This window comes from Acanthochromis polyacanthus, chromosome 22, assembly GCF_021347895.1.
Source record: "Acanthochromis polyacanthus isolate Apoly-LR-REF ecotype Palm Island chromosome 22, KAUST_Apoly_ChrSc, whole genome shotgun sequence".
NCBI lineage: Eukaryota > Metazoa > Chordata > Actinopteri > Pomacentridae > Acanthochromis > Acanthochromis polyacanthus.
In genome coordinates, this window is record NC_067134.1 from 10,924,694 (window position 1) to 10,991,569 (window position 66,876).

The following is a 66,876-nucleotide window of genomic DNA, read 5'->3' on the forward strand; positions in this document are numbered from 1 at the left end:
CTCTCTTTTTCTTAATTTGCTTTGCATTTGTTCAACAATTTGTTCATTTTTCAATTACTTGTAATCAAAGCTTGAAAAAAATAAAAACCTGCATGTATGTGTGGAATATATGTAAGATGAATGTTGAATAAAAACCTTATAAATGAAAAAAAATGTCAGAAAATAGTCATGCAAAAAAATGTTTATCTCTATAAATATACTGGACAGAAATAAAAAATGGCTGCATAGTGAAATATATGAAGTCCATCTGCATTAATACATCATATTGATGTTTAAATAATTGCAGCGCACATTCAGTCAAATTAGCGAAAATACGGCTAAATAACGTTTCCAGTTATCTCTTTCAAAATAAAGGCCGTGATTTGTTTCACAGAAATATATATGATTTCAAAAATCGGATTTTAAAACTTAAATCAAACCATAATAAGCGTTATCTAGCTGCTCTATTTGCTCTGAATATTTTTGTTCTCGTCTTTGTCAAGCCCAAATGGAAAATTAATCCATATTCTGGCCACAGTATCCCTGTAATGACCGGAAGTGTTAGCCGAGCTAGCGGAAGTGCTAACAAGCTTGTCCCGTGCCATGGATCAATACCGAAACACATGTAGCTTTTAAAATGAATCCTCTACATGACACAGAGCTGTAGTTCCGTTTCAGTGTGAGCTCTAATGTTTCTCTGTTCTTCCTCTAATAATATTCTCCTGTTCAGTGCAGCTTCAACCTCAGCCTCACGTAGAATCATATCAGAGCAGTAGAGTGCCGATATAATGATATCATTATATCGGCACTCTGCAGAGCGGGGGCGCTACTGACCTCTGGTGGACACAGGCGGTAAAGGCAGTAAAATTAATAGCAAAGTTGGCGACATTACAGACAAACAGCATTTCCTGTTATGTTTCAAAATAAAAATAATATGCTAAAACGTTATTTTGTCGCCAGCATGAGCTAAATTATTTTTAAAACAACCACTAACTTCTCAACTTATTCTAATAATGTCTGTTGTCACCTTAGTAGTGATAAAAGGAAAAATTAACACGTAAAAGTTAATCTACATATGCATTCATGGCCATAAGTTATAGTCAGGCTAGCGGAAGTGCTAAAGAGGGTTTGCCCTGACATAGGCTATTACTGTAACACATATAACTTTTCAAATAAACCCTGTAAAAGGCACAGAGCTGTAGTTCTGAGCAGTGTTAGCAAGCTAGCAGCTAATTAGAAGCTGGTGATAAGCTAACTCCAGCGCTACAACCACATCTGTTCAGCTACATATGCTGGTAGTAGTCCATGCCAGAGCTGACCATCTTTAGCACTTCTGCTAGCTCCTGCTAAAATTTCCGGTCATGGATGCATTTGTAGATGAGCTATAAAGTGTTACTTTTTGGGCACTGTTGAGGCAAAAACAAAAAGAATTCCAATTCTGAGCCATGAATGATTCCTAAATATAATTCGGTTCATGCTGGCGATCCTTCCGAGTCGTACAAAATCACGTTTTTACCGTATTATCTTTACTTTGAAGCACAACAGGAAATGCTGCTTATCTGTAATGTCGCCAACTTTGTTATTAATTATGATGTCATTACCACCTGTGTCCACCAGAGGTCAGTAGCGCCCTCTGCTCTGATATGATCCTACATGAGGCTGAGGTTGAAGCTGCAGTGAACAGGAGATTTTATTAGAGGAAGTCAGACACAAACAGAGGAGTATTAGACCTCACACTGAAACGGAATTACAGCTGTGTCTTGTACAGGATTCATTTTAAAAGCTACATGTGTTAAGGTAGTAATTCATGTCAGAGCGACCCTCATTAGCACTTCCGCTAGCTCGGCAAACACTTCCGGACACTCCAGGGACGTGCTTGTCAGTTCGTAAGTAGCCAGAATATGGATTATTTTTTCATTTGGGCTTAACAAAGACGAGAACAAAAAATATTCAGAGCAAGCAGAGCAGCTAGCTAACGGTTGTTACAGTTTGGTTTACATTTTCAAAATCAGATTTTTGAAATCACGGAATGTTTCTGTGAAACAAATCACGGCTTTTATTTAGCAAGAGTTAACTGGAAACGTTGTTTATCTGTAATTTCGCTAACTTGACTGAACGTGGACTGTAATTATTTAAACATCAATATGATGTACAAATGCAGATGGACTCCATGTATTTCACTATGCAGACATTTTTTTATTTATGTCCAGTATATTTTATACACATGAACATATTTGATAGAAATAAATAAAAGACGTTAACTGCATCGCAGACAGTGACAATAAACAAAGAGGGATTCAATTTAACGCAGCAAAAAATTATATCAAAATACCAAATAAAAATGTATCAGTTTACTGCATAGCAATATTTTAAAAAAACAACTGAAAACAACCAATTAACTGTATAAAAAACTAATTTGACAGAACAAAGAGTGTATTGGATGCAACAAAACAAGAAAAAACAATTTACTGCATGTATATGTGATTTTTTTTTGTTGTTTTACAGTTTAACAACTTGAAAAAAGATTTCAAATCTCAGGAACTGTTTTTAAAGACTCTTTATTTCAACTTTATCATTACTTCTTCAGTCCAGCGGCTCAGTGATCATTTATGCAGAATGTGAACTTTTGTCTGGTGGTGGGAAGTCAGTGAAACATCAGTGTGAGTTCACTGAATGAGCGTCAGTGGATGAAATGGTGCTCGGTGCTGCGCTGCTCTTCACTGCAGCTCCACGACTCCATCTGGACTGATAGAAGAGCAGCAGCTGGTGGCAGCTTCCTCCAGCTCACACTGCTGTCTGACTGCATCCAGCTGAGAGAAACACAGCAGAAGAGCCGATCGGTGGAGGAGCAGCCCGTCTTTTTACAGCACACAGGACCAGCAGGAGGATTTCAGTGGCTGTGGATTGAGTGATGTGTTTCCTCTGCAGGTGAAGGTAGAACGTGTGTGAGAGCTGATGTGAGTTCAGCAGCGTGGATCAGTGTGAGGACTGTGACAGCTCTCTGTGAGAGGACCAGAAGAACCAGAACAAAGCTCAGAGGTGAGACCACATCTCTAAGGGTCCATGAGTCTTCTGCATGTCAGAGCTCAGCACTGATCACTGTTCTATTATCCACAGATCTGGACCTGCTTAGAGCTGCTTGTCCTTCCAGAGCGACCAGTCAAAGGTTCTTATCAGGGATTTTAACCCTCGTGTCGTCCTGCGGGTCAAAATTGACCCGTTTTAAAATTTGAAAATGTGCAAAAAATGTATATTTTCACAGTGAAACGTCTGATGTCCACATTTTCAACATTTTTGGGAAATCTTTGGTGGAAAAAAGAAATGTTCAAAATGTTTCTTATAAGAAATCCCCAAAAATTCAACCAAAATCCAGCGAATTTCACTGGATTTTCATTGGATTTTGGATTTTTGTGAATGTTCTCAGAGAAAATATTAGAATTTTTATTAATATATGTAATCATTTTAGATATTTTTAGGATTTTTTTTGGAGAATTCTTATGAATTTTTGGAAAATGTTTACAAGAATTTTCTTGCCACATTTGGGGGGATTTTTTGTTAAATAAAACTTTTAAGGGAAACTTTTAAAGAATTATTGGAATTTTCTTCCTGAAGGTTTTGGGATTTTTGTTTTGCTGAATTTTTGGATTTTTTCAGACAAGGAAACAACATTTTTTGGTGCCAGTAAATGAGGACAACAGGAGGGTTAAACAGACACGGTGGTCAGAGAAAGGGTGAGTAAAACATCAGTATTAAACCGTCTGAAATGATACTAAATGTATTTAATGCAGGTGGACTTTGTTGAACATGAGATTTAATGTTCTTCTAACAGGATCCATCAGAGACTCAAACCTAAAGAGAAAGAGATTTTATTGTCATTGTGCAGAAGTAAAACGAAATTTGTGTGGAAGAACACGACAATTAGCAGCAGTCCAAATAAGAATAAAAATAATCAAACAAAATGCGAGATGCAAAGTAAAGTATTCAAGTGTTGCAGGACTGAGAATATAAAATAGTGGAAGTCCAGTACTAAGGTAAGGAAACCTGGACCTGCATCCAGCTGTGTGTCCTTTAAAAGTGACAAGTCAAAGGATTTTCTTCTTACCTTTAAAGGTGAACGGCCTCCTGCTGTGAAGAGCTAATCTGTGTGTAAATGTTGTAACTGTGTTCAGTTTCAGGGGACTCATTTTAAACGTCTTTTCAAAGAAATGATCAAACACATGCAGAGAGTCAGCTCAGCTTTATGTCACATGAATGTACATGTTCCTGTGTGAAGAAGTGTGAGCTGTCAGAGTGGAGAGGATGAACGCTGTCAGAGTGGAATCTTCTGCCAACAGCAGATTGTGATGCCTTCACTGACAGTTGTTTTAGGTTCTTTCTTTACAGCTCTCACAATGTTTCTGTCATCAGCTGCTGCTGGTTTCTTTGGTCTATCTGTTCCACGTCTGTTACTTTGTCCACCAGTGGTTTCTTTCTTCTTCAGGACATTCCAAATGGTTGTATTTGCTCTGGCCAATGTTTGTTTAACGGTTCTGATTAATCTTCTTCTGTCAGCTTCACAGTTGCTTGTTTTCCACCCATAGACAGCTCTCTGGTTTTTAACTCAGAATCTGAACATGGGCGTAGACACTGAGCACGATTTATTGTTTGAATAATGAATGTAATAGGACACACCAGGGCAACAAAACACACCTGTCTGTCACATGTTCCATTCCTTTTTTTCACTGAAGAATTGGTGGTCTTTTACAAATAATGCTATTTTCTAAGTTATTGATCAAATTTAGATTAAAATACCTGGAAATAAAAGCTGAAATGTTGATCAGTTGTCTCATATTCATCATTTGATGTCGGTATACCTAACTTTATATAGTCGTGTTGGTACTGGAACACGCCTGTTTCCTGTTCTTGCATCTATACCAGCTGTCAGTCTGTGTGTTCTGACCTTTGTTCCTGTTTCTTATCTGCATGACCTGACTACAGTCTGTTCCTGGTGTGTTTTACAGCTCTGTTACTCTGTAAATGATTCTCTGACCCACCCAGACAACCTTTAATTTACAGTCAGATCCTTACTGAGAATATTATTCACAGCTCCAAACTGCCACATCGTCATTTAAATCAGCTGTACTGGTTTAATCTCTCTAAAGAATGTGGGATAATATTCTGATCAGACTGATGGTTTCAGGTAGAACGTCTCTGGAGCTGCCGAGGTAACATGACAGCTGTTAGATTATTGGAGCAGCTGCTATGACAGGATACAGCAAAACAGAGAAACTGATTTATGATCACCTCTTTAACCATTATTTTATTTTCACAGTATGAATTTACATGTTCCAAATAAGGAACCAATACATAAGTTGTTTGTTATTCATAAGGGACTCAAAGCAAGAAGGTGCAGCAGGTGAATGATTTATAATCAGGTCCAATAAAGGAGCTTTCTGATCTCTTTGAGGTGTTTCAGAGTGACGGCAGCCTGCAGACACAGAGGATCGGTGACGGAGAAGCAGCCCAGGATTTTCTGTTTCTGCTCAAACCCAGACAGCAGAGATCTGTACTGGTGGGAAGAAGCTGAGTGAGTAGAACTTTGATTGATTGCAGTCTCTGAGGTTCCTCCTTCTTCACCAACAATCACAAACATGAGGCTCAGTGTCTTTAAACAAAGTCCTCAAACAGAAGTTTTCTTCCAGAGGACACAGACATCCATCAGACTGAGGACATTTCATCTGATCCTGTTTTATCCTCAACACCAAACTGGTGACTGAAATGTTCTGTTTAGTGAGACTTTCAGGTTTGTGCATGATGTTATTTTTTACTTGTGAGAGGTGTGTTTAGTCCCTGGTTTGTTATCTCTGACTGAGGTTTTAGTTTTTGTTGATCTGACTTCCACAAAGAAGTCCGGCTATGTTGACCTTGCTTCGTAGTTCATCTCTCTAGTGTGGTGTTTGTTCTGAACTATTCTGGTTGATCATTCAGAGCACGTCTTCAGCTGTAAAGAGCTTCTTTCAGACTCCTTCAGAGCCTCTCTGGATCAGTGCACCAAGGAGCAGCTTCTGCAAACACAGAGCATTATGGGATAGAAACTGCTGATAGGAAGCCTGAAGTGAGTGTAAAGGTTAGTTGAAGCTGGTGAGCTTTGGAAGCAGCCAGGAGTCAGTGAGAGACTTGGACGGTAATTTAACTTGTGGACAGCAGAGGGCGTTATTGCAGTTCTAGTTAAAGCAGCAGTTGGAGCTGCAGCGACTTTTGCTTGAAATATGGAAAAAACAGAAACCATAAAACAGAGAACTAAAGAGGAAAATCCTGAGGAGCAGCAGAAACATTTGGAGCTTTACTTTCTGAAGGACTTCATCCAAAATCTGCCATAAAAATATCCAACATTAATATTATTTTCCACTTTCAACAACTTAGATTTTTTTAAACCGACATCAGTCCTGATGATTATAATCAAATATTCATTCATTTTTAGGATTTTAAAACCTTTAAATGTCAGTTTGTTGATATGTCATTGTTGTTTTTTTAAAACAAAAAAAAAAACTTTCATTACAATATATTTTGTGATCAGTGGATTTTTGATGATTCCAGTCTGAGATGTAACAATTATTGACAGCATTGAGTCTGATATAATTATTTTTGTGTTGAGTGAGATACATAAAAACTTAGACTTTGCAACTTCCCAAAAAATTAAAATCTATTAATATTATTTTCCACTTTCTCTCTATTAGAGCAGCATCAATCCTGATCATATCTAACAAATATTCATTCACTTCTCAGATTTTAACTTTTTAAATTTTTTTTTTGCATTATTCTGATGTTTAGAAAATTACATAAAAATGAAATATTTTCTAGATAATAGTTGAGGGGATTTTTTTTTTTTGCGGTGTGGTCCTGATACTACCACAGAGTGTAGCTGAAAGCAAAGTGTCTGAAACTATAAAGTTTCATGATTTTGCCATAGCTCTTTATTTGGTATCAATAAATCCTAGCATACTGATCAATAGTTGGCTTAATTTGCATCTCAATTTTGCACTGCTCTAAAGTTTGACAGTGTCTTTATATATATATATATATATACACACACACAATATTGTAATGAGGAAATATATAAATTTTGTCACTAGTCTTTTCCTGGAAGTCGTCTGATAATGCTCCTTTGAACTGATCACAGACGAGACGCTTCATTTGTGGAACATTTGCTTATCGATGAACTCTAATATTTTCCTCATGTTCCCTGAATGTCTCACATGCAGACTATGGTAGATGCTGCTTGGTTCTCTCAGACAGGTATTTGACCAAAAATGACTTTGACAGTAATGCTTCCGTAAGGTGTTCTAATGTCAGATTTACCCAAGCTGACACCAAGTCATTTTATCTCCATAATCTGTTTTCTATGAACAGAATTTTCTACCAGTGGAGGTGAATGTCAACTGCATTCTGTTTGATTGCTGGTCTGGACACACTAACTATCGACTTGACAAAATGTGAGTTTTCCATGGTCACTGTAACATACCTTTTAAGATGGTGGGCCAAGACCAAGTCCACCCAGTGCAGACCAAGATCTCGACTGTGCAGCAGTTTCTCCAACCAGAAACTAAAAAGGAGCTCAGACGTCTTTTGGGAATGTTCGGTTTTGCAAAAACTTTGTATCGCTGGTCTCCCTGCTGACAGACCAGTTAAAGGAGAGAGCTGAGTTTGTCTGGACTTCACAATGTCAGGAGGCATTTCAAGGAGTAAAAGCTCTGTTGTTTTAAGCTCCAGTGTTATTGGTGGCACACCTTGATCAGCCATTGAAATGGCAGAGAGATGCCAGCCAAGTGGATGCTGGGGTGTTTGTCACGGACTGGGCTGGTTGGACCCGAGCAGAAAGCCACACTACCAAGGCTGGCTGAATGAAGGTGATTTTATTGTTGGGGGGTGAATAATGGCGCGGTGAGGGGAAATCCAGGGTGCAGGAGTGGGGGTCCAGGCAGGGGAAACCGGTGAAGACTGGTCTTGGGGAGAGCCGGAGGGGAAGGAGGATGGCAGGGATCCCAGACAGCTGAGCTGTATGGAGGCAGGAGAAAACAACATCAGAAACAAGGTAGGAACTCAAACAGATTATGTAAGAGGCTGGAGAGCAAACTGAACTGCATAGTTCTTGTTCAACAATCTGGCAGGGAGTGGAAGGCTGAGCCGGTTCTTATTGTTGAGGTGAGTCATTAGTGTGATGATCGTCAGCTGTCCGGGAGCCGTGGAGGTGGTTGATTGCCTGAGTGGAGTCAGCTGAGAAGCTAGACTCCACTCAGGCACCGAGCTGTAGAGGGAGAGACAAGGCAGAGGAGAGGATGGGAGACAGGCAGGACAGACAGGGCAGAGGAGCGGATGGGAGACAGGCAAGACAGACAGGGCAGAGGAGAGGATGGGAGACAGGCAAGACAGACAGGGCAGGGGGAACAGGAGAGGGAGAGGAAACAGATGGGGGGAAAAGGGGTATTTGGGATGTCAGGTGGGAAGGACAGGGGTCAGGAGGGAGCCCTGACAGTGTTGTTGTTTTTTGCAGTAGAATGTGGATTGTGCTGTGAGTTTGTTTACAAAGAAGATTGATATTTTATGATTCAGTGTTACCAATAACCTTTTGTTTTGAGCTTTAGTTGACTGTAGAATTTAGTTGGGTACGTGCACTTCTGAATGTAAAGTAATACCTCTGTTATGGATCTGGGACAGCGTTGCTGCCATTTTTATGTGGTGGACATATAGTAAAAGCAGTAACAGAGTTTAACAGGTCAACGATAAGCACAGTTCATCGTATATTTGTGTAAGTATATAAAGCCTATATTGAGTACCCTTTAACTGTGTGAAATGGGAAATTGAGCGATGAACAGTTTTACTGTAATATCTATGCTCCTGCTGCTGCTCAGTGAATGCTCCAGTGAATGAACTAAACTACTGAGTGTCTGAAAAGGAGACGATGGTGCTAGTGTGGACTTCGCAGTACTTCAGTGTTTCCATTGATTGTGAAGTGTTACCTCTGGTGGGTTTTACTGCCTATAATGATATCTTCGGTGTAAAACCCAAACTAGAGACTGATGCATTGAACTTTATTTCTCCAACCATACAATTAAAACATTGACCATATTAAGGTGTTGGGGAGGGTCATTAGACTGAACTGGTTCTACCTCTGTAGGTCTCCACTCAGGTTACTTTGGTCTAAACATCATCTCTCTCTCCCAGGATCCACACTTCTTGCCTGTAGTTTGTTTCCTCATTTGTTTCTTGCTGGTAACACTCACACACATGCCTCACTCATCCACACACCACCAACACTACTGACACTTGGATTCCTCACACCTCAAGCTTATCATTGTTTGTCCTCATATTCCTTTTGAAATGAAACATAGTTGTGGCATCTTAGACTTGTTTCTCATCTTTGTCAGTGGCTGTGAGCTAGCTTGTGACAAGTGCTATTGTGATCCCCAGATATGTCATAATAAAAAAAATGAACCAGTTTCACTTGCTAATGAAAATATCTACAACAGCTGTTTCAGTCATGTAGACTGGTGGTGAATCATAAAGTAAACTGTACAGCTGTTTTCACAACAGCTATGATTTATTTTTTGTCACACCTGTTGGATCTTTACAGGGTGAAAGATGACGACGCCTCAAGAAGTCCTTCTGAGGACTTTGGAAGATTTGGGAGATGAGGAATTTGAAAAATTCAAATGGTACTTGAACCAGGATGAAGTCCTTGAAGACTTCAAATCAATCCCAAAGTGTCGACTGGAGAAGTCTAACAGGGTCAACACTGTGGATCAAATGATGAACGCCTACTGTAGAAACACCCTTAAAGTCACTGAGAAGATTTTAATGAAGATGAATAAAATTGATCTGGTGAGGAAAATCTCAGGAACCATCAAAGAACCTGCAGGTAAGTCAGTTGAAGATTAAAAGTGGGATGTTCCAGATATACCAAGGAGAATACAGAGATGTTAGAATGATTAATTAACATGATACATCTGGCATAAGCAACCACAGGGCCAAAAATATCCACAGTAGCAACACAAACCATGAATACAAAATTTCCTTGTAAAACTGCCACCAACAAATCAGATCTGACAAAATCTGGGGAGAACATAAAAAACATTATCCACCTGGGAATCACTGGCTTGAATCTGCCAATATTTTCTGACCTAATTCTTCATGTCTCCACACACAGACGAGACATTACTGATCAACAACCAGCAGAAAACTAAACCATATAAAAACTGCCCCCCAAAATTTGACATGAACATTAAACATTAAACAACAATCTAAAAATTAATACAATTAAACTCAAAATGAGTTCAGGAACTGCAGAAAATAGCCCCAAGATTGATCCCAAACACACATTGTCCATGTGGACAATCAAAGCAAACACACTGCAGTTGGTGTCTCCAGTCTCTTAGTTTCAGGCTTCATCCACACTAATGTGGGCATTTTCCAAGATGGATATCATCATATTTCACATACTACACTTAAAAAATGACACAATCATCATGTTGCACATCTGTACACAGGACAAGCAGAAACGATTGACATGTATGAGTGGACTGGTTGGTAAAGGTGTGTCCATGTGTGAGTAAGAGACAGAGATGGTGGGAGACAGTGGAGTGGAATTAGTGATCTGCAGTACATTATACTTTTTATACCACTAAATTTACACAAACTCTTGTCCTCTGGCTCTGTTTACTATCGTTGAGCTCCTATTTTAGTATCCGTCAAACCCCAGTAAAACTTTGCATCATCCTCACTGATTTCATGACACAAAAGATGACTTTACCATAAAACCTCCCACCTCGTGAAGATTTGACAGTCCAGTCAGCATAATCTAGAACACACCTTCCAGAATGTTTTCATTCATGCATTTTTATCGCAATTTGTTCTCATTTGCGTATTTTCTTGTTTATGATTCAGAGATTCTGTCCAGGTGTCAAGACAATCTCAAGTCTAACCTAAAGAAGAGATTCCAGTGTGTGTTTGAAGGCATCGCTAAAGCAGGACAGAAAACCTTTCTGAATGATATCTACACAGAGCTGTACATCACAAAGGGAGGGACTGCAGAAGTCAGTGGCGAACATGAGGTCAGACAGATTGAAGCAGCATCCAGGAAACCAAACAGAGCAGAAACAACCATCAAACCAGAAGACATCTTTAAAGACCCATCTGGAAAAGACAAACCAATCAGAACGGTGATGACACAGGGAGTGGCTGGCATCGGGAAAACAGTGCTAACACAGAAGTTCACTCTGGACTGGGCTGAAGACAAAACCAACCAGGACATCCAGCTCATGTTTCCATTGCCTTTCAGAGAATTGAATTTACTGACCAAGAGAAAGTTCAGCTTGGTGGAACTTGTTCATCACTGTTTCACTGAAACCAAAGCAGCAGGAATCTGCAGCTTTGAAGACTTCCAGGTTGTGTTCATCTTTGACGGTCTGGATGAGTGTCGCCTTCCTCTGGACTTTGACAACAATGAGATCCTGACTGATGTTACAGAGTCCACCTCAGTGGATGTGCTGCTGACAAACCTGATCAGGGGGAAGCTGCTTCCCTCTGCTCGCCTCTGGATAACCACACGACCTGCAGCAGCCAATCAGATCCCTGCTGAGTGTGTGGACATGGTGACGGAGGTCAGAGGGTTCACCGACCCACAGAAGGAGGAGTACTTCAGGAAGAGATCCAGAGATGAGGAGCAGGCCAATAGCATCATCTCCCACATGAAGACATCACGAATCCTCCACATCATGTGCCACATCCCAGTGTTCTGCTGGATCATTGCTACAGTTCTGGAGGAGCTGCTGAGATCCAGAGAGGGAGGAGATCTGCCCAGAACCCTGACTGAGATGTACATCCGCTACTTCGTGGTTCAGATCAAAATCAAGAAGAACAAGTATGATGGAGGAGCTGAGACATATCTAGACAGCAGGAAGATGATTGAGTCTCTGGGAAAACTTGCTTTCGAGCAGCTGCGGAAAGGAAAGCTGATCTTCTACGAGTCCGACCTGACAGAGTGTGGCATCAATATGGAAGCAGCCTCAGTGTACTCAGGAGTGTTCACACAGATCTTTAAAGAGGAGATTGGCCGGTACCAGGACAAGGTGTTCTCCTTCGTCCATCTGAGCGTTCAGGAGTTTCTGGCTGCAGTCTACATGTTCCACTGTTACACCAACAGGAACGATAAGGTTCTGGAGGATTTTCTGGGAAAAGACTGGAAAGACAAGAACAGACACACTCTGGATGTGTTCCTGAACAGAGTCATGGAGAAATCCCTCAGAAGTAAAAATGGTCACCTGGATCTATTTGTTCGCTTCCTTCATGGCCTCTGTCTGGAGTCCAACCAGAGCCTCTTAGGAGGTCTGCTGGGTCGGACAGAGAACCGTCCAGAAATGATCCAGAGAGTCATCAACAACCTGAAGATGAAAAGTGATGGAATGTCTACAGACAGAGTCATGGAGATCAATAGTAATGAAATGTCTCCAGACAGAAGCATCAACATCTTCCACTGTCTGATGGAGATGAAGGATCTCTCAGTACATCAGGAGATCCAGGAGTTCCTGAAATCAAAGACCAGCCCACAGATGGGATTCTCTGAGGTCCACTGCTCAGCTCTGGCCTACATGCTGCAGATGTCAGAGGAGGTTCTGGATGAGTTGGACCTGAACAGTTATGGAACAACATCAGAGGAGGGAATGTGGAGACTGATTCCAGCTGTGAGGAACTGCAGAAAGTTTCGGTGAGTCCAGATGCGATGAACATGATCAGTATCTTAGTTCTTCAGATGTTCTCACTCGAACAATCTGATTATTCTCAATGTTCCAGTTGTTTATTTCAACCATCACATGTCAGCTGTATTTGGATCAAATGCTGTGAAAATGTAGATTTTATAGTTGATTGTGTTTAAAGCAGTTAAATTAAAAACTGTTTTCTCTTTCACTGTAATAATTGTTCATCTGACTCTTTTTTCTTTTGTGTTTCTGCCTTTGGCTGATGGAGGAAACATGCAGATCTGCTGAACCACATAAAGAACTGTAGATGTTCTGGTCCAGGTTTTATCACAGAATCACTTTATCGCAACATGTTGGAGGTTCAGACAGTTTTCAGTGGAAACACTCAAGTTATTATTACATGGGGAGCTTCTGAGAGCAGATTTTATTCACTCCTCTTTAGAGTTTAAAATCTGATCTGAATCATTTTCTAAAGTCTGGGAGAACAGCTTTAATTGATTTGTGGTATTTTTCTTGAGTTGCTCTCTATTTATTCCTTTTTCATATATTGTTCATCTGAAAGATGTAGAAGTTCTGGTGTGGTGTGCTAGATAGTTAAACAGATAATTCCTCTAATTTGAACTGAATATCTAGGTTTAGCTGAAGCAGCTGCTTTGGCCACATTTGACAATGATGAGATAATATTGATGCTGAAGCTCAGTACACTACTAATCAAAAAAGACTGATGCATTTTATTGATCTGAACCTAGCTGTTCATTTTAAAGAAGGACGTCGTGTTCCAGAATCCAGTTTTTATTTCTTTACTCATCTTCAGTTTCTCACAGAAAGAAACTGAGGTTATCAGAGCAGAATGGTAGAAGTCAGACTGTTTCCAGAAATCTGATTCACTCAAAGGTCAGAGTTGTGTTTTAATGCTACAAACCCTGATAACATGTTTGTGATGACATTATGTTGGAAATAATTCAGCTATACTGGTTTGATTCTTGTGTTTCTGTTGAACAAATTTCTCAGAATCAACAAGAGAACATTGAGGAGTAAAGTTGACTCAGTCGTCTGTCATCGCATCAGAATATTTCCTGATGTTCATATTAATGATGTTCAGGTGTGATGTTGTCCAGTGATCAGTTTGATTTGTGTAGCGTTTGACAGCAGACTGTAAATGTTGAGTGATGGAGGTGAAGCTGACAGCAGCAGGTCCACAGCAGAGACATCATCATCTTTTAACTGGAATTGTTTATACGATACCAACAAGCAGTAAAGTCTCAGTAAAAACAGGACAGAAAATGTTCTTCTGATCCAGATGTTCTCCTGAGAACTTTGTGGATTCAGGCGTGGGATCAGAGCACATTGACAGACTGTGGACACTATGTAAGCCTGAATGGAACTCCATCTTCTGTCCTCCATCTGCAGATCCAACATGTAGATTTTATATATTTCAATAAAATGATTACATATTCAGCTTATGAGAATTCAATTTCATGTGAAATACAGAGAAGATCAGCTGAACCACTGATGTGTCCCAATGGTCTGCTATTAAATGAAGTGAAATAAAAAGTGTTTGCTTTCATCTTAATGTGTTTTGTCATTTCTGTCTCATTACAGGTTTTGTAGCTGTAGAATCTATGAGATTCCCTGTGAAATCGTGGCCTCAGCTCTGAAGTCCAACCCCTCCCATCTGATAGAACTGAACCTATTGAGAATCGGGAACCTGGAACATTCAGGAGTGAAGAATCTTTGTGATGGACTGCAGAGTCCAAACTGCAAACTGGAGACTCTCAGGTCAGTTCACTCACTGTTTTTAATATATTCAATTAAAATCCTGGGTTCTCATGAACAAATTTTCAGTATTTTCCTGAGAACAAATCTGAGGATGTCTTGTGTTGTTGAAGTGTGAATAAATCAGCTAATCAGCTGACTGCAGAGTTCCCAGATGGAGAACAGAATCCACAGTCCTGCTGTGTGTCTGAATGTGAAGCTGATGTGAAAGTGATGTGAGGCTTCAGCAGTGTGACTTCCACAGATCCAGTCAGTATGTTTGTGTTTCCACAGTGTTTGTGCTGAGCTGCAGTGGAGTCTCAGGAAGTCAAAGAGGAGTTTAGTTGTCAACAGTCTGGAAGTTGATTAGTGTGAGTCAAAAGCTGAAGCGTGGTGTTAGTGTGAGCTGAGCTCATGAAGTGATTCCTTCCAGTGGAGTTGTGTTATGAGTAGAGCAGTGGACAGTCAGTGTGGACAGCAGGAATCAGAATCCCTCTGTAATGTATAGATGGCATGTGACTGTTGTTGGAAGACACACTGGAAGATGTGAATGAGACAAAGCTATGAAGCTGATTTCCACAAAAGAAGAAGGTGATGGAATAAATGAAAGAAGAGATTCGATGTTGATCCTATAATGAGAGAGTGGACTGAGGTCAGCAGATGGTATTGATGTGTGGACATGAATAGGTGGATGAATGTTGTGCTGACATGTGGATGATGTGTGTAGAAGGCTGACATGATGATGATCCACAATAAGAGAAGGACAAAGTCACTCTGCTGGTTTTAGAGAAAAGCTGATTGATGAGGACAAAGTAATGTTGATCTGCACATTCAGAACCTGAACACATCTGATGGATCATCAATGATTTTATCTACATCTTTTATTCTTTATTCAGATTGGAGAGCTGTGGTTTGTCAGAGATCAGCTGTGATTCTCTGGCTTCAGCTCTGAAGTCCAACCCCTCCCATCTGAAACGTCTGGACCTGAAGTCCAACAACCTGCAGGATTCAGGAGTGAAACATCTGTGTGGTTTTCTGAAGAGTCCAGACTGCATCCTGAAGACTCTGGAGTCAGTTCACTGTCTGTCTGTTACTGTTGTAGATCTGATGTGTTTAATGTCAACTGAAGCTCATTTATGTTCAACAGAACTTCCATCCATGAAGCTGTAAATCTGCTGTGGTTCATATTTTCTGTTTTCTTTATTGTGTTTTGACAAAAGTCATGTGTTTGTAGCAGAAAGTGTAGAAAATGTTCAGTGTTGGTTATTAAAGTAAATGATTGTTTGTAATTTGAGCCGAAGAGTCACATCTGGATCCAGAAGATCTTCTGAACTCCGATCAATTTGAAGTGACAAAGTTTAGTGAATTAAGTATAAATATTTCTTTGGTTTGTGTTGAGTTTTATTTGACTGATCCTGATCCTGTTGATGATGCAGCATGTTACTGATGTGTGGACATGAATAGGTGGATGAATGTTGTGCTGACATGTGGATGATGTGTGTAGAAGGCTGACATGATGATGATCCATAATAACAGAAGGACAAAGTCACTCTGCTGCTTTTAGAGAAAAGCTGATTGATGAGGACAAAGTAATGCTGATCTGCACATTCAGAATCTGAACACATCTAATGGATCATCAATGATTTTATACACATCTTTTATTCTTTATTCAGATTGTGGGGCTGCAGTTTGTCAGAGATCAGCTGTGATTCTCTGGCCTCAGCTCTGAAGTCCAACCCCTCACATCTGGAACATCTGGACCTGAGCTATAACGACCTGAAGGATTCAGGAGTGAAACATCTGTGTGGTTTTCTGAAGAGTCCAGACTGCATCCTGAAGATTCTGAGGTCAGACATCATGTTTTCTTTGTGTGCTGAGATGAATGTGATGTAAAGTTGTGGTGACTCGAAACTGCAGCCATCAGGCTGAAGTTCTACTGATCCACACTGAGGCTCTTCATGGTAACATCTGTTTTCTTCTTCTCTTCTGTCGTCCTTTAACTGTGGCAGAGAAATGTTGAGCTGCACATTTCAGAACAACTTCAGCTCATATCTGACCTCATGTTTCTCTTCAGTTCAAACTGACAGCAGCAACTAACAGTTGTTTTTATTATTGATGGAACTGTCAGTTATTTCAGTAATTTAGTTCATCAAATGTTAAAAACCGAAGAATGTTGATCCCTGTTTGTCAGAGTTGAAGGTGACGTCTTCAAATGCCTGGTTTTGTTCCAGCAACATTTTAAAACCACAAATATATGATCATAGATTTCTGCAGATCCAAACCCCCTCTTCAGCCAGTGAACACTTGTGGCGTGGACATCGAGGTGGTGACATCATATATTTAGGTGTCCACCTTGATAATAAGTTGAACTGGTCTACAAATGTAGAATTCATCTACAAAAAGGGCCAGAGCCGACTTTATTGCCTCAGAAGACTTCGATCACTAGACATCTGCAGCAAGATGCTGCAGATGTTTTATCAGTCAGTGGTAGCAAGTGTCCTGTTCAGCCCGATCTCACGAGGATTCGTGAAACTGTCACGTAAGTTTTAGTTTCGGTTTCGTGCGCACCAACACGATTTCGTCATGTTTTTCGTGCCGCTCACCACGAAATGCGCACCAATGTATTTTAAACGGCGGACTTTTCGTGCCACCCAGAACGTATTTCAAACGAATGTGTGTATTATATTTTTAATGTAAAACCATGGCGAATCCAACGCTATATTTTGCATGACATTGTCCCTAACCATAACCCTAACCATAACCCGGTGGTACACTTACCCTTTTTTTTTTTTTTTTTTTCCGGTGGTACACTTACCAATTTGCATAGGAATTTCAAGAATGTCCGGCGGCCGGCGGCCGCAAACGCGATCACACAAGCAGTATACGCCGATGGACAGCTTAGATCGTCATGAATCCGCTGGTATAAACCACTTTCAGCTGTGATTACCACAGCAGGTTTCGTTGTGAGCAACACGAAAAACATTTCGTGGTGAGCGGCACGAAAAACATGACGAAATCGTGTTGGTGCGCACGAAAAAGAAACAAAAAATTTACGTAACAGTTTCACGAATCCCCGTGAGACCGTGTTGTCCTGTTTTATGCTGCAGTCTGCTGGGGAGGCAGCATAAAACAGAAGGATGCAAGGCGTCTGAACAAACTGATTAAAAAAGCTGGCTCTGTGGTTGGAATCAGATTGAACACATTGGAGGATGAGGTGGAGAGACGGGCACTGAACAAGATGGAGGCCATTCTGACAAACATAGATCATCCACTTCACATCTGCCTCAATGAACAACGAAACATCAGTGGACGTCTCCTATCCCTGTGCTGCAGGACTGAAAGATTTAGGAAGTCTTTCTTGCCATCAGCAGTCAGGCTATTCAATTCAAAATTAAACAGATAAGAACCCTGACAATTGAATTTCCCTTCAGGGATGAATAAAGTGATTCTGATTCTGATTCTGATATTCACTTAATGTGGTAGAAAACATGAAGTGTGACAGTGAACAAAGTAGAACCAGTTTGATGTTTTACTGGATAAATGACTGAAACCATGAAGGAAATGTTTCTGATGTTTTGTTCATGGACTCATCCAACAGTGGACTGATAGTTTCAGCTGTAATTGAAGCTGTTTTGATCCTGAGAGACAGAAACTGATATTCAGCATCTGCTGGTTGAACTCTTGGATGAAGCCATGTGATGCTTTAGAAAGCGAAATGTTCAAATCCAAGATACCTCGATTGACAGCAAAAGTTGTGACAGTTGTTGAACAGTTGAAGTCATTTATCAGGAACAATGGGAACATTTTCTGCTTCAGTTTCTGATGATTTTCTTCTTATCTCTGGTTTGTGTCATTTGAAAATGAAGATGTTTATGTTTGAGAAAACAGTTTGAAGACGTCACCTGGTCCTCTACAAACTCTGATGGACACTTTCCACTATCAATGACAGATGGATCAATAATGAAATCATGTGAATGTAGAGTCCTGATGGAAACGTCTCCATGGTTCCAGAACATGAAGATATTTTAGAGTCTGGAGCTTCATTTTGTCCACGTTTCCTTCTTGTGTGTTTGTGTGACTGTGAGCAGAAAGTGAAATAAATGTCAGAGTGTTTTTCCTTGTGTGTGTTGCTCAGCATGAGTTTGTGTGGATGGAGCCACTGGTGGAGCGGCAGAGTTTCAGAGCTGAAGTCACTCCGTCTTTATTGAAGCAGCAGCATGTTGTCATTAATATTAATGAGAGCTCTTCTTCACTGCTTCTGTTGGACTGTTTGAAGCTGCATCCTGTTGGCTTCAGCTGTTTGGAGTTTCCATTTTCTGAACTTGGACATTCTGATGCTTCTTCATCTCTGAACTCATGATGAAACTCTGAATGATTTCAAGCAGGAACATTGTCTCCTGAACTCACATCTTTTTGTCTTTATTCAGATTGGAGAACTGCAGATTGTCAACAATCAGCTGTGATTCTCTGGTCTCAGCTCTGAAGTCCAACCCCTCCCATCTGGAACATCTGAACCTGAGTGACAACATCTTGCTGGATTCAGGAGTGAAACATCTGTGTGGTTTTCTGGAGAGTCCAGACTGCATCCTGAAGGATCTGGAGTCAGTTCACTGTCTGTCTGTTACTGTTGTAGATCTGATGTGTTTAATGACAACTGAAGCTCATTTATGTTCAACAGAACTTCCATCCATGAAGCTGTAAATCTGCTGTCTTTCATATTTTCTCTTTTCTTTAGTGTGTTGTGGCAAGAGACGAGTGTTTGTAACAGAAAGTGTAGAAAATGTTCATTGTTGGTTGTAGTAAATGAATGTTTGTAATTTGTGCCAAAGAGTCACATCTGGATCCAGAAGATCTTCTGAACTCAGATCAGTTTGAAGTGACAAAACTTAGTGAAGTATAAATATGTCTTTGGTTTGTGTTGAGCTGAATTTTATTTGACTGATCCTGATCCTGTTGATGATGCAGCATGTTACTGATGTGTGGACATGAATAGGTGGATGGATGTTGTGCTGACATGTGGATGATGTGTGTAGAAGGCTGACATGATGATGATCCACAATAAGAGAAGGACAAAGTCACTCTGCTGGTTTTAGAGAAAAACTGATTGATGAGGACAAAGTAATGTTGATCTGCACATTCAGAACCTGAACACATCTGATGGATCATCAATGATTTTATACACATCTTTTATTCTTTATTCAGATTGTGGAGGTGCCATTTGTCAAAGATCAGCTGTCATTCTTTGGTCTCAGCTCTGAAGTCCAACCCCTCCCATCTGGAACATCTGGACATCAGTGATAACGACCTGCAGCGTTCATCAATGAAACATCTGTTAGATCTTAAGAAGAATCCAGACTTCAGCCTGAAGAGTCTGAGGTCAGTAGAAGGTTCCATCAGTCTCTGCTGCTTCCAGCAGTTTTCTACTAAACACAGTCAGTATCAAAGCAAAGATCCAGTGTCTCCTGTAAACCTGCAGCTTCTCAGTGAAGCTGTGAGAGCAGAACGGTGACAGAAACACAGAGACAGCAGTCAGCCAATCAGAGTCGTGGTGTGTTTGAGTGGATGTGAAGCCGACTGTTGTGTTGATGTGTTGAAGAAATAAAGCTGATTCCAGCTGTCAGCCTTCCAGATGTGCAGAGACAGTGGTCCTCCTTCATCAAAGTGTCCATCAGATCTGATCTCACTGTTTGTTGTCTCATTTCAATAGTGATCAGCTGATCAGTCTGATGTTTGTCACAGCTCTCTGCAGTGAAATATGCAGAGAAACACCTGATGCTGACAGTGTGTGCATATATGTGAGCTTGGAGCTCAGTGTGTTCACTCCAACATGTTTACATGAAGCTGCTGCTCTGAACAAAACTGAAGTCCTGCTGCTCTTTATCCTGATGATCAGCTGATCAAACTGATTGATCTCTGTTATTTCTTCTTCTCTCTGCAGATCAAAGGTGTGGCGCTGATCAGGACGGTGTTTGTGGTGAGAGGATGAAGTGTGTCCTGATGATCCAGAGGTTGAAGCAGCAGCAGCTGGTGTGTAGAGACTCTGACTGGACCATGTTACTGGGAGGTGGACTGGGAACCAGTGTAAAGTGTGTTGTTATCTCTGTGTAGTTTAGTGTTGCAGCTCCACACTGAATGATGGAGAACCGCAGTTAATGTTGACATGAAACGCTGGAGGTTGATGTCAGGTTGCAGAGTGTGCAGTAAGTTTCAGGATGTTTTTGTCAGTGCAGGATTATATTTCAGTTGACTTTCTGTTTCCAGCTGCAGTCAAAGTTGTTGAGCTTCTCTACCTGCAGCACATTGAGCTGATGAGAACAAAGTGTCCTGGAAACATGTCAGCTGAAGCCTTGGAGCCCAGAGAGAGTTTATTGAAGTTTATTTTAATGGTTTTTAAATCCAGTTTTGTCCTCAAAGGTCCAGAAGCAGCTTGTTGAGCTCAGAGTTCATATTTAATGTCAGCATCCTTTGACCTTTCCGAGCTCCACTAAATGTTTCTTCTAGTTTCTCTCTTCTTCACCTTCACTCGGTTCCTCGTGTTCAGAACCTTCCAGATCACTGATATTCTTTGTTTCCTGAGCTGCTGCTTTCTTTAAATCCCACCAAATATTTTAACTGGGATTAAATCCAGGACAGAGACGAACCTCCAGGACTTTCCAGGAAGGATTCCTGAAGCAGGCTTTGGTGGACGTTTGCTTTGGATGCTGGTCCTGCTGAAAGTCCAGTGAGCTTCAGTTTCCTCACATTGTTCTTGTAACTGTCCTGGTGTTTGAGAGAATCCATGCTGCTGCTCACATGCTCCAGTTTAGCAGCTTCAGAGCCACCAACAGGACTGTTGATGATGTTCTTCTGGTCCTTCTGCCTCCAGACGTTCTGTCCAAACAGTCCACTTTAGTCTCATCAGTCCATCAGACTCCCAGAACTCTGCTTTGTTCCACACATGAAGATCTTGTTGTTCAGTGTTGTCAGACTTTAGTTGTTGCCTTCATCAGGTCCTGCAGCTCTTTACCAATAAAACAGGTTTTCTACCAGCTGCTGCTGTCAAACATCTGCTTCCTCTTAGAGAGATTTTGTCCAATTTGATTCATTGACTCAGTTCATCCACATGAGATTTCTCCTGGTCCTTTCTTCAGATGAGCCAGAAAATCTTCAAGTCTTCATCAACACTCAGTCTCCTGGTGAACTCCAAGTATTTTCTATCCTCAGACTTAATAAAGAACAAAACACCAACGTCACACTCCAAGTCAGGCAGAGTCAGATGAAGTCTGAGATTTACTGTCATTTCAGCTCCATGCAGCAAACAGAGGCTGGTTCATGAACACAGACTCTGATTCTGAGCTGAAAATCCACATTTTTACCCTCTGACTGAAATCTCCCCACTTGGAGCCTCAGTTCCAGGTTTTTAGTCCTTCATCTGTTTCTGGAGTTGTTCCACCGTTATCTTTTAGTTTAACATGACCTCATCTTTGGTAATGATTCAATCTAACCTTTTTACGATCATAAATACGAAACATAAGCCTTACATATCGTGTAAATTAAAACAAAGGCCTTTATGCTTTTAAATAAAGTCTATATGCTCATGTGTTGATTGATGTTATGTAATTTCTTTTATTGTTCTTTCATTCATAAATAATGAATATTTTACTGTCACTTTGATTAAGTTACTGTTCCTTCATAGATTTTCACTGTTTTGATAAATTACAGTAAAATCAAAGGAAAAAAGTATTAATTTACATGTTAACTGTAAAAAAAAAAGCAAACAAAAACTATAAATAACATTCATGTCAAAAATCTGTCCCATCTTTTTTATCTCACAACATTAATAACACATCTTTCACAGTATTTTACTGTATTTAAATCAGCAGGATATCTTGGTATTTTATGAATGTCCACTTACCTTTTAGGATGTCAAAATATTTCATTTCTGAAATGGTTTTGGAAAAAAAACAACAGTGGCCCCTGGTAAAATAACATCCACTTAAAGGGCTATAATCCTGATAATTAATGTATATTTATAGTGATTGTTAGGAGGGATTATGGTGAAAGAAATGTCAGTCAATAAAAGTGGAGGAAAACAATTAATATATCATGTTTTTATTACACAAAGTAAAAAATATACTCTTGTGTCTTTCTTACTGGAACATTTTGTCTTTAAGGTGTTCTGTGTAACTTTATAAACTTTATGCCTCAGGGTTAATAAATCCTTTAGTTCTAAACTAGTTCATCGTTATAGTTAACAATACTGGAGGGTCTTTGCCTTTTATATTGAAATTAGTCTCAATCTCCATAACTTACAATGCTGTTGGGTCTAAACCTTAATATTTAAACATGCTAGTTTCTCTTTCTGATTAGTAATACTGTAAGGTCTTAATCTCAGTATTTCAAGTTGTTCATTTCATTTGTCAAACCAGTTTTATTTGACTACAAGAAAACACTTTGGCACAGTGTTTTTTAATTGTTATATGGATAAAGGTGACTTTACTAATCATCAGTAGAGCTCTCATGTAACTGACATCAAAATAAATAAAAAATATATTAAAGATTGACAGTAAAAATACAGCAGAGAGAAGATTCACTAAAAAGGAAGAAGATGTAAAAGAAGAGGTAAAAGAGTATGAAAATGTAAACCATAATAATAACGCTCACATAAAACCAGGATGAATTCTTTAATATATTGTTTGTCATGTTTTGGATTCCAGGTGTCAGATTACAATGTTAAATCATGATTTTGGATAAAACGTTTTGAAAACAACTACATGAGGTTTTAAGTGTATTTGTTGTTGAAGCTCAACAGACATTTAGAGATCTTTCACGGGGTTGGTTCATCTCCAGATGAACTCTCTGATGTCAGATGTTCTGACTTGAACCCAAACGCCTCTCTGTCGAACTTTCAGTTTCGTTTTTCCAAAGCTGTGGCGCAGTTTACCTTCTTCAGTCAAGCCTCCATATGAAGGTAATGTCAGCAGCTTTTAAAGTTGAATTCGTTCGCTTTCACTCTAATGTTTGATATTTGTTTAGAAAAGCAGCAGAATGTTGACACTCGCTTGAAAATTTCTCTGGAGCTGAAATGTTCGCTTGAAGTACTTAAACAGATCAAAGGTCCGTCATTTTGTGTTCGTGGCCAGAAACCGTCGAATAAAGTAATAATTAGATATTAGTACAGTGTATAAATAGCAATACAGTAAATGTAACTGATGGCCAGGATCTGAATACGGACGTTTTTTTCTGTCTGTCTCCACTTTCTGGTGCCTGAATCAGCCTGTGGATGAGGAGGAGTTTCGTTGCCAAAGTTGCTTTCCAAAACCTGACGGACTTTTTTTTTGTCAAAAGCAACTAGCGACAAATTTAGCGATTTTTTCTGGTGTTTTGGAGACTCTGACATGAAAGTTCGCATCGTTCTGCAGTTACTGTTCTCATCTAACAGCAGCAGCTGTTCTGAGCCCCTCCCCGTCTCAAAGCACTCAGACAGTCTCGCTCCCAGCTGCGGTCTGATGATAGAACCACACCCATAGATAGACACTCAAAAATATAAACGCAACACTTTTGTTTTTACTCTCATTTTTTATGAGATGGACTCAAAGATCTAAAACTTTTTCCACATACACAATATCACCCTTTCTCTCAAATATTGCTCACAAATCTGTCTAAATCTGTGACAGTGAGCACTTCTCCTTTGCTGAGATAATCCATTCCACCTCACAGGTGTGCCATATCAAGATGCTGATTAGACACCATGATTAGTGCACAGGTGTGCCTTAGACTGCCCACAATAAAAGGACACTCTGAAAGGTGCAGTTTTATCACAGCACAATGCCACAGATGTGGCAAGATTTGAGGGAGCGTGCAGTTGGCATGCTGACAGCAGGAATGTCAACCAGAGCTGTTGCTCTTGTATTGAATGTTTGTTTCTGTACCATAAGCCGTCTCCAAAGGCGTTTCAGAGGATTTGGCAGTACATCCAACCAGCCTCACAACCACAGACCACGTGTAACCACACCAGCCCAGGACCTCCACATCCAGCATGTTCACCTCCAAGATGGTCTGAGACCAGCCAGTCTGACAGCTGCTGAAACAATCGGTTTGCATAACCAAAGAATTTCTGCACAAACTGTCAGAAACCATCTCAGGGAAGCTCATCTGCTGCTCGTCGTCCTCATCGGGGTCTCGACCTGACTCCAGTTCGTCGTGTGGGTGAGCGGTTTTCTGATGTCAGTGTTGTGGATGGAGTGGCCCATGGTGGCGGTGGGGTTATGGTATGGGCAGGCATCTGCTATGGACCAAGAACACAGGTGCATTTTATTGATGGCATTTTGAATGCACAGAGATACCGTGACGAGATCCTGAGGCCCATTGTTGTGCCATACGTCCATGAACATCACCTCATGTTGCAGCAGGATAATGCACGGCCCCATGTTGCAAGGATCTGTTCATCCATTGAGCATGTTTGGGATGCTCTGGATCGGCGTATACGACAGCGTGTCCCAGTTCCTGCCAATATCCAGCAACTTCGCACAGCCATTGAAGAGGAGTGGGCAGAATCCAGTATTACACACTGGTTGGCCATTACATTTTTTTAGTATGGTTTCACTGTTTAAAATGATGCCACATCTTTTTAGACAAAACCTGTGTGTTCTGTAAAGCGTCTTGAGACAATTTGACTGTAATTGACGCTATATAAATAAAATTGAATTGAGTTGAAAACAATACAAAACTCTTAGTTTTGGGTTAATAAAGCACTTAAAGCTTTAAGTATGACTAAATGCTTTTTTCAACATTAAATATTCCACTCCTTGGGTGGTTGTGGCCCCGCGTTCGGTAAAGTTGGAAAGATATTCACAGATTCAGACTTCCAGCATCAATAACTCATTAGATATAGGTTGTCAAAACATAAACGATGCCTCTTTTCCATTGTTGTAAGGCAGATGTTGTGCTACAAGCCCAGTTTTATCAAAAGTAGCTGTCTTTCAAGTTGCAGAAATAACATTGGTGTCTATGAGCAGCCGGCTGTGAACAGGGACCGCCTGCAAATTGCAAAACTGCTGCAACAGCAAAGAGAGAGACAGATATTCAATAACCTCACTCTGATACACTGCACTGTCACCAGAATCACTGCCGGAAGTCTGAATCTGTGAATGTCTTTTCAATTTTACTGAACTGTGGCCCCGAGGAGTTGTGGTGGGCGTCCTTTATTTTCATTTCTGAAAGGTGGCAACCCGAGGCATGGCACTAGCCATAGCAAACAGACCGCAAAGAAACAACAAAAATCGATTAAAATCGTAATCGTCCAAGATGACTAAAAAAAATCGAGATTTTATTTTTTGGCCATATCGCCCAGCCCTATAGAAAATGGATGGATGTAACATGTACCATTTTAATACTGTTTGTCAGCAGTGCTGGTACTTATCTTCCGACTGTGTTTCCATTAAAACAAACAAACTGATCTCAGAGCTCATCTCTGAGCTATACACACGTGGACAAAATTGTTGGTACCCCTCAGTTAAAGAAGGAAAAACCCACAATTCTCACTGAAATCACTTGAAACTCACAAAAGTAACAATAAATAAAAATTTATTGAAAATTAGATAATCAAAAACAGCCATTACTTTTGAATTGTTGATTAACATAATTATTTAAAAAACAAACTAATGAAATAGGGCTGGACAAAAATGATGGTACCCATAACTTAATATTTTGTTGCACAACCTTTTGAGGCAATCACTGCAATTAAACGATTTCTGTATTTGTCAATGAGCGTTCTGCAGCTGTCAACAGGTATTTTGGCCCACTCCTCATGAGCAAACAGCTCCAGTTGTCTCAGGTTTGATGGGTGTCTTCTCCAAATGGCATGTTTCAGCTCCTTCCACATATGTTCAATGGGATTCAGATCTGGGCTCATAGAAGGCCACTTTAGAATAGTCCAACGCTTTTCTCTCAGCCATTCTTGGGTGTTTTTGGCTGTGTGTTTTGGATCGTTGTCCTGTTGGAAGACCCATGACCTGCGACTGAGACCAAGCTTTCTGACACTAGGCAGCACATTTCTCTCCAGAATGCCTTGATAGTCTTCAGATTTCATCGTACCTTGTACACTTTCAAGACACCCTGTGCCAGATGCAGCAAAGCAGCCCCAAAACATTACTCAGCCTCCTCCATGTTTCACCGTAGGGACAGTGTTCTTTTCTTCGTATGCTTGGTTTTTGAGTCTATGAACATAGAGTTGATGTGCCTTACCAAAAAGCTCCAGTTTGGTCTCATCTGTCCAAAGGACATTCTCCCAGAAGCTTTGTGGCTTGTCAACATGCATTTTTGCAAATTCCAGTCTGGCTTTTTATGAGTTTTTTTCAGCAGTGGTGTCCTCCTTGGTCGTCTCCCATGAAGTCCACTTTGGCTCAAACAACGACGAATGGTGCGATCTGACACTGATGTACCTTGGCCTTGGAGTTCACCTTTAATTTCTTTGGAGGTTGCTCTGGGCTCTTTGGATACAATTCCAACGATCCGTCTCTTCAATTTGTCATCAATTTTCCTCTTGCGGCCACGTCCAGGGAGGTTGGCTACTGTCCCGTGGGTCTTGAACTTCTGAATAATATGAGCCACTGTTGTCACAGGAACTTCAAGCTGTTTAGAGATGGTCTTATAGCCTTTACCTTTAAGATGTTTGTCTATCATTTTTTTTCGGATGTCCTGGGACAATTCTCTCCTTCGCTTTCTGTTGTCCATGTTCAGTGTGGTACACACCTTTTCACCAAACAGCAGGGTGACTACTTGTCTCCCTTTAAATAGGCAGACTGACTGATTATGAGTTTGGAAACACCTGTGATGTCAGTTAAATGACACACCTGAGTTAATCATGTCACTCTGGTCAAATAGTTTTCAATCTTTTATAGAGGTACCATCATTTTTGTCCAGGCCTGTTTCATTAGTTTGTTTTTTTTAAATAATTATGTTAATCAACAATTCAAAAGTAATGGCTGTTTTTGATCATTTAATTTTCAATAAATTTTTATTTATTGTTACTTTTGTGAGTTTCAAGTGATTTCAGTGAGAATTGTGGGTTTTTCCTTCTTTAACTGAGGGGTACCAACAATTTTGTCCACGTGTGTACGTGTGTAAATGGAGAGGAGGAGGAACACTGATCAGGTGATCCAGTAACATGAGAACAGGGAGGAAACACTACAGCTGTCTGTTAGTTCAGACTCAGTCAGAGGAAAAACCTGATTATGGAGGCAGGTGAGAGTCTCAATCACTGAGGCAGTTTTTTTCTCTGAGGACTTTTTTCAGATTTCACTTCTGTGGACCTGAATGTAGACCAATATGAACTTGTTTGTTATTTTGACTTTTATTATTTCTTGAGCTCACAGTCAGTGTTGCTGGTTTTCCCTCCTAGACTGACTGAAGTCCTCAAGATGAGTGTTTGTCAAAGGGAGGAGGAGGAGGAGGAGGAGGAGTTTCCAGCCTCCAGCTGTCTGTCTATGAAGAGTGACTCGTCCAAAATACATCCTCCAGACTTCAGTAAAGAACCTGAACCCTCAGACACAAAGTAAGAAAACTGCCTCTAACTTATTCATATGACTCCTTTATAATTACATCGGTCACTTATATGTTGTGTCCCTCATAGTTGATTGTAGTTTGCAGATTAAAATGAACTTTGAAAAGGTTTCAAATTGAAATCCTTTGTCCCGTTTTTCCTCTCAGCATCTGTGACAGTAGAAAAGCTGTAACCTAATCAAAGAGGACGACTGCAAACATTAACCAGAATCAGAGAATTAATCAGTGATTGATGAGAATTCAAACGTGTTTCAACAGAGGGAGAGCAGAGTCTGCAGCATCCAGCTGTCTGTCTATGAAGAGTGACTGGTCCAAAGAAGAACCTCTATACTTCAGGAAAGAACCTGAACCCTCAGACACCAAGTAAGAAACTGTTTCTGTTGTAAACTGACCTGATGGAAGATGAAGGCTTCAGGATGAAGGAAGATGCTCTGATGAAACAGTCAGATGTTTGGCCTGCACAGAGTCTTTGAGACTGAGATTGTTCCTTTTGTGAGTGTTAGAACCATGAAGTTGTGATGGTTTTTGTGTGGTAAAACACCTGAGAACCTAAAGTTTAACACACAATGTTCAAACATCTTCACCTCAATGTTGAAGTCAGTGTAAAGATTTTCAAATTGCCAGACTGTGTAAGGATATTCTTTAGATCTGTAGCTGATGTTGTGGTTTGTCCTTATTGGTTCCTCGTTGTAATGATTCAGATGTTTGAAATGAAATCTGAACATTGTCTGTCTGAGGCTGCTGCTCTGACACAGTTTTACATTATTTCTACTCTGAGTTCAAACTGAGCTGATCTGAGCTGCCCAAAGTGAGTGTACAGGGTGAAGAACAGAAGCAGCTGTCTGTGATGGAAGGCTGTTACTGTGAAGCTGCTGCACAAAGTGTTGAGTTTATATTAACACCAAACTGCAGGCAGATCAGACTTTAATCAGAGAGCTGATGGGAAAAGAATTCACTGGTGTTAATATTAAAAGGAAGCAGCATTTTTATGGCCGGCTCAATTCAGACATAAGAGTAGCTTGACTTTTACTGTTCTCTGAGATCATCTGAGCTTCTGCACTGTGTTGTCACATGTGGATGTTTTTCTCCAAATGATCTCAGGGATGAATAAATGTGTTGACAGACTGATGAAGAGGAGGAGAGTTTGTGTGGAGGAGCAGCCGTCCTGCTGTGCTTCCTGTCAGGACGTCCTGAAGGATCCAGTCTCTACCAGCTGTGGACACTGGTTCTGCAGACAGTGCATCACCTCATACTGGGATCAGTCTGCTCCATCAGGACACTCCTCCTGTCCCCACTGTGGAAAAGATCCAGAACCAGCAGCTGTGGACAAAGTAAGACTGAACATCTGCTGGTGGACTGATGTGTGAAAACTGATCCTGTTGTTGTGTTGTCCAGACATGAAAGATGTTTGTGTTTGTTGAATTTGTTTGTCTGGTCTGTGAGCAGATGTTGGTCTGCAGGAGGTTCTACAGGAACATAAGATGAGTCTGAAGAGGAGATGTGAACATGTGACTGAAGGAAGCGATGAAAGAGGAGGTGGAACCCTCCTGAACAGGATCTACACTGAGCTCTACATCACAGAGGGACACAGTGGAGAGGCTGATATCCAACATGAGGTGAGCCAGCTGGAAACAGCTTCCAAGAAGAGTCTCCATGGCACTCCTATCAGGTGCCAGGACATCTTCAAAGCCTTACCTGAGCAGCAGAGAGCCATCAGAGTGGTTCTGACCAACGGCGTGGCTGGCATTGGAAAAACCTTCTCAGTGCTGAAGTTCACTTTGGACTGGGCAGAGGGCGGAGAAAACCAAGACGTCAGTGTGGTGGTGGTGCTTCCGTTCAGGGAGCTGAACTTGATCAGAGATGAGCAGCACAGTCTTCTCACACTGATCCATGTTTTCCATCCAACATTACAGAAGGTGACAGCAGAGAAGCTAGCTGTCTGTAAACTTTTGTTCATCTTTGATGGTCTTGATGAAAGCAGACTTTCACTGGATTTCACCAACAGGGAGGTTGTGTCTGACGTCAGCCAGAAGTCATCGCTGGACGTTCTGCTGGTGAACCTCATCGAGGGAAATCTGCTTCCCTCGGCTCTGGTCTGGATCACTTCCCGCCCAGCGGCAGCCAATCAGATCCCTCCTAAACATGTGGACAGGTTAACAGAAGTACGAGGTTTCACCGATGGCCAGAAGGAGGAGTACTTCAGGAGGAGATTCAGTGATGAAGAGCGCTCCAGCACAATCATCTCCCACATGAAGACATCCAGGAACCTCCACATCTTGTGTCGACTCCCAGTGTTCTGCTGGATCACTGCTGCAGTTCTGGAGCACATGTTGATCACAGAGCAGAGAGGAGAGCTTCCCAAGACCCTGACTGACATGTTCTCACACTTCCTGCTGGTTCAGACACAGAGGAAGAACAACAAGGACCATGAGGGACCTGAGACAAGTCCTCAGGAGCTGACGGAGGCTGACAGGGAAGTTCTTCTGAAGCTGGGGAGGCTGGCCTTTGAACATCTGGAGAAAGGAAACATGATGTTCTACCAAGAAGACCTGGAGCAGTGTGGTCTGGATGTGACAGAGGCCTCGGTGTTCTCAGGAGTTTGTACCCAGATCTTCAGAAGAGAGTGTGTGATGTTCCAGAAACCAGTCTACAGCTTTGTTCATCTGAGCATTCAGGAGTTTCTGGCTGCAGTCTACATGTTCCACTGTTACACCAACAATAACACTGAGGTACTGAAAAAGTTCCTGGGAGAATACTATATAAACTTATCCCTGACAGTTTTCCTGGACGAAGTCATGGAGAAATCCCTCAGAAGCAAAAATGGTCACCTGGATCTGTTTGTTCGCTTCCTTCATGGCCTCTGTCTGGAGTCCAACCAGAGACTGTTAGGAGGTCTGCTGGGTCAGACAGAGAACAGTCCAGAGATGATCCAGAGAGTCATCAACAACCTGAAGATGATGAACATTTCTAAAATATCTGCAAGCAGAAGCATCAACAACCTGAAGAAGATAATGAACAGTTGGGAAATGTCTCCAGACAGAAGCATCAACATCTTCCACTGTCTGATGGAGATGAAGGATCTCTCAGTACATCAGGAGATCCAGGAGTTCCTGCAGTCAAAGAACAGATCAGAGAAGGAACTCTCTGAGATCCACTGCTCAGCTCTGGCCTACATGCTGCAGATGTCAGAGGAAGTTCTGGATGAGTTGGACCTGGACAAATACAGAACATCAATGGACGGCAAACAGAGACTGATTCCAGCTGTGAGGAACTGCAGAAAGGCTCGGTGAGTCCAGATGTGATGAACATGAGCAGTAGTTCAGTTCTTCAGATGTCCTCACTAGAACATCCTCATTATTCTCAATGTTCCATTTACTTGTTGATTTCAAACATCACGTCAGCTGTGTTTAGTCTTAGATGTTCTTGAGATGTTTCAAATGGTGTGAAAATGTAGATTTTTTCATTTTCTTGTGTTGAAAGCTGTTAAATGAGTGGAGCGTTTTTCTGTTTCACTGATAATTTTTGCATCTGTCAGTTTTTCCTTCTGAGTTTCTTCCTTTGGCTGATGGAGGAAACCTGCAGATCTGCTAAAACGCACAAAGAACTGTAGAGCTTCTATACGTGGAAGCATTTTACAGTTTTCAGTGAAGCAGTGAAGTTATTATCACATTAGGAGCTTCTGAAATCAGTCTTATATAATCAGACAGATCTAATCTGAATATTTCAGCTTGTAGAGTTGAACATAAAATCTTTATCATTAACAAACAACATTTCTCAAGTCTGAAAGAAAACATTTATGGAATTATTGCTGTCAGTGATGTGAATTGAATTATAATTAATTTGAGTTCTTAGTTTTTATTTCAAATTATTTTAGTTTGTATTCAGTTACACTATATTGTTCTTTTTTTATGAGTGTTACACGTAATATTCATTTTTTCTTCATTTAAAAGACTCAACTTGTTTTTGAAATGTTCTGGATTGATAATTTAGTATTGTAAAGATTTAAACGGAACTTACAATTGCAACTGACAATGATGAGATGTTGATACTGAACAGTGATTTGGTTTCTCATGTAGAGAACATTCCTGAGCATACCTATGCTCCTGCTCGGTGCCTCAGGTCAGCTGATCTGCTGCTTCTGGAAGCTCAGAGGGGACAGTGCTTTTTCTGTTGCCTCTCCTAAATTGTGAAACGAGCTACCCCTCCACATTAGACAAGCCTCCTCACTGTCTATTTTTAAAACTCGTCTAAAAACTCATTTTTATTCCTTGGCTTTCAACTCCGCATGAGACTCTGCTTCTGTTTTAGTGTTTTATGGTTTGTTTTATTTATTGTTTTATTGTTTTTAAATTGTTTTAAAACAATAAACAATTATTTTCGTATTTATTTCCTGTTATTTATTTTAGGTCCCTGTGTTACTTTGTCTATTTATGTACAGCACTTTGTTTCAGCTGTGGCTGTTTTAAAGGGCCATATAAATAAAGTTCAGTTGAGTTGAGTATCAGCAAATGCTCAGAGGTGTGAATATGTCAGAGCTGAATGCTAGAAGTCAGACTGTCTCCAGAGATCTGATTTACACTGAGTTCAGAGTTGTGTTTTAATACCACAATCTGTGATGCCATGTTTGTGAGACATTATGTTGGAAATAATTCAACCTCAGTGGTTTGTTCTTTGTGTTTCTGCTAAACAAGTTTTCTGAATCTGTCAAAGGATGTTGAGGACAAAAATTGACTCAGTTGTCTGTCATCACGAGGGCTGGCCGCTGGCCTGAATAGTCGTTTCTGGTCTCCGGATATTCGGGCCCTATTAAAGACGAATATCCAAATATTCGTTCCGCCCCGTAACGTCCAACGGGGGGTAAAAACATTAAAAAACAGGACAGAAAATATTCTCAGCAGGAAATATGAAGTGTCCACTCTCATAATAACATCTTTTTTTTAATTTATGTGCCATTACAGATTTTCTAACTGTGGACTCTCAGAGAGTCACTATCAAGTTGTGGCCTCAGCTCTGAAGTCCAACCCCTCCCATCTCATAGAACTGGACCTGAGTGGAAACAACCTGCAGGATTCAGGAGTGAAACATCTTTTTGATGGAGTGCAGAGTCAAACTGTAAACTGGAGAATCTCAGGTCAGTTCTCTCTCTGTTGGTGGAATTTATTATACAATAAATTTAAAGTTTTGCTGTATTGTTGGAAATGTTCAGTATTTCCTGAAAACAAATATGATGACAGCTGACTGCAGAATTCCAAGATGGAGGACAGAACCCACAGTCCTGCTGTGTGTCTGAATGTGAAGCTGAATGTGAAAGTGATGCAAGACTTCAGCAGTGTGACTTCCACAGATCCAGTCAGTGTGTTTGTGCTGAGCTGCAGTGGAGTCTCAGTAACTCAAAGGGAGTTTAGTTGTCAACAGTCTGGAAGTTTGATTAGTGTGAGTCAGAAGCTGAAGCTTGGTGTTAGTGTGAGCTGAGCTCATGAAGTGATTCCTTCCAGTGGAGTTGTGTTAGGAAGAGAGCAGTGGACAGTCAGAGTGGACAGCAGGAATCAGAATCCCTCTGTATGTACAGATGGCATGTGACTGTTGTTGGAAGACATACTGGAAGATTTGAGTGAGACAAAGCTATGAAGCTGATTAGCACAGAAATAATGTGATGGAATAAATTAAAGAATGGCCACGTTTACAGGACAGTGTTTCCCCTCTCATATAACCGATGAGGCTATACCTCGCTGGTATAGGCCAGCGCCTCATTAAAATTCTGCCGACATTGCCGCCTCACTGGTCCGCGGCAAAAAAAAAAAAAAAAAAAGTGCAGCGCAAACCCGCTGGACCGACGAGATCGTCCGCGGGGGGGTGCGCGGCTGCGGCGGAGACTGTGGAGACGGCCCGATAGTATGTATAATTCTCTCCCCCTCCCCTGTAAAAATAAATGAACGTTTATTTGTGCTGAAGAGTCACATCTGGATCCAGAAGTTCTTCTGAACTCAGATCAGTTTGAAGTGACAAAGTTTTGTGAGTGAAGTATAAATATTTCGTAGTTAGTGTCATGTTCAGTTTATTTGACTGATCCTGATCCTGTTGATGATGCAGCATGTTATTGATGTGTGGACATGAATAGGTGGATGAATGTTGTGCTGACATGTGGATGATGTGTGTAGAAGGCTGACATGATGATGATCCACAATAAGAGAAGGACAAAGTACTCTGCTGGTTTTAGAGAACAGCTGATTGATGAGGACAAAGTAATGTTGATCTGCACATTCAGAACCTGAACACGTGATGGATCATCAGTGATTTTATCTGCGTCTTTTATTCTTTACTCAGATTGGAGGGCTGCAGTTTGTCAGAGATCAGCTGTGATTCTCTGGTCTCAGCTCTGAAGTCCAACCCCTCCATCTGGAACATCTGGTCCTGAGCTATAATGACCTGACGGATTCAAGGAGTGAAACATCTGAGTAGTTTTCTGAAGAATCCAGACTGCATCCTAAAGACTCTGAGGTCAGACATCATGTTCTATTTATGTGCTGAGATGAATCTGATGTAAAGTTGTGGTAACACTAAACTGCAGCCATCAGGCTGATGTTCTACTGATCCACACTGAAGAGCTTCATGGTAACGTCTGTTTTCTTCTCTTCTCTTTAGTCTTTTGTCTGTGGCAGAGAAATGTTGAGCTGCACACTCCAAAGCTCAGTAGAAGAAGAAAAATGCTCCAGAGAACTGACAGCAGTAAACAAGCATGTCTTTTTCATTATTGATTATGCTGTCGTATGGAGCTAAAACAGAGACAGTATAGGCTGTCATTGAAAATAAGAATTTGACATTGAAAATGAAATTACAATTTTCTGAGTGTTTCCTAGATTCTGTGCTTGATCACGATGTTTCAAAGTTCTGTTTCATTGACAACTTCCTGTCTCTCTTTTGGCGTGGAGGAAGGCATCCCAAAAGAGAGACATAAAGATGTTTGTGTTTGAGAGAACAGTTTGAAGACGTCACCTGGTCCTCTACAAACTCTGATGGACACTTTCCACTGTCAATGACAGATGGATCAATAATGACATCATATGAATGTAGAGTCCTGATGGAAACGTCTCCATGGTTCCAGATCATGAAGATATTTTAGAGTCTGAAGCCTCATTTTGTCCACGTTCCTTCGTGTGTGTGTGTGTGTAACTGTGAGCAGAAAGTGAAATAAATGTCAGAGTGTTTTCCTTGTGTTTGTTGCTCAGCATGAGTTTGTGTGAATGGAGCCACTGGTGAAGCTGCAGAGTTTCAGAGCCTGAAGTCACTCCGTCTTTATTGAAGCAGCAGCATGTTGTCATTAATATTAATGAGAGCTCTTCTTCACTGCTTCTGTTGGACTGTTTGAAGCTGCATCCTGTTGGCTTCAGCTGTTTGGAGTTTCCATTTTCTAAACTTGGACATTCTGAAGCTTCTTCAGCTCTGAACTGATGATGAATCTCTGAATAATTTTAAGCAGCAACTTTGTCTCATCAACTAATTCCTTTTATTTTTATTCACAGATTGGAGGGCTGCAGGTTGTTAGAGATCAGCTGTGATTCTCTGGTCTCAGCTCTGAAGTCCAACCCCTCCATCTGGAACATCTGGACCTGAGTCAGAACAGCCTGCAGGATTCAGGAGTGAAACATCTGAGTGGTTTCCTGGAGAGTCCAGACTGCATCCTGAAGACTCTGAGGTCAGTTCACTGTCTGTTACTGTTGTAGATCTGATGTGTTTTAATGACAACTGAAGCTCATTTATGTTCAACAGAACTTCCATCCATGAAGCTGTAAATCTGCTGTGGTTCATATTTTCTCTTTTGTGGGTTGTGACAAAAGTCATGTGTTTGTAGCTGAAAGTGTAGAAAATGTTCAGTGTTAGTTGTTAAAGTAAATGAATGTTTGTAATTTGAGCTGAAGAGTCACATCTGGATCCAGAAGATCTTCTGAACTCAGATCAGTTTGAAGTGACAAAACTTAGTGAAGTATAAATATTTCTTTGGTTGTGTTGAGTTTTATTTGACGATCCTGATCCTGTTGATGATGCAGCATGTTACTGATGTGTGGACATGAATAGGTGGATGAATGTTGTGCTGACATGTGGATGATGTGTGTAGAAGGCTGACATGATGATGATCCACAATAACAGAAGGACAAAGTCACTCTGCTGGTTTAGAGAAAAGCTGATTGATCGAGGACAAAGTAATGTTGATCTGCACATTCAGAACCTGAACACATCTGATGGATCATCAATGATTTTTATCTACATCTTTTATTCTTTATTCAGATTGGAGAGCTGCGGTTTGTCAGAGATCAGCTGTGATTCTCTGGCTTCAGCTCTGAAGTCCAACCCCTCCCATCTGGAACATCTGGACTTGAGCCAGAACAAGCTGCAGGATTCAGGAGTGAAACATCTGTGTGGTTTTCTGGAGAAATCCAGACTGCATCCTGAAAGACTCTGGAGTCAGTTCACTGTACTGTCTGTTACTGTTGTAGATCTGATTTGTGAATGACAACTGAAGCTCATTTATGCTCAACACACTTCCATTCATGAAGCTGTAAATCTGCTATGTATCATATTTTTTGTTTCTTAGTGTGTTGTGGCAAGGGACGAGTGTTTGTAGAAGTATGATGAAACTCTGAATGATTTCAAGCAGGAACTTTGTATTCCAAACTCATATCTTTTACTTTTATTCAGATTGGAGACCCTGCAGGTTGTCAAAGATCAGCCTTTGATTCTTGGTCTCAGCTCTGAAGTCCAACCCCTCCATCTGGAACATCTGGAGTTGAGATTCAACAACCTGCAGTATTCGTCAGTGAAACATCTCTTAGATCTTGTGGAGATTCCGAGAGTGCAGCCTGAAGACCTGAGGTCAGTCGAAGGTTTCCCAGTCTACTAACTCAGTATCAAAGCAAAGATCCAGTTTCTCCTGTATCCTGCAGCTTTTCCAGCGAAGCCGTGAGAGAGAACAAATACTGAGTGCCTGAAATTCATATCTTTGTTGTTGTAAGTGTTAAGAGACCAAAAAAAGTTATTTTATAATTGTACATTATATGTATATATTTTAATTTATCGGTTATCAGTATCTTTTTCTTGCCAAATATCGGAATGGACATCAGCCTCAAAAAATCCATATCGGTTGGGTCCTAGGCCTTGTGTGTGATTCCATCAGATGTGTTGACTAACAGCTCATGTTGGTTTGTCAGCTATTGTTTGAGGATCAGATGAGATGTGATGGACACTCAAGACTGTTGGTTAAATGGAGCAGCAGTAATCCATGAGTGCAGAGTTTGTGCAGTATGAAGCTTGATGATTGCAGCAGTTTGTTCCACTGTGGACTGCAGTGAAATGTGCAGAGAAACACACCTGATGCTGACAGTGTGTATAGATGTGAGCTTGGAGCTCAGTGTGTTCACTCCAACATGTTTACATGAAGCTGCTGCTCTGAACAAAACTGAAGTCCTGCTGCTCTATATCCTGATGACCTGCTGATCAACTGATTGATCTCTTTTATTTCTTCTTCTCTCTGCAGATGGAAGTTGCGTTGATCAGGACGGTGTTTGTACTGAGAGGATGAAGTGTGTCTGATGATCCAGAGGTTGAAGCAGCAGCAGCTGGTGTGTAGAGACTCTGACTGGACCATGTTACTGGGAGGTGGACTGGGAACCAGTGTAAAGTGTGTTGTTATCTCTATGTAGTTTAGTGTTGCAGCTCCACACTGTGAATGATGGAGAACTGCAGTTAATGTTGACATGAAACGTTGGAGGTTGATGTCAGGTTGCAGAGTGTGCAGTAAGTTTCAGGATGTTTGTGTCAGTGCAGGATTATATTTCAGTTGACTTTCTATTTTCAGCTGCAGTCAAAGTTGTTGAGCTTCTCTACCTGCAACACATTGAGCTGATGAGAACAAAGTGTCCTGGAAACATGTCAGCTGAAGCCTTGGAGCCCAGAGAGAGTTTATTGAAGCACATTTTAGTGGATTTTCATCAGGTGTTGTTGAGGTGACAACCTGAAGATAAATCCAGTTTAGTCCTGAAAGATTCACAAGCAGCTCTGATTGGACCAGAACCCGACTGAGCTCCATCATGGCAGCAGCTGTTAAACTGACTGCTCCACTGTGTCATTCTATGGCAGATGATGTGATGTGAGCAGCTCGTCCACGTGGCTCATTCAGCCTCAGTTCTCCTCATGCTCCACGTCTGGCGATCTCCAACTGGATTGATGTTTTTTTTTTAAAGGTGTGAATATTGATTGATCTTGGTATGGATGTCTGAAGAGACATAAATGGAGAAATAATGTAGCTGGAGTTCTGAAATGTATTATTCTCATTGATATGCACATGTGGTGTCAATGGTCCAACTCTGCTTTGATAGAATACTCCAAACCAGTCATATGATGGTGCAAATTTGGTCCAAAAATGTCTACATTTCTGTCTGTTTGGATATTCCATCAAACATAAATCCTTATTTCACCTAAGAGGCTAAATAGTTTTCCTCTGATTGGCACCTTAGAAGCTTTAAATAAGTAGAGTCCTGACCTCAACCCGATAGAACACCTTTGGGATGAATTAGAGCGGAGATTAAGAGCCAGGCCTTCTGGTCCAACAACAGTGTGTGACCTCACAAATGTGCTTCTGGATGAATGTCAAAAATTCCCACAGTTACAGTCCTAAACCTTGTGGACAGCCTTCCCAGAAGAGCTGAAGCTGTTATAGCTGCAAAGAGTGACGACTCATATTGAACCCATGGATCAGGAATAGGATGTCACTTACGTTCATATGCGAGTCAACAGGTGAGCGAATACTTTTGGCAATATAGTGTATGGCTAAAAAATAAAACACTATAAATGAGCCATAATTCAGTATGATCTCTTAGAATCACACAGATTTTTGGTTGTTTTGCGTTTCCTTTGAGTCATTCAGCGCGTCCGTGTCTGACTGGTTGCATTTTTGTGGATTTTAAGTCTTCTGGGTCTCGTTTTGTGTACATTTTTCATCATTTTGTGCTTATATTTTCTTCAGGGTTTACTGTATGTCTGAGGGATATTTTTGATATCTTTGTGTTCATTTTGCATCCTTTTATAGTTGTTTTGTGTCTCTGTGGACTACTTTTATGCCTTTCTGGGCTCATTTAGTGTCTTTCTGACCCTAAAAGCCATCCTGGCCCTTTTAGCTCCATATGAAGCATCCAGAGCCTTCAGGTCTTTAGGTACGGACTTACTGTGATTTCCCAGAACCAGAACCAAGGCTAGTGAAGCAGCTATGATGCTCCTCACCTGTGGAACAAACTTCCTGAACACCTGAAGTTCTTCTAAATTATGCCTCAAAACCAGATTGTTGATTGTAGCTTTCTCCTAGATGCTCAAACTGTTGTCATAACTTTTAATGCATTTTATTGCTTCATTGTGTTTTATATCTATGATTTAATGTATGATCTCATTGTCTACTGTCAAATAATTTTAAAATTAATTCTGAGTTCTGTGCTGAATGTGTTTCTTTGCCATTGTAAAGCATCTTGAATTGCCTTGTGTATAAATTGTCTATACAAATAAACTTGCCTTTTATGCCTCTGTGGGCTATTTTTTTGCCTTTGAGGGACATTTAATCCTTTGTAGGTTAATTCGGTGTCATTTCATGCCATTTTGTGGTAATTTTATTGTAATTTTGTCTTTTTTTGGCTCATTTTGTGGTGTTGTTGAGCAGTTTTATCCCTTTGTGGAGTTATTGTTTGCCTTCATGGGCTTATTTTATGCATTTTGTGTCTGTAATTGGGGGTATTTTAGATAGATTAAACCTTTGTTGATCCCACAGTAGGGAAATTTACAAAAAAACAAAACTTGCCTTTGTGAAATCTTTAACTATAATATCTTTTTCTTTGTTTTGTGTATTTAGTTTCACATCTTTTCTGAGATATTTTGTGCCTTTGTGGGATCATTTAGTGTCATTTATGGTCATTTTTTTTGTCTTAATGTCTCCTTACGATCATTTTGCACCTTGTCTTGTCTTTTATTTTTCATTGTAAGTTCTTCTCGATCTAATTTGAACTAACTGGAGTTGCTGTAATGAAGATAGGTTAAATCAGTCGCTGTGATCGAAAATATTCTGTAAAACTGGGTCAAATTCAGGAACACGGACCTCCTGGGGTTTTATTTTGTCTAAAGTGGCAACAAACATTTTGTTTTTTTGCAGTTAAATTCCCTGTTTGGTTAAATACGTGGAGCCATGATGAGGACCATCATCCTGAGTTTTAGCTTGTTGTAGTTCCACGTTTTGTCCTCTGGGGGGCAGTGTGAGCCTCAACTATCACGGTGTTCAATCTCTGATCGATCATTTGTATTGATCAGCTGTTTAAAGGAAATAATATCATGAAGTGTTTGTTCTCGCAGGTGATTCTGGCTATAGGATGTTCAGGAAACATGATCCAGATCTTTTGAATCTTCCTGGACTTAAAATCAGTTTTTCTGCTCATCCAGTGATTTCCTACATTTCCCAGAATGCCACAGGAGTGTGTCAGATTCTGCTTCCAGCCCCTGAAGATATCCTTCCAGTTCAAGCTTTTCTTAAGGGAACAGATTTCATTAATGAAGCTCTGACTAACAGATGTGATGAATGTAGAAGAACTTCATCAACAAATTGGTTTCTGCTGCAGATTTAACTGGTTTCAAGTGTTTTCCAGAAGTTTGTGTGTTAATCATGAAACAGGACGACACCAGGTGGTCTGATCAAGAAAAGTCACTCTAAATTCTACGAAATATTTTAAACAGGTAAGTGTTTTTTTTCTCTCTTTTGCCATGTGGTTTTAGAAATACAACTTTAAACATTCTATTAAACACAGAAGTGTTTGATAACCAAGTTGTTTGTGGTTGTTTTGTGTTTCTGTGGAGCTATTTTTTTGTCTCTGTTTGTTTGCATATTTTTGTGGCTGTTTTTGTCGTTTCTTGACTCATTTTGTGTCTCTTGTGGCTGTTTGGAATCTTGTGGGGTACTTTTGTGCATTTTTTTGGCTTCATGTGGTTGTTTTTTATGGCTTTGGTAGTTTTGTGTTGTGCTTATTTTGTGTCGGTGTGGTTTTTTTGTCTCTTTTTGGTCATTTTGTGCGTCTTTGTGATTAGGTTGTGTGTCTGGTTGTTTTTTGTGTCATGATAATCATTTTATTTTGTGTCTCTGTGATCATTTTGTGTCTGTTGGTAGTTGTTTTTTCTCCTTATAGTCATTTTGTGTCTTTGTGTGCCTTTGTGAGCTTTTTGTGGCCATTTTGTGTCTCTTTGTGGTCGTTTTGTGTCTCTTTGTGGTCGTTTTGTGTGTCTTTTGGTTATGTCTCTCTTTGTGGTTGTTTTGTGTCTCTTAATGATGCTTTTTTGTTTCTTTGTGGTTGTATTGTGTCTTTGTGAATATTTTTGCATCTCCCTGTGGTCTCTTTTTGTGTATATGAGGTTTTGTGTCTCTCTTTGATCATTTTGCATCTCTTTTGTTATACTTTGATCTTCTTTATAGTTATTGCGTGTCTCTTTGTTGCTGTCTTGTCTCTGAGGTTGTTTTGTGATGCTGATCTTTATGATCTGTGGTTGTTTTGCATCTATTTATTGTAATGTTTTGCTTCTTTGTTAGTGATTAAAAATGTTAAACCAGGTGGAAAATGTGACCTCCAGGTGGCGCTAGTAGACAGAGTAACAAATCTGTCTTCTGGACACTGAGTGTGTTTGTTGGAAATTTTCTTGAGAGATCACTGAGAGGAATAATGGCCAGATAATAGAACCAGAATAATAAACTAAAACAATAAAGCTTGTGTGTAGCAGAAGGTTTTTTCCACAGATGAGGAGGGAGGAGCTGCTGTTGGAGCGTAGCTGTGACATTACACTGACTTATGGCTGCAATCAAGACGCTCAGCTGATTTGTGAAGGTCGCTGCAGCTCAGGAGGTGATTTCTGTGTCAGTGCTGAACAACTCCAACCTGAAAAAGACAGCAAGTTTAAAATCTGGTGTGGTGACGTGTCAAGTGAGGCAAGACAAGTCCACCAGTGAGCACTGAAAGTCCTTTTATTTTAGGGATTTTAATGAAAGATGTCTGAGTCTCTTTGTGGTCGTTTTGTCTCTTTGTCGTCATTTTGTGTCTCTTTGTGGTCATTTTGTGTCTCCTTGTAATCATTTTGTGGCTGTTAGTGGTCATTTTGTGTCTCTTTAGATCGTTTTGTGATGATTTTGTGTCTCTTTGTGGTCATTTTCTGTCTCTTTGCTGACATTTTGTTTCTTTTCGTGGCTATATCGTGTCTCTTTGGTAGTTGTTTTGTGTCTCATTGTGGTCATTTAGTCTCTCTTTGGGTCATTTTTTGTGTCTTTGTGATCTTTTTGCATTCAATTGTGGTTGTTTTGTGTCTATTTCTTGTAATGTTTCATTTCTTTGTGGTTATTTAGTATTTTCTTATGGGTTTTGATGCGTTTACTTGGTATTATTTTGTATCTCTTTATGATAATCTTGTGTCTCTTGGTTGGTTTGTTTTTATTGAGGGATCATTGTGTCTGATTTTGAGTGTAGACAACTTTCTTTGTGAAGTCAGATGTCTGTTGCAAAACATTAAGTTATATTTTGTCTTAAAACTACTAAAATTTGTAAGAATTTTCTGAAACTAGAAACTTGGTTTTCATTTGGAGAAAAAAAGTGACTTGTCAGTCATTTATTTTACCTTCCTATGCATTTTGGGAGGACTTCAACATGCTAAAATCTGAAAGTTAACAGAGATTCAGGTAAACTTCAGACACTAGTACGATAATCTGGTGGAATCTTATTCTGGTGTTTTGAGAACATCATTGATGCCGATCTTCTGTATTGCAAAAAACTGTTACATTTCAAACTGACTTTAGTGAAAGAAGGTTACTGAAATAACAGCTTTTTTTAAATTCATTTCAAAAGTTGTGTTTAGGAGAAATTACTGCACATAACTGTTCAATTTTTCCAAGTAATGTGGGTAAGATGGATTTATTCAATGTTTGCATTCATTGGGAGACTATAAACATTTTAAAAACAGCCCACTTCCTGGTTTCATCACATCCAGCTGCTCATTAATAACAACAAAACATTATGTAAACAACATTATGTAACATTTGAGCTGGAAAACAAAAGGCCGATTTCCATGAAGGCCCATTCTTGGCGTCGCATTGAGACACTGCGGCGAATTTGAACCTGCGCCTCCTCCGTCACCATGGCGACCTGGAACGTGCCAGCGCGTCGGGCTGCAGCTGCAGAGTGGCCATCTCATGTCGCATCTTCCCCGCCGTAATCCCATAATCCTCTGCTGCCTCCACTCTCACCCCCCCGATCGGATTAGAGGCTCCTGGATCAGAGCGCTGCGTCGTCAACACACACCGGCACACAAACACCAACACACTGACACACACAGGCCTACCTGATGGCCTACATATCAGCCTCTTCCTCCTCGTTAGTGTTAATTGAATGGTCTAGAACAATAAACAGGTTTACAGACTGAAGGCGACAGACCGTGGACGGAATAAAGGTCAACGCGAGCAGCAACACTTCATCCTAATCTTGTTTTTCTCACAAAATCTCACTGTACTGCCACCTTTATTAAATACAAATCAGTGTCCTTCAAGAGATTTACTCAGTAGGGAAAAAAGGTTTCACCTGTTAACCAAAAGTAATGAACAAATCATCTACATAGAGAGCCAAAACAAATTTATTAGAAAGATTAAAATATATGTAATGGTGAAAATTGAAAAAAAAAAATCTAGAAAAGTTTGATTAAGTAATTTTTTAGCTGTACAATAGCAGTAACAGTGTACAATAAGTTGGTAAAATGTGGAATAAACAGTTGCAAACGGTTAGCTACAAGTATGGCTAACAGTTGAAATTTTTAGGCTAAGTTTCGTCTAACAGTTGAAACTGTCAGCATAAAGTATGACTAATAACTGAAATTATTAGCTAACAGTATGACTAATAGTTTAAATTGTTAGCTCACTGTATTGCGAACACTCAAAATTGCAAAATAACAGTATGGCTAACAGTTAAAATAGTTAACTAACAGTATGACAAGCAGTTGACATTGTTTGCTAATGGCATTGCTGTTAGCTGAAACTGTTGCCTGACAGTTTGGCTATCGTGGCAAGCTGTTAGCCAGCAGTGTGGCTAACAGTTTAAATTATTCAGTAACAGTTAAACAATGAGAAAACGGTACAGCTAATGGTTGAAATACCCTCGCATGGGTCTGTGTAGCATCATTTGGGGTGATAATATATTACTCTGATCTGTAACATACAACATCATGTGCATTATTGGCTAGAATTAATTAGTTTGTGCTTTGTTTTGCTTTTTGAAACACATACTTGTTATTTATGTTTTTATAAAATATATCACGACCACATTAATATATTTTGAGGACCCGGGACAACATTTTGTGCCTTTACCACCGCTATTAGCACAAGCTAATCTGTTCAGTTGAGCAACATCAAAGATCACAATGTAGAAAAATGTCTGCATTGCATTTTGTTTCTGCGTCGTCACATGAAAGCTGTGGTTCCTGCTTGTAAGTTGGCATCAGACTGTCAAACGCCGGCGGGGTCATCGGCGCTGTTTTTAGCTCGTTAGTCGGTTAATTAAGTGAATCAGATCACACAGCTGGTGGAAGTCCTGCCGCCAGGAAGGAAGCACCATGTTTGGAGAAAATCTGCTCCTTCGTAAGCAGACAACACGACTCCAGGCCGCATTTATCTGTGTTCCAGACGAGGCAATCAGATCTCAGGCAAATGTGTCAAAGTGCGTGAAATTTCAAGAAAATGTCTGAGAAACACCAGTGAAGCTCATAAAAATAAAGATTATTTGCATTTCACAATCCAGTGCCACTAAAATAGGTGCTGTATTGTTAATTTCTGTCATTAAATCTGGTAGAGCTGTAATATTTTTATCCATTTTTAGTGTTTTTTTTTTTTTGGTTTAAGAAATCACCTTTGGAGTGCTTGTTCTTTAAAATGTGAAACGGAAGGCGAATTCTAACCTTTTTTGTCAGTTTGAAGTTGAGAAAATGATGTTTGTTTTTTGGGCTACATCTTTATATAGTTTAGTTTTTTTACTGACGGATTTTCAGATCTTACTCTGACTTTATTGTATTTCTAAATTCTCTCTGATCCAAAAATCACGTGATTGTTCAAGTCGGTCTTGTCGTTTTGATGTTGTTGGCGTTTTAGTTTTTTGTTTTTCTGGCAGAAATTTCAACAGTAAGTACATGAAGTTGAACAGATGTTCCTTTTTATATTACAGGATGTCTGAATGTCACTTCTACTTCTTTGTGACAGAAGATTGATAAATAACCTGCTAATCTCGAATAAGGAAGCACGTACACAATTAAGTTTTCTACATTTTAGGAGGAGACTGAAGGGGTCAAAGCTGATGGATCAGATTCAAAGTCAGCATGCCTGAATGTTGAGCTTCACCAAGAAGATCCTTTTACCTGAACTGTCTTCATCAAGGCTGAAGATAAAAGATCCTCACCTTCAAAATGGCTTCTTTCATCACTGCGTGCAACGCTACAGCTACAGGTGAGTCAAACCCGTGCAACATCCATTTCCAGATTGTCCTCCTGAGCTGTATCAGAAAACCACCAAACTGTTGACAAAAATATGGCTTGGTGAAACATCTTTCTACAGATGAGCAGAGTAGAGAAAAAGTTTGTTGAGACTGTAAACATGGAAATGGTGAAATATCTATAGCATGTAGAGCCACTTTTTTTCCAGTCTTGGAGACAAAACTGTCAAAAAAAGACACAAAAAAACACTAATTGGATAAAATGAAAAAAATCAGACACAAAACTGGTAAAAACAAGATACAAAATGAGACGTAAAACATAATGGAACACTAGTAAAAGCAGCATGGCTCAGAAACGGTGAACAGAGGAGCAAGTTATTGAAGATACATTCAGCATGGTGAAACGTTTTTCTGAAGATGATGAGCAGAGTACAGAGATGTAGTTTGCTGAGCTTGTAAAAACATGAGTAGTAGAATATCTGTCATAGTTTTCCCTAGTATATGCAAAATTTGTGGGCAATGGAAAATGTTTTGCATACTATTTCCAAGAAATTTAAGTTTTGTTTTTGTGTTTTTATGGCAGAATAACTGTCATACAGCACAAAAGATATCTGACGTCTCTCCATTTCTAGTCATGGTTGTTCTGTTTCTATTAAGAGGCAAAGTTTTATACTGCTGTGAGTAAAAACTGACAGGGCTTTTTGGGCAAAAACGGCTTCATTGTTGACATCCAGTCATGAAATCTTTGCCGCCATCACTCTAATGAATATAAACCCAGAGCTGAACAATCAGTCGCTGCGTTGTCTCGGTGTTTGTGTCTGCCAGGCATTGAATTACAGGAAAGAGTCTTTTCCTGCAGCAGTGAAGTATCTCCAGCCGTGACGGCGACCACACGGCGCTAATCTCCCCCGCACACACAAAAACGGCTCCCGACAAGCACAACAACATATGGCGAACTAAGCTGCCGTCAGGTCATAACGGCGAAGCTTCAAACCCCGACTTCCCGGCAGCCGTCACAGGGATTACCGATGAGCAGCACTTCACTGAGTCGTGACTTTAAACTGAATACAACATCTGACACAATGGAAAGAAGTAATCCAAACCTTAGAGGAGCACAGTCATGTTTGTGTTACCAGTTTGTCAAATTAGAACACTTAAAAAGATCTTTAATTTTTGCCTTTTTACATTAATCAACACATGACACACATGAATTTAAATTCAAAGCAAAAAGCTGATCCAGGAGTGATTTATGCTGTAATGTTTAAAAGCTGTTAGAAAGACAAACAAACTGGAAAAAAACTTAGAATATAGCAGCAAATGTCCTTGAAATAATGATTTTTTTTGTTAATTAAATACTGTAACGCACTCATTTTATGATCACAAAGAATGAATTCCCTAAAAATACAGATTATTGATGAGGACATTATTTAAATATTTGGCCCGTTTTGTATATTTGATTTTTTTTTTCTGTGATTTTATGCATTATCTGTAATTTAATAAAACATGCAAAATCTGTACATTATTAGTCTTTCAAATATTGGCAGTTATCTGTAATGTATTAATGTTAATCTCATTTAAATAGGTTTCACATTAAAAAAATAACATATTTGTAAAAAATACATGTTTTGATGTGGTCATTATTTCAATTTTTGGCCTTTTTTTTAAAAAAAAAACATTTACCATGAAAATTTTCTTCAATGATTTTACAAAATATTTGTGATTTATCAAAACGTGGAAAATCTGTACAATAACTAAAAATTATTTACCATTTTTCAATATTTAACATATTTTATTTTTTTTTAAATATCTGTAAGTTGTATGGTCACACATTGGAAAAGATAAATTATTTTTTGGTAAAAATACAGATTTTTTTATAAATACTTTTTTTTAACATTATAACTTAACATACTTTGAAATATTGGCAAATATCTGTAAAATAAAATTTTCTAGCTCATTTAAATACAGTAAAACTTTATAACGGCATGGTCGCACATAGGACAAGATGCTTAATTTGTTAAAAAAATACAGATTTTTGATATTGACTTCATTTAGATTGTTGTTTAAAAAATATACTATGTCCATTTATTCTTTTTTCTTTGAATTTATGCAACATCTGGAATTTAATAAAATATGTAAAATCTATTAAATAGTAGTTGGAGAAAATATTTACCATTTTTCAGTCCTAAACGTACTTTATTTGTTTTTCAAATATTGGCAAATATGTGTAAAATAATATTTTTTCACTCATTTAAATGTAGTAAAACCTCATGATTGTATGGTCGCACATTGGGGGGGGAAGCTATATTGTTTGTAAAATTATTTCTTTTTCATGTGGACGTTATTTATAGTTCTGACTTGTATTTTTTGTTGTTTTTATTTATTTATTCATTTATTTTACAGTTTAAGTGTAAATCAATGCCTTTTTCTGTGAATTAATTTGCTAGCATCTGTAGTTTAACAGGAAAATTCAATCAAATAACAGTATGTGAAAAAAACATATTTTTTTTAAACGGGGCAGTACTGTGTTAAATTAGAGCTTTCACTTGAAATGAGGTGAATATTTATGCAATCATTTATTTTGTATTTTCAATTAATTCACATTAATTTGTAGAAATCTGTTCTCACTTTGACAGTAAAGAGTCTTTGTTTTGGTAAATTATTGTGGAATAAAGCCAAATTAAACTGGCCGTTATTCAATATTATACTAATATATTATACTAAAGCGTTCCCTTTCACAGGAGGAGAAGCCACATCAGAATAAAACTGTCTGTGCTGCTGCATCATGTGAATTAGAGGTGATTCAGTTTATGGTGATTGATTGCAGAGCGATTCGTCTAAACGCCGTCAAAGCCAAGCGACAGCCAGGATTCACTTGTTAACACGTCTTGTCATATCTGGCAGCAGGTTTCTTGTTCTGTGATTCTCATTTCGCTCACGGGATTTCAAAGTGGCTCGCGGCAGGAGCTGTGTGACCGACAGACGGGTTAATTAAGTTGTTTTAATCTCGTTGAAAAGCTCCCCGGCCCTTTCCTGTTATCACAATGAACCTTCTCGTTTTGGATTCAAGCCCTCGCCGCAGCAGCTGTTTGAGTGCGGTGAAGGATGGACAACGCCTTTCATCCAGAAGGTCACGAATTCAGTTTGAGAAAACGTATTCAGGCGTCTACGAGTCCTCGATCGAGTCCAGAAGCACTTCCTGTCCTCTGGAGAGAAAGAGCTTTAGTCAAATTGTGCAGCTTCAGATCGCTGATTTTGATGTGACTGGTTCAGATTTGACATTTTGTTGAGTATCAGTATCTGAAATTAGCCATCATTAGATTAAACTTTGATATTTAGCTAATATATGCAGGTGAGAACATCAATCAAGTGATTACAATGATAAAAGGTGAAGCAAAAACTATAGCTTGCCGTTTGAAATGTTAAAGATTTCTGTTGTCAGCAGTTATTGAGGAAGGGAAATGAAGAGAAACTGGATCATAAACAGGACACCTTAAAACGAAGCGAGTTATTAGTAACGCAACCCAATCAATTAAGAGTTTTTGCCGCTTTCTGTTCTCAAATTTGACATCTAAACTCAGCTATCGCTAAAGGAACTTGCGTTAAACGAACTCCTGCGGGATTTTTTTTATGTTTTTTTATGCAGTAGTTTCCTCGTTGGGATGAGCTGGAACTGAAACCTACAACCCCAGCAGTCTGAGCATCTTCGCTTAAGTTCATAAATTATGGCCTCTGCGTCCAAACATCTCCGTATATCAGCCCGAGTTACGGCGTTTGGTTCGGAGGTGGAGCAGCCGTTTAACCTTTTTATGGAGCTTTAATTCCAGCTTGGCCTTCCGAAGGGTTCCTCGCATCACCAGCTCGCCGAGTTAAATGAGATTTATGCGACTCCGAACTGTGTTAGCGTGCGAACACACACAGTCCTCCTGATGAATTAAAGCCGAGTTCCGGTGGTTCCATTGAAAGCGACCGGCCTCGTAAAGAGGACGTCTTCCTCTCTCAGCAGCTTCATCAATCACAGCTGATAATTGTGATCGATGGGGGAGGAGATCGGACAAATGAAGGCCGGAAAACATTTAGCCGAGCGCAGCAAGGAAGTGTGAGATTAATGGCGATAAAAGTGACTGAGCGAGGGTGAAGGGTGCACCGTGCAGCGTTTTAACACCAGTAAATCATTAGCACATTAATACGGAGATGTCCGGGTAAGCACTGTAAACAAACTAGCAACCCTGTCAGCCGCCGCTGCCCCGGCTTTCCATCCTGGTTTGGGTTGGATTTGAAGGGAACCTGTTGGATAATTTCAGATTTTTTGCGAATAAAAAATGGAAGCTATGTCTTCAGGCTTCTTATCTTGCAAAATGAAGATTTATTATTAGAAACGGATATTGGGGATGCCTAACTTATTCAATTGGAGTCACCAAACTATACCGAAGTGATGCAAAATGACTCTTATTCAATCCTAAAGAGACTCTGAATGACTATAAAGAGACTTAAAATAAGTGAAGACAGTTGAAATGTTGGTTAGATTTACTTAAAATGAACATAAAGGGACTGAAAAATGACTATAAAGAGACAACACAACCAGATATAGACTCAAAAGGATCAATGCAAGAGACTCGGACTTATCGAAAAGAGTTAAAAAGAGCCTTAACAAACTAGAAGACACCCAGAAAGTCTTAAAACAACCACAGATCGACTCAGTCTCATTCAAAGCAACCACAGGGAAAATCCAAATGTTGTCAAAAATAGTTAGAAATACACCAGGAATTAATAAAAAAATAGTCAGCTTTAGTCAAAAAAAACAAAAAACAGAGAGCCTCAAAACAACAGGACATACACTCTGAATTATTCAAAAATAACAAAGAAGAAGACTCAGAGACATAAAACGACTACAGCAAATATAAAATGACCCAAACTATGACACACAACACTACTTGATTAAAACCAACCAGAAAGAGCAAAATTAAAATGTGAAAAGAACACAAAATGGACACAAAATAACTAAAAATAGATGAAAAATTAGCACAAATTCTTGATAGACACAAAATGACTCGAAACGATGATAAACGGCCACAGTAATCTGAGCTGTCATGGTGAGTTCCAGTGTTTTCTCGTCCTCTTCAGCTCATCGACCTCGCTGCTGCTAGTTTTTTGGTCTGACTCTCAGAAGTCTCATCTTAGATCTTTCTGAACAGCAGGTTTTTCTTTTTCTCTGCTTCCAGCTGTTTTTCCAGCTCATCACACTCCTGATTTATGTCTTCTGCGAGCTTTTCCTGACTGTTTACTTTCACTTTGTAGTCGTGTAGGTGGTGGCAAAACGTCGACTGTCGCTGTGTGTCAACCCTAACATATCTGATAATCAGTGGCGGCTGTCAGCCCGATCTCACGAGGATTCGTGAAACCGTTTACGTAAATTTTTGTTTCGGTTTCGTGCGCACCAACACGATTTGTCATGTTTTCGTGCCGCTCACCACGAAATGCGCACCAATGTATTTTAAACGGCGGACTTTCGTGCCACCCAGAACGTATTTCAAGACAATGTGTGATTTATATTTTTAATGTAAAACCATGGCGAATCCAACGCTATATTTTGCATGACATCGTCCCTAACCATAACCCTAACCATAACCTAACATACCCGGTGTACACTTACCAATTTGCGATAGGAATTTAAAGAATGTCCGGCGGCCGGCGGCCAGCAAACGCAATCACAGCAAGCAGTATACGCCGATGGACAGCTTAGATCGTCATGAATCCGCTGGTATAAACCACTTTTTCAGCTGTGATTACCAGCAGCGGGTTCGTTGTGAGCAATCACGAAAAACATTTCGTGGTGAGCGGCACGAAAAACATGACGAAATCGTGTTGGTGCGCACGAAAAAGAAACAAAAAATTTACGTAACAGTTTCACGAATGTCCCCGTGAGACCGTGTTGGGCTGGTGGTGAAATTTAATGCATAATACGGATTAAATGGTTAACACAGCAGCAAAAGCAAACATCACCTATGATACACACAGTGCATCAATTACAGGTACACTATAGTTTTTTAGTGCTCTACATCAACACTCTCTCACACTCACACACACACACCACTAACAAACGTGTTCCAACTGCAACGACTGCCATAGATAGCCTGCTGCAACTGTCTTATTACAACTGTTTGGCGACATGCAGTGCAAAACACGCCTTCAGTACAACAGATGACCTCAGCAAAAACAAGGTGTCACAGGTCCTTTAACAGGTCAACATGGGCCTACCTTATTTGAAAAGAAGCTCACATCGACGGCCGATGTGATCCCAGTCTCTTAACTTCCAGCTTTCGTCCAAAGACATTGAGGAAAATGGACAAGAAAGCAAATAATCCACCTCGTTCATGCTAACGCCGGCCGTAGCTTAATCTTTCTCGCTGCGTCAAAGGCCTGTGGCTGAGTGAAGTTAGCCCAAACGATCAGTAAATCACGGGGGCGGGACATGACACCTGTCAATCACTTACAAGAAGGAAATGAATGAAAGCCACCGCTGTGCTAACTCGCTGCCTATTGGTCAAAGTCAAGGCCTGTGGGCTGCCTGAAGCTAGCCCAAATGATCAGTAAATCACGGGGGCGGGACATGACACCTGTCAATCACTTACAAGAAGGAAATGAATGAAAGCGGACTGTATCTGCTGGGGCTGTAAAAAATAATAATAAAAAAAGCCCATTTAGAGATATTCTATGTTTTTCTTTTGACTGATTGGTGCTGTTGCTACCTTTGGTTTTCACCCAAACTTAAAAAAATCTGTTGTAAGTTATTTAAAAAAATAACTTTCTCATCTTTTTTGTGTTGGCCTGGGAGGGCTTAGCCCTGTTAGCCCATTTATACCAGCCGTCCCTGCTGATAGTAATAATAATTATACCTATTCAATTGGTAGCAGCAACTCAATCAGTTCAACTGGATATATTACCAGCTAATGTAGCTACTGCACATTGTTCCATCTGGATCTGCATTTAGACACAAAATGACTCAGAACAACAACCTCGAGATTTAAAGTGACCATGAAAGAGACACAAAATGACTCAAATCAACTAAAAAAGAAACTGAGACAGAACTGAGACTCACAACCGCTAGTAACACTCAAACCAACTAAAAAGAATTCAAACCAACTAAAAGAATTAAAAATTAACTAAAAAGACATTCAAGCCAATTAAAAAAAAACACTTAAACTACAAAACGACACTTAAACCAACAAAAAGACACTTAAGCCAACATAAAAACAAGTAAACCAGCAGAAAGGCCACTCAAATCAACTAAAAACACATTCAAATCAATTAAAATTGACACTTAAACCAACTAAAAAGACATTCATACCAACTAAAGAGATGCTCACACCAACTGAAAAGACCCTCAAACCAACAAGAAAGGCTCAAACCAATAAAACGGACACTTAAATCAATTCAAAAAGACCCTTAAACCAACTCAAAGTTCAGAATGAGTCGGTGACAAAAAGACAAATACAAAGAAACTTAAATCAACTATAGACTCGTACGGACTCAAAACCACTAAAACTCACACTAACTCAAGATAACTACAAAAAAATTGACTTTAAACTGTAACTGTACACACTCAAACAACCACAAGAGAATTACACCGACTCAAATCAACCAAAAAAAAAAAAAAAAAAACCTGAAGAACTCGGATCCTAAAGAACTCCGGAAAGTCTCACAACCACAAAAACACTCAAACCAACCACAAAGTGACTCAAGCTGACGAAATTCAACCAAAAAACATTTGGAAACTCCAGAAGTGTGTTTTCATTGGATCAGACTATCCAGTATTTTTGATGTTTTGGTACAACTTGTCAAACTTCCTCAATCAGATATACAACAGTCATACAAAATAAATTTTGTCTTTTCATTTTTGTGACCAAATATTTCCTATTAAGAAGTAATATATATGCTAGATGACTATATATTATAATTATTATGGACCAGCTACATGTGGTTCAGTTAGTCTGTGCTCAAAGATGAGACTTTTCATGACAACTTAAACTTTTGTCTTAAATTTCAGCTCAGTTTTTATCAGAAATTATTTGATCTACCTGCCCAGTACTGGAGATTCTAAATCAATAACATGATGAGAGATAACAGTGAAAACTTTAGGCTTTCATCTTTAATAGTTCCGCAGATATTGTCGTTCAAACTGCCTCTCACTGTGCAAATAAAAGTCCAGCAAAGGTGACTGAAACACATTCCTCCCAAAATGAAATTTTAAAAGTGCATAACTTGTACATTACTTCATTTTTTTGCAGTTTAAACTCCTAAACCGAGCTACTGTCACCTAAACAACCAACATAATTTATGGATTTCGTTAAAGATTCGGTGCTGCTGTAGTTAATTTCTCGCCACTCCTTCCCGACCTTTGAAGCTCTTACAGGAAGCGATCCAGTCGGACGGCTCAGGTTGCCATGGGAAACCTGTGAACAGAGGGGGGTTCTGGGTAATTGTTGTTGAGCCGAGGTGGGAGCCGGTTAGAGCGCAGAGAAAATGATGTTACAAAGGAGGCCCTACAGAGAGGAGATGGTCCAGCTCTATGGTGCTGAATTACATTTCCTGTATCTGCCTCCGTTGATCGAACGCCAGCTGAAGCTCCAGATGAGGTTTAGCCTCCAGCTGTAAAATATCTATCTGCCTCCGAGCTGAAGTAATCGCCTCAGACCAGAGTCGAGAAGTCAAAGACACATTTCACCTTTAACCATAAATATCATATATCCTTTTAATGCAGCAGCTGCTTTTCAATCCACATTCTTCATTCTGCACTGCAAAAACTCAAAATCTTACCCAGACTTTTTGTCTTATTTTTAGTCAGAATGTCTCATCCCACTTGATTTAAGATAAATTCACTTCACAAGAGACATTTCAGCAAGATGGAGGGACTTGTTTTAAGACAAAGCATCTTCAATATCTTGTTCAATCAAACAATCTTGGAATGATCTCGTTTTAACCCTCATGTCGTCCTGAAAATGTAGGAAAAAAAAGATGTAATTTCACAATGAAACTTCTGATGTCCACATTTTCAACATTTTTGGGAAATCTTTGAACATTTTTTTGGTGGAACAAAATAAATATTTTAAAAAAATTTTCTTTAAGAGCATTCAGAAAAAAATCAACCAAAATCCAGCGAACTTCGCTGGATTTTGATTGATTTTTTTCTGAATGCTCTTAAAGAAAATATTAGAAGTTTTACTAATATATATGTAATCACTTCAGAGATTTTTTTGGAAGATTTTTATTAATTTTTTGAAAATATTTACAATTTTGATATATTTTTTTAACTTTTATTTCTTGCCAAATTTGGCGATTTTTATGTTTAAATAAAACTTTTAAGGGACACTTTTAAGGAATTTTCTTCCTGAAGATTTTGCTTTTTTTTTTTTTTTTTTTTTTTTAAATTTGGGGAATTTTTTGCTAAATTTTTTGGATGTTTTTCAGACAATGAAACAATATTTTTTGGTGCTGGAAATGAGGACAACAGGCGGGTTAAGACACCTAAGCTTGACAGTCCTGGTAAAATGCAGCTTAAAATAAGTTTTCCCAGCTAATTTTAAGCTCTCAATTGTCTAAATATCATATCTTATTTCAAGAAATCTTACCAAGCCATTTTTCACTTGTTCTATTGCCAGATTTTTTCACTTATTTCAAGGTAAAAGTTCCTTGAAATAAGTTTGTTTTCCCCTTGTTTTGAGAGGGGCATTTTTTCCAGTGTGATATCTCTAATTTCTACTAAGATGTTGTGCTTGTCTTCAGAGACTATTTTTTGGGTTGTGTTGCTCGATCTTTCTCTTCAGAATATCTCAAATTTGTTGCACTGGATTCAAGTCAGGTGACGTTCTTGTCTAGGTCGTAGTTTTCACTTCATTCTTGTGTGGAAACCTTTTTGGATGGTTCTCTTGCTGGATTCTTCCTCTTCTTCAAGCTTCTGCAGACTGGAAGTCATGTAGTCAGCCAACACTTTGATATATCCTCATGGTGCTTCTATAAATATCACTTTTTGCCCCATACAATCCTCCGTATTTCACTGTCAGGACTATGCATTCACTGTGGTAGTCCTGGGAGGTTCACCGCAATCATCCTGGATTCCATCTGAGCCGAACTTCATCTTGGTCTAAAGAATGTCCTCTCAGCATTCATCCAGTATCTTTTCATGTTCTTTAGGAAGTTACATCTTGCCATTTTTAGCTTTAGAACAAGAAGTGTTTATTTTCTTGTCCTCTGTCCATAGAGGTTGATGTTTTTCACACCATGAGCTTCACAGAAGCGCAGATTTCATTGATAGCTCTTGAGTAGCTCACTATTCGCGGAGACATTTAAGGAGGACGACCACTGTAACCTTGATTAGTGGTACCATGGCTCCTTCCATACCTCCTGATTACTGCTTCGACTGTGTTTTTAGTTGGTTGCTGATCTTCTTGTGTCTTTCACCATCTTTGTAAAGTCACACCGTGAGATTTTTTTTAGTTCCCCTGGCAATTCTTTCCATGTGGAGCCAACACTAAGGAAATTCTGCTGTTGTGGAACCATGTTCATGCTGTGGGCTCAGCTTTGTTTCAGTGATCACAGGTAGTTGTATTAAGTTTGCTCTTTGGAGCCTAGTGTAGTTTTTTCCGATTGTTCGTAGCAGTAAATGCTAATGTTGTCTGCTGTATCTTTTGATTTTGGATTGTTGCTTGGTCAATACAAGATAGCTTGAGTTAGCATTAGCTGCAACCTTTGACAACCCAATATTGATAAAGTCAAAAGATCCCACAGTTGGCTCGGACAAACAAGAAAATCCGAATCCTGTCACTCCCACAGAAACCTCGGTAAATCTGTCAAAAAGGAGCATGAGAGCTGCTCCATCTTAAATGGCTATTCATAAGGTGATTCTATCTGTTTTACGGGAATCATTCATAATGAATATTGAGCCTCAGTTTGAACCAAATGATCCGACCCTTTCAATAACGGCCATCCCTCGTCTTCATCTTCCAAGATGAATCCGTATCATTTGAAGCTGTTGCCAAAATACTCTCCGTTTATGTGGGGGGAAAACGTCATTACCCTCTGCTGATCGTCCCGTATCTCCACAGCGTCCTTGAGCCAAACTTCAAATCCCCTCCTGCTCGCTCTCTTTGTAAGTTGCTTTGGATAAGAGCAACAGAAGACGTAAAAAGTGCTTGATGCAGGGGATCCAGGCGGTGAAATGGTAATCATTAAGTAACCGGGGATTTTAGGGATTTACGGATTTAAAGGCCGCCCTTCTGAGAGTAGCATCATTTGGTTTCATCGTGTCGACAGATCGGGCCGCTCTGTATTTCAAATTGCAGATGGAGGGCTCAGTTTGGATCAGGAGCATGAATAAAACGTTTAAAAAAAGACAAAATACCCTGAAAGCATGAGTTATTATGGCTAAAAAGGTACGGATATTAATTTGTTTAATAAAACTGGCCATTGTCCAAACCTGCAGAGGACTCTTGAAGTGATTTATGGCGGGCTTAAATGCAAATTCATCATCGGGAATTAGCGCTAAGTCCTAAAAATGCTGCCTAAGTGCAGGAGAGTCTGCACATTTCAGGTGTGTGTTTGTGTGCATGCGTTCGCCCGAAGATACAGCGCTCTAATCTGTGGCCTTTTCCCGCCGCTGCGACCGAGGAAGTGATGAATAAGTAATTTCCCGTGAACAGGTTGTGCAGCCTCGAGTGTGGCGTGGTCGTAAATGAACAGATGGAGGCCAGAGAGAGAGGAGTGGGCTGGGGATGACAGGAGAGGAGGGAAAATAATAAAGAAACAGTTCAGTCTGAAGATGAAATGCCTTGTTCTCGCTGCAACAGTAAGGAAAAAAAGATGATTTCTTGCAGTTTTATTCTGCTGTGCATTCACAAGGCTTCACTTAAGGTCCAACAATTCACTTTCTCCACCTTCAAAATGGCATTTTGGCCACGTTTTATAGCCAAAACTGTCAAATAGATCATAGATTTATTAAAATGTACGTCAGTTTGTCACTTCTGTTCATGTTCAGCCTCCGTTTTACATTAATTCTCATGTAAATCAGCTTCCAACTTGTAAATAACACACTTTGTTTACCCGTCCATCTGCCCCAATATCCTCCCTATTTGGTTCTGCAATGGTTTAACGATGAACTACCTCCTCCTTTGTTTTTGATAGCAAAAACTCAGCCTTTATGAGGAATTCTGAACACAAATGCTCTGATTTTCACCCGAGAACTTACGTTTTCCTTCTGAGGTTGTAGTTTCCTTCATAAATTTGGAAAAGTCTTATTCTGCATCTGAATTTGCTCCTGAAAAACTCCTGAAAAACTCTACAATAAAGGAGTTTCCGTTGCTTGCTTACAGATGTATGTTAAAGTGCAGCAGCTCATAGATTTGAATGGAAATAGAAGTTAAACTGAGTTTTCTATTAATATTAAAAGGAGCATTTGTTTATTAATGTACTCGTCAAGTAGAAAATATGTTGATTTTGTGACTTCATGTATGTTTTTTCATCATAATGTTCCATCTTGCAGTGCAGTTGAGACTTGTGGAGACTACGGAAAGATCTCGGTTTGGTTTAAGGTTGTTGCTAGAGGTACGGACCCGTACCCGTAGCCTGTGGACTACGGATACGGCACTTGCCATTTGCCAATCAGATACGCGAGATCTGGTCACGTGACTCCCGGTAGACGCTAGCTGTCCGGACCCGTAGCATCGGTACGACAGGTACGGACCCTAAACCTGACCTTAACACTAACCCTAACCTTAACCTTTGCTTACCTTTCAACAGTTTGCAGTGGTTAGCAGCTTCTTGACTCGCGAGACTCGCGTACGGGTCCGTATCTGTCTGGCAAATGGAAAGTGCCGTATCCGTAGGCTGTGGGCTACGGATACGGACCCGTATCCGTAGACACTACCTTGGTTTAAAACAGGGGAAAAAAATAGTTACATTTGTATTTTTTTCTCTTCTAGTCAAGTCTAAAGCGTTTTGTACATGTAAATTATGTAGCATTAAATGGGAAAACTGGTTAGTTGTATACAGAAACACAATTTGTAGGAGCATTAGCTTTTTTTTATCTTATCCATTATAAATTTAAAGATAAATCAGTCTCTACTTATGATTTTAACAGCATTAAACAATACAAAACCTCAGTTCCAATTAAATGAATTGCTTTTATCAAAGTCAAAGAAGTAGCTTTGTTCTTGCTCTCCTCTGAGCATTTCGAACAGATTTTACACCATGAGTTACCAAGAATTTATGATTTTGCTATTTTCAGTATATTTCTCATGCATTAATGTAGATTTTTTTGGGACTTTTTTCTATATTCACATGAAATCTATTCCAGGATTACAACAGCTCTGGTTGTCGGGGAACAGGTCCTCCTCAATTGAAGCTCTTGAGCTGTTTTTTTCTGCTATTTTCAGCTCTTCTTTGCCTCATTTTTCAGGAATTCCTGCATTTGCATTCAGGTCGCATCTGAAATTCACCAAATTCCCGTTGTTCCTTCCCAGAACCAACCTGGCTGACAAGCGAACGCTCGCTCATTCTGATGCAAAGCGAGCTGCGCTGATAGCGAAGCTCCTTGATAATGTGGTGAATAGAAAGCTCCTTTTCACATCCCACAGTTCCCATTCATCCCAGCTGAATAGACGCGTCCAGTCCGGTCTGGGCCTCGAATAAGAGCTGAACTACGGGGCAGCAACGGTCCAACAGAAAACATTTACCTCTTTAAACGACGCTCTCAGGAGCTGCTTCCTCAAATGAAAACGCATGAAGAGTCTTTAAAGGTCTTGAAGTTTTCTTGATGCAAATTGTCCTTGTAAATGCAATATTTTAAACTTCAGTCGGAAGCATGACATCGAAGCTGCTTTTATTGTTTCTGAAGATGGAAGATGATTTAGTTTCATGTTGCAGACGTGCTTGAGAAGGTGAAGTTCAAGTTCAGGGGTTTGCTGTTGGAATTTGGTCAAATCTCTCCTGACCTTCTATCTGACCTACATGTCAAAGTGTTCACTTAATCTGAGAAAAATACGATGCAGACACTCACCGTGAATGTAGTTTTGTGCCACCTTTATCGCCAGCGTTTCACCGTTTTATTTTACTGTTGTTTACAATACATTGTGTTTTTTAAAAAAAACAACATAAAAATGAGTGTCAATTATATTAAAATTAAAAAGCTGTTAAAGTAATGACAAAAATCTCTGAAATAATTAGATTTTAGCTGATTTAATTATAGTGAAACAGTGCAAAAATATTACCTTTAGTTTTGGTCTGTTTTTGTTTGCGGCTAACATGTACATTAATATTTATATTTCCTGGGATTTAGCTAGATATCTGTAATGATGTAATAACAAAACACTGAAAATCAATAAAAAAAGTAAAAAATTCTAAAAATAAAATTGATTTAAAATTGTTTAAAAAACATAAATTTTACAGTACTAATAAAAGAATGACATCTGTAAATGAATGAATAAAATCTGACTAATATTTGCAGAAAATGGAAAAAAGTGTTTTACTGTAACATTTTAAAACTGGTAGTCCACCAAAAACAATTTCAAATATTTTTTTGATGATTTAAATACACTGAAATGTAGTATAATTTTATTTTTGAATGTTGGAAATTAATCAGTTACCATTTTTAAAAACACAGATTTTTACATTTTTGACCTGTTTTCTTAAAGTTAACATGTTAATAATAATCTGTAAAAGAAATAAAAAAAAATCTGTAAAGCAACTAAAAATTCTTCCGAAATATTTTTTGCAAGAAAATCTTTTTTTTTTTTTTTTTTACAGTTTTCCCCCACAGTAGATGCCAGAATAATGCAAGAAAAATCTGTAAAATAATTAGATTTGAGCTGATTTAAATACAATAAATCAGTGTAATTTTATAGTCACACATTAAAAAAAGAAATACAGTTAAAACAGTGAAACAGAAATTTTACAGTGCAATGAAGAAAATCTGTATATGTACAAACTAATAACTAAATAGATATTTATAGTGTAACTAAACACCATAAATCAGTTTTTCCAGAGAAAAATGTACAAAAATACCAACGAAAAAATGTTAATACTGTTAAAAAAAAAACCCTGAAATTTACAGTGCTCAAAAATCTGTAAAATAAATGAATTAAAAAAGTTTAAAAATAATCTGGCAACAATATTGGCAAAAAAATTAAAAGCTGGTGTTATACAGTATCATTTTAAACTCGTAGTGCAGTGAAAATAATGGCAGATTTTTTGTTGATTTAAGTGCAATAAAATGAAGTATAATTTCATGTTAAAATGTTGGGAAACAATAAATTACCATTTGTTATAAAAACACAGATTCACATGTTAATAATCTGTAAAAGACAAAAAAAAAATCAGTAAAATACACACTGGAACATTTTTCAGTGTAAGAAGAAACAAATCTTCACATAAAAGAAGCTGGAAACTCATAATATTTGACATTTTCCTTTGATTAATGGCTTTAAATGCTGAATAAACAGATGGGAATTTAATCCACCTTCATTTTTTAATATTCAAAATGACAAAGAAAAGCAGACCAGAAAACAGAATCTGCTTTTTTTAGACTAATGCTGCTTTAGATGATGTGAATTCATGATTAATTTCGATGTTTTGGAGTAAAGACAGAAAAAAAAAAAAAAAAACCTAAACAAAGGCAGACTTGAATAATTCATTGTGCAGAGAATCATTCAGATTGGGTCTTTTTTCTTTAATGTGATTCTTCGTGTGGAATAAATGAAACTTCAGCCGCTTTGATGGAGCTGCTCCTGCTGCTCTCGACCCTGAAAGTGTTTGAGGAATCCTCCAGAGGAAGTTCAGCTCACACATCCATCACGGACAGAGGAGGACAATGGGATAAATCTCACGGCTTTGTGTCGCTGCTGCAGCGTCCGTCAGACGGAGACGCTTCCAACAATCCTGAATCTGAACCGGATGAGCTCCTGAACAGAAAACGGGCTGAAGGTGGAGAGTTTTTCCTGCTTGATGTTCGCGTCTCTGGAGACTTTTCACAAACACGACAAGCTTACAGACAGAAGAGGACGCGTTTCAGTTCATTTGCTGTGATTAATTAGGGCGATGCATTTTAATTTCAGCTGTGAAATCAACTTTTCTGCTCTGTTTTTGCTCTAATTAGCTGCATGTGCTGCTGCCTTTAAAAGCTCTGTGAGACTGAAAACCAACAGGATGCTCGTCATGCTTTAAAAAAAATGCAGTTAAAGCTGTTTAAAAAATCACTGAAAAAATAATAAATAAATTTTAAGTGAGAAATCCTGTAACATACAAAACTGTGAAAATAAAAATACATTTTTTAAAATAATTATATTTCTTTAGCTCATTTAAATATAGTACGATATTGTGAAAGAATAAATTTAAATTTTTAAAAATAGAGATTTTTGATGTTGACATTGCTTTAATTTTTAAACACTTTAAAAAAAAGCTTAGATAAATGGTTGTATTTATATAGCGCTTTTATCCAAAGCGCTTTACAAGATACATCACATTCACCCATTCATACACTGATGGTGGAAGCTGCCATGTAAGGCGCTAACCACAACCCATCAGGAACAATTAGGGGGTTGGTGTCTTGCTCAGGAACACCTCGACATGAGCACGACGGGCCGAGGATCGAACCGACAACCTTCCAGTTACAAGACGGCCACTCTACCCACTGAGCCATAGACATTTTATTTCTTCAAAATAAGTGAATTTCTGTGAAATATTATGTTTGCTAATTAAATACAGTAAAAGTGTACAGTCAAATAGTGTAAATGAAGTATTTACTTCTTGTAAAAAATACAGATTTTTGATGGGATCGTTGTTTACATTGTTAGCCTGTATTTACAGTGCAATATTAAAGAGATAATAATAATAATAAATATCAGGCAGCAAGAACAGCAGAAAATATGTTTAAAAACTGGTGAAATACTGTACATTTAAAAAAAAGTGAAAATAATGTAAAAAAAATCGAAAAAATACTACTAGTGTTTTTAGCAAATTTAAATACATTAACAGTGTCATTTTATAGTTGTGAAAACCAATTTTCCTATTTAAAAAATATCTATCTATTCATCTATAGATACAGTTTTTTAAAAAAGGGGATTTTACAGTCAAATTTTTTTCAAAGGATGGCCTGTTTTTTTTTTATGTTACTACACAGATGAAACGCCTTTGGAGACGGCTTATGGTAGAGAAATGAACATTCAATACACCAGCAACAGCTCTGGTTGACATTCCTGCTGTCAGCATGCTAATTGCACGCTCCCTCAAATCTTGCCACATCTGTGGCATTGTGCTGTGTGATAAAACTGCACCTTTCAGAGCAGTGGTTCTCAACCCTGTTCCTCAGGACCCCATGTCCTGCATGTTTTAGATCAGGGGTGTCAAACTCAGTTCCTGGAGGGCCACTATCCTGCATGTTTTAGATGTTTCCCTCTTCCAACACACCTGATTCAAATGATCAGCTTATCATCAAGCTCAGCAGAAGCCTGATAACGAGCCTGATCATTTGAATCAGCTGTGTTGGAAGAGGGAAACATCTAAAACATTCAGGATAGTGGCCTTCCAGGAACGGATCTTGACACCCCTGTTTTAGATGCTTCCCTGCTCCAACACACCTGACTCAAATGATCAGCTCGTTATCAGGCTTCTGCAGAGGCTTGATAACGAGCTGATCATTTGAATCAGGTGTGTTGGAGCAGGGAAGCATCTAAAACATGCAGGACATGGGGTCCTGAGGAACAGGGTTGAGAACCACTGTTTCAGAGTGTCCTTTTATTGTGGGCAGTCTAAGGCACACCTGTGCACTAATCATGGTGTCTAATCAGCATCTTGATAAGGCACAGCTGTGAGGTGGGATGGATTATCTCAGCAAAGGAGAAGTGCTCACTATCACAGATTTGTAAAGAATATTTGAAAGAAATGGTGATATTGTGTATGTGGAAAACGTTTTAGATCTTTGAGTTCATCGCATAAAAAATGGGAGCAAAAACAAAAGTGTTTATATTTTTGTTGAGTGTATAAAAATGAATGTTGAATTTTAAATTTTTTTTGTGTTTTTACTTGTTATAATCTGTAATTTACCAAAAGAGGGTTAACGTGTAAAATGACAATGATTTACTCTATAAAATACAGAATAAAACTTCATATTTTAAAGTGCGAACAGAAATCGACAGCACATTTTCACATTTGAAAAGTTAGATTGAAGAAATCTTGATGAAAGTTTTAAACAGTCAACTCATCAATTACAGAACTGTTTCAGATAGAAAAGAAAGTCAGAAGGCATGTCCTTTAATCGATGGAAATTTAGATTTGCAGATGTTTTTTATAGTGTCTTTTTTACAGATAATATTTAAATTAATACTTTGAAAGTAAGATTTTTCTAATCATTTGTAACTCAGCAAACCAGAAAACACGTTTAGCATTTTTCTGTCCTTGATATGAATCTAATTTTTGTTGCTAGTCATCCATCAGTTAAAAAACACTGATGGTTCAGCTTTAACCTCTTTCTTTGACGGAGCTGATTAAAGTTTTCTCCGGTTCTGCTTTACATTCAAAACGATGGACGTGCTGGATTTGATCTCCTGAGCGTTGAGGTGGATTTACTGGTCAAAATGAATCCAAGCTGTCAGCTAAAGGAGAATAAAATATGTGATTTTCTGGTCTGATGTTGCGGACATCAGCTGTCAAGATCCAGGCGTAGCACAGCTCTTTAGTTAACAGGAGAAGCTTTTATTTTGACATCCAGCATGCAGATGCAGACTTTAAAGTCAGAACAGGAAGCATCAGATTTTAATACTTGAAGTTTCTTTATCCTTTTGTCTTTATCTCATACTTTTAACTGTTTATGTCATATTTTAGAAATTTTGCCTCATAAGAGTTTTGACTGTTTATCTCATTGTTTTTACTTTTTAATTCAGAATTTTGATTTGACTTCAGATCTAATACATATTTTTGAATATTTGTCATAATTTAGAAATTTTATCTCAGAATTTTTTACTTTATGTCTCATGATTCAGAATCTGCATTATCTTGAGTCTTTGTTTAGATTTGACTTGAATCCTTGTCATAATTTAGAAATATTTTCTCAGAATTTCACATTTTTATCTCAAAATTTTGAACTTTCATCTTCGAATTTAGATTTTTTTGTAATTTTGACTATTTATCTCGTCATTTTGACTTCATATGTCATGGTTTTGATTCTTTATCTGAATTTATTGACTTTCACCAATTTTGATTTGACTTTATATTTCATACATACTTTTGAATCCATGTAATTTAGAAATCTTGTCTCGTAGTTTTTATCTCATATATTTGAGGTTTCAGCTATATTTGTTTATTTTTTTTACTTTTTTTAAACAATTTGGACCTTTTATTTCATGCTTCATGACTGTTTTGATTATAGTTGGACTTTTTATCTCACAATTGTAACTTTTTATCTCATAATACTCACTTTGTAGATCCATAATGTGGCTCTTTTGAAGGTAAAACGATCCTCCAAAACTATTTAATCCTCTGATGGAAACACAAGGAAGTGAAATATTTTATTCTGTGTCTACATGTCATTACCTCCTCCTCGTTTTTAGACGCTTTTTCTTCTTCTCACCTTTTTGTTTCCGGAACAACTTGACAGCAGTTTTATCCAGCAGAGAAAAGAGAACAAATCAGTGTCAGATTAAGGTTAAAGCTCTGTTACAGTCATGGTTTTTTTTAAAACTTCTGCAGCCTTTTAATGCTCCTTTTAAACCGTCATCATGTCGTCATCAGGTGTTCTTTCATCCAACTCTGACGGTTAAAGGTTTTTGCTGCCAGCAGATCTTTTTTCTGACAAAAGACAGGAGAATAATTGGATTTTTTTTCATGCGTTTTATTTTGGAGGCACCCAGACCACAGCAGCCACGGAGGATTTTATCTCGCTGACGGTGTTTAATCACCAAACTCTCAGTGAACCGGAGCTCATTAGCAGAAACCGTCCAGCTGCATTTACCTTCAGCTTTATTTATGAAGACCACTCACTCCAGGGACGCTTTTATTGTGGCGGTCTGATGTTCACATCCTCTGTTTGTAGAAAAAAAAAAATCACATCCAGGTTGTTTGTTCAGAGTGTGTGCTGCAGCTGTAAAGTTTGATTTGATTTCAGTTAATGGAGGTTTAACGGACGTTCTGCTTCTTGTTTTTGTCTAATAAAGGAAGTTAAATGTAATTAGAGAGCAGCTTCACCATTATTTTTATGCAGGTTCAATCTCATTCTGACTTTAGCCGGGTTTTATTTGTCTTTTTAGCTCTTCAATTCTAACTCTTCATCTCCTAATTTTCACCTTCTGAGTCCGAATTTTAAATTTTTGTCACAATTTAGTATTTTCTTATTGTGTTTTTTCTTCTTAATTAAAGAATTTGTCTTTTTACCTCATAGCTTTGACTCTTTATCTCATGTTTTACGGTTTTGTCCTCCACAATTCTGACTTTCTGTTCCAACATTTTGACACTCTGTCTCATAAATGTGATATTCCATCTTACAATTTTAGTTTTGATCTTGAAATTTTGAGTTTCTTTCCACAATTTTGACTTTTTACCTCAAAAGTGTGGCTTTTAAAAAAAATCTCACAATTATCATCTCATCTGGTCATTTTTTTCACTTTTTAAAAAACTTTTTTCTCATAATTCTGACTTTTTACTTCTTAGTTTAAATTTTTTTAAAATTATCTCATAATTTTGACTTGTATGAAGATAATTTCAGCATTTATTACATTATTTATGACCATATGATCATTTTAGCTTGAAATTTCAGTCATAATCTTCTTATCATTTGATTTTTTCTCATTTGTTGCTTTTAATCCACTTTTTTAAAATTTCCTGTATTAGTTTGGGGGTTATTCTACATATTTCTGAGTTTTTATCTCATATTTTTTACTTTCTACCTCATGCTGTTGGCTGTTTCTTGTGAGAATTTTGACTTTTCTATCTCATAATTTTACTTCTTATCTCCTCCTTTGGACTTTTCACTTCATACTTTTTGTTTTTATCTCATAATTTTAACTATTTTATCACTTTCTTCTTCTTTTTTTGCTTAATTTCAGTCATAATCTTCTCATCATTTTGATTTTTTTTCTCAAATTTATTACTTTTAATGATTTTCTTTTTTACATTTTATCTACAAATTGGAGCAAATCTACATATTTTTGAGTTTTTGTCTCAATATTTTTACTTTCTATCTCATATTTTTGGCTTTTAATCTCATACTTTGGACTTTCATTATTTTGACAATTTATCTGATAATTTTAGCTTTTTTTCACTCATAACTGTAATCTTCATCTTTTCATTTTAATGTATTTTCATGATTA

The 66,876-nt window shown here is 38.9% G+C and overlaps 1 protein-coding gene and 1 pseudogene across 5 annotated transcripts; both read left to right on the plus strand.

Moving 5' to 3' along the window:
• Window positions 1-1,608: 1,608 nt before the first annotated feature.
• LOC110962031 (NACHT, LRR and PYD domains-containing protein 3-like) lies at window positions 1,609-38,471 on the plus strand. Of its 5 annotated transcripts, none has more exons than XR_007939131.1 (13): window positions 1,609-1,865; window positions 2,908-3,018; window positions 3,097-3,710; window positions 5,426-5,545; window positions 9,590-9,874; window positions 10,900-12,718; window positions 14,313-14,489; window positions 15,362-15,535; window positions 16,139-16,312; window positions 18,893-19,066; window positions 19,668-19,841; window positions 20,404-20,639; window positions 37,771-38,471. XR_007939131.1 is itself a non-coding variant. In XM_051942287.1 (13 exons), exons 6-13 carry the CDS (start codon window positions 9,598-9,600, stop codon window positions 20,420-20,422), a joined length of 2,988 nt encoding a protein of 995 aa, XP_051798247.1. In that variant the 5' UTR covers window positions 1,609-1,865; window positions 2,908-3,018; window positions 3,097-3,145; window positions 3,634-3,710; window positions 5,426-5,545; window positions 9,590-9,597; the 3' UTR covers window positions 20,423-22,042. The 5 variants fall into 5 exon arrangements, 4 of the variants coding, with proteins under 4 accessions (XP_051798247.1, XP_051798246.1, XP_051798248.1 ...); XM_051942287.1 differs by lacking the exon at window positions 37,771-38,471 and having other exon boundaries at window positions 3,097-3,145; window positions 3,634-3,710; window positions 20,404-22,042; XM_051942286.1 differs by lacking the exon at window positions 37,771-38,471 and having other exon boundaries at window positions 5,435-5,545; window positions 20,404-22,042.
• Window positions 27,613-37,552, plus strand: LOC110962482 (NLR family CARD domain-containing protein 3-like; annotated as a pseudogene).
• Window positions 38,472-66,876: the final 28,405 nt, after the last annotated feature.

Coding starts and splice junctions, on each gene's coding strand:
- LOC110962031 (XM_051942286.1), top strand. CDS start 9,598: ATGACGACGCCTCAAGAAGTCCTTCTGAGGACTTTGGAAGATTTGGGA. Junction 9,875..10,899: donor AACCATCAAAGAACCTGCAG/GTAAGTCAGTTG, acceptor TTTATGATTCAG/AGATTCTGTCCAGGTGTCAA. Junction 12,719..14,312: donor AGGAACTGCAGAAAGTTTCG/GTGAGTCCAGAT, acceptor GTCTCATTACAG/GTTTTGTAGCTGTAGAATCT.